General features: G+C 41.7%; 7 protein-coding genes across 7 annotated transcripts; 3 read left to right on the top strand and 4 right to left on the bottom strand.

Moving 5' to 3' along the window:
• The first annotated feature begins 1,463 nt into the window (after positions 1 to 1,463).
• Positions 1,464 to 2,414, top strand: LOC118094724 (olfactory receptor 13A1-like). Its single transcript, XM_035135333.3, has one exon. The coding sequence runs from the start codon at positions 1,464 to 1,466 to the stop codon at positions 2,412 to 2,414; it is 951 nt and encodes a 316-aa protein (XP_034991224.3).
• A 5,733-nt stretch (positions 2,415 to 8,147) lies between these two features.
• LOC118094723 (olfactory receptor 13G1-like) lies at positions 8,148 to 9,083 on the top strand. The gene has a single exon (XM_035135332.3). It carries the CDS (start codon positions 8,148 to 8,150, stop codon positions 9,081 to 9,083), a length of 936 nt encoding a protein of 311 aa, XP_034991223.3.
• Positions 9,084 to 25,628: 16,545 nt separating this feature from the next.
• Positions 25,629 to 26,582, bottom strand: LOC118094722 (olfactory receptor 6A2-like). Its single transcript, XM_035135331.3, has one exon. It carries the CDS (start codon positions 26,580 to 26,582, stop codon positions 25,629 to 25,631), a length of 954 nt encoding a protein of 317 aa, XP_034991222.3.
• A 4,229-nt stretch (positions 26,583 to 30,811) lies between these two features.
• Positions 30,812 to 31,848, bottom strand: LOC118094721 (olfactory receptor 6F1-like). Its single transcript, XM_035135328.3, has one exon. It carries the CDS (start codon positions 31,846 to 31,848, stop codon positions 30,886 to 30,888), a length of 963 nt encoding a protein of 320 aa, XP_034991219.3. The 3' UTR covers positions 30,812 to 30,885.
• Positions 31,849 to 42,527: 10,679 nt separating this feature from the next.
• Positions 42,528 to 44,523, top strand: LOC118094720 (olfactory receptor 6F1-like). Its single transcript, XM_035135327.3, has one exon. It carries the CDS (start codon positions 42,546 to 42,548, stop codon positions 43,482 to 43,484), a length of 939 nt encoding a protein of 312 aa, XP_034991218.3. The 5' UTR covers positions 42,528 to 42,545; the 3' UTR covers positions 43,485 to 44,523.
• Positions 44,524 to 46,914: 2,391 nt separating this feature from the next.
• LOC118094719 (vomeronasal type-2 receptor 26-like) lies at positions 46,915 to 60,349 on the bottom strand. Its single transcript, XM_088654616.1, has 6 exons — positions 59,951 to 60,349; positions 57,958 to 58,070; positions 55,716 to 56,007; positions 50,866 to 51,093; positions 48,904 to 49,030; positions 46,915 to 47,828 (listed from the first exon to the last, which is right to left on the bottom strand). The coding sequence occupies exons 1-6, from the start codon at positions 60,347 to 60,349 to the stop codon at positions 46,915 to 46,917; spliced, it is 2,073 nt and encodes a 690-aa protein (XP_088510742.1).
• Positions 60,350 to 66,719: 6,370 nt separating this feature from the next.
• On the bottom strand, positions 66,720 to 70,528 carry LOC118094717 (vomeronasal type-2 receptor 26-like). The gene is made up of 3 exons (XM_035135325.3): positions 69,827 to 70,528; positions 68,325 to 68,451; positions 66,720 to 67,621 (listed from the first exon to the last, which is right to left on the bottom strand). The coding sequence occupies exons 1-3, from the start codon at positions 70,526 to 70,528 to the stop codon at positions 66,720 to 66,722; spliced, it is 1,731 nt and encodes a 576-aa protein (XP_034991216.3).
• Between the last annotated feature and the right edge of the window lie 800 nt (positions 70,529 to 71,328).

Raw genomic sequence — 71,328 nt, 5'->3', positions numbered from 1 at the left:
GGGAGTGTGGATTACCCCTTAGGTATCTAAATGTTGCATCAGAAATATGATTAGCAATGTTAATCTTGCATGTGATGTCTTAAATGTCATGCTCCCAGTGGCACTATTACTTCACATAAAGAAATATTTAATGGGGCTGCTAGCTTTGACTAGAAAGAATTTCTACAAGGACATAAAACTAGTCATCAGCAGACATCAGGCTGATAGCAGACAATTGGCTGTAAGTTATAGAAAGGGGAATTAAATGAACAAATGAAAACCAGGAAACAAAATAGAAATGAAAATAGATATGAAGGTAAATATTTCATTTCATCTTCCCACCTTCCTACAGCTAATATTTTTTTTGACAACAAACAACTGTATACTCTGATTATAAATTGATTGATTCTTAAATGATTATTAAAGGGAGCATGGAAATTTGATGGCCTAAGATTCCACTTTGCATGGTTTTGGCATGAGTCAAAGAATCTGTGTAAAAAGTCACACTCTGGTAGTATTGCTCATAGGTCAAGTTGGGAAAGATAAACCGAGAGCTGTCTATGGAGTGTTGGATGCAATGTTGCAGGCTGGGCACATGTGGTGGTAATGTCCAATATCTTCCAATATGTTCATATCTTCCAAAAAAAAATCACAACAATTTTAATGTAGATTATTCGTCCAGAGCTTACACTGGCACCACTGTCAATTTTCCCAGTAATTTACAGGTGATTTACAAACAGATCATTTCCCCCTTAAAAGTTGCTGCTAAGTTAGGAATGATTTGCCATTGGTGCTCCCATTCTCATTTTATATCAGCTGGTTGGTGTAATGAAGTGTGGCACTTTGTTGTGAGGGAACAGCAGGCACACCATCTATGACTGTACAGGGCTGTACAGGTCTAGAGCTGTTTGGTAGCCCCTTTTGCTGAATAGGAATAGCCCCTTTTGACCTCCCGATTTGCAACTCAGATTTTGGAGACATTTAGTTCAAGTGTAGGATCCCTAATGGTGCTAAGTTTACCTGAAAACATGTTTTTAGGAATTTTGTACTATTTGACACATATCAAATTGGAGCAATCATAACAGTATGCCATAAAGAAGGGTGCCATGGCCCTTATGGAATCCTGGACAGAAACTCCACTTCCCAGACCCCTTCAATGGTGTATCCTTAAATTAAAAAGCCAATGCAAGGCCTTATCTGTCCAAAGTTTTGATGAATACTACGAGACAGGTGAAAAACCTGCAGACTGGCCAATTTGTCTGAAGTTCAAAATCCCTCCTCACCACAGCTGCTGCTCCCACCACAGTTTTCCATAATTTTTAAAAGGACTGAATTCAGGCAACAGTCAATCTTCTCCATTTGGGTAGGAGGGAGGGAGGGAGGGAGGGAGGGAGGGAGGGATGTAATACAGAGAATATGGATCAATCTTGATCATTAATTCAACTTAATACAATTCATTTGTTTAGGAAAGTAACATCAGAGATATGGACATGAAGAACCAGTCGGTTACTATGGAATTTATACTGGTTGGTCTGATCAGCTCCCCAGAACTCCAGACATTTCTCTTTGGTTTATTCACATTCATCTATGCTATTGCTTTAGGCAGTAATTTCCTCCTAATCTTTACCATATACTCTTGCCAAAAACTCCACTCTCCCATGTATTTCCTGCTTGTTAACCTGTCCATAGTGAACGTGTTCTCCATCTCTGTTACAATTCCTAAATTGCTTCAGAATCTTTGGACCCATACGAATAGCATCTCCTTTTATGGTTGCATCACACAGGTGTATCTGTTCATATGGGCTTTGGGTACAGAGCTTTTACTTCTGTCATTTATGGCTTTTGACCGCTATGCTGCTATTTGCCATCCTCTGCAGTACACAGTCATTATGAGGAAGGAAGTATGTGTTGGAATAGCAAGTGGAGTGTGGGTTGCTGGAATGTTCAACTCTGCTGTTCACGCTGGACTCATGCTGAAGCTCTCCTTTTGCAGCTCTAACATCATCAACCATTTCTTCTGTGATGTTCCTCCACTTTTAAAGCTCTCCTGCTCTGACACTAGTCTGAATGAGACTATGGCTGTTGCGGCAGATGTGGTTTTTGGGATTTGTAGCTGTGGGTTGACCCTAGCATCATACTCATTTATCATAAGAAGTATCCTCAAAATTCGTTCCACTGAAGGCAAGAAAAAGGCTTTCTCCACATGCTCCTCGCATCTCATTGTAGTCAGTTTTTACTTCTCCTCAGTCATCTATACATATATCAGGCCCACCTCTGACTACTCTCTAGACCGAGACAAATTTGTTTCTCTCCTTTATACAGTGGTAACCCCAATTGTTAATCCAGTCGTATATTCACTGAGAAACAAAGATTTCAAAGATGCATTCAAGAAAATTACTGGAAGAGGAAGGCTGCTTCAAATTCCTCAAGGTTGATTGATCTACGTATATTTCTTATAAATACTATTGGAAAACTGGAATCAGTAAACTGATTACTTCATGCACAGTCAAATATGCTCCAGTTCTTCAGAACTCGATTGCAGAACTTATGATTTAGGCTTTCATGATTCTCTCTCTAATAGATAATAGATTTCATTAAAAATACATAAAAGTTAACACTAAATTCTTCCTTTTCACCACTAGAATGGTTTTTGAAGAGGAAATGATGTGATTCCATAGAGGAGTCCTTCATAAGTGCTTTAACAAGCAATGATATTACTGTAGGAGTTGGTTTTCCCTTCATGTCATAGCTAAAAGCCGTGTTCCCTCTCAAGTAGGGGGGCCTTTAAATGCTCTCAGGCACCAACCTGCTATATTTTGTTCATCATTCTTTCTTGTCATCCAACCTTATCTCTCACCAGATTGGAGAATAATCTTCCTTTTTCGCAGGCAGAAGATTATTGAGAAGCCTTAGCGAGTGAAAGATTGAAGCTAAACATATTTTCTCACATCCTTCCCACCACTGTTTCCAAGCCCACATTGCTCTTCCTTATTCACAGGTTATGGAGAAACAGAGTTGAGTGTCATCAGCATCCTGACAATATGATAGTATATTGACACACAGCACTTAAATGCTGCTTTAGGAGGCCTCATATCAATGTGGAATAGCACTGGAGTTAAAAATTGTGCCCTGCTGGGGCACAGAAGATGAGCATCAACGCCCTGAAGAACATGCCCTCCTCTCACCAAGTTCAATGAAAGTGGGGCTGTTCTGGCATGTGGCATTGCCACTTGTCTCCCTTGCTCCTTGATGAGGTAATAGTGATGGGGTGGGATGCAACAACAAGACGCGTAGGAGGAGAGGAAGGAATAGTTGCTTCTGCCATTCACCCTTTACTTCTGCTGCATCTGTCCTACTGCAATACTGACATCATCAATCTTTTTTTTCTGTGAACTTCGTCTAATTTTAAAGCTGTCATGCTCCAACATCAGCCTGAATGAGATTGTGGCTATTATGGCAGATGTAATCTTTGGGATTGGAAGTTGGGGGTTGACCCTAGTACTTAGCTTCCAAGTATCCCGTTTTTTGCGGTGCCGCTCTGCCCATGTGTGGGCACCGGAAATTGGGCAGAGCGGCCTAGTATCCTATTTGTTAATCATGAGAGCCATCTTTAGGATTCCTTCCACTGAAGGGAAGAAAAAGGCTTTCTCCACATGCTCCTCACATCTCACTGTAGTCTGTTTTTACTTTTCCTCAGTCATCTACACATATATCAGGCCCATCTCTGCCACCTCTCAAGACCGGGACAAATTTATTTTTCTTTTTTATATAGTGGTAACTCCAATTTTTAATCCACTCACTGAGAAACAAAGCTTTTAAAGAAGCATTCAGAACACTCACTTGAAGTGTGAAGCTCCACTGAGACATCAAAACTGATCCATAAATTTGGGGTGGGGTGGTAAATAATAGTTAAAACATCTTTGGCAGCAGTAAACTGCTGGATTTGTTCATCTGTACTAAAGTACACTTCATATGGTTAGGAATCAATTGTGGAACATAAAACTCAGACTTCCTTAACTCTGTATGGATACAGCACAGCTTATCGTTTTGTGCAAGTGATGCTTAAAACCTTCCCTGTGATCACTGGAAGGCAGTGTATATGAGGTCACATGTTTGCTGGACAAGCATGTGGATTCTGACATACACCTCCTAAAAGATATTTCAAGTTCTTGGTAATGCAGGTTTAAATTATTTAATTGTGACTATGTCTATATAGTGGAAGACAGGCGTGCCTGGCGTGCTATGGTCCATGGGGTCACGAAGAGTCGGACACGACTAAATGACTTAACAACAACAACAACAACATGTCTACATAAGCTGGTTTCTAATTTACTGATTATTCTGCCTTCCATCTATTAGTGATTGAATTTAACAATATGCACTCTATTGGCTCCAACTTTTGGGTGGTGAAGGTGTGAAATAGGGAGCCTCCTGTACATGTGTAGGCTTTCTGCACGATTTGAAAACCTGATTATACAGGGTTCAAAATTTCACAATGAACCTCCATAGATTCAGGAGCCCCATTCCCCACAGACATGTCAGACCTTTATGCTCAATGAGATGGAGGGCTAAGAAGGAGGAGTGTAGTGTGGGATATATCCAACATGCTCAACTCAATGAATGCATGGAAGGGGTTAAGACCTTAAAGTAAGCTGTCTGGCCAGGCTTAGCTATGTCACACACCCTCACCTTGGGAGAAAGTATCACGTTCAAACTCTTTGTTCTCTCTCTTCTACCATGTGAACCCTAGCAGTGAGCAAATCTAAGCTGAGTGCTGCAAGCTTAAACCCTGTGGCCAAAGCAAGGTACCTTTGTGTTCCTATACAATTAAAGTGGAACCTTGGTTTACAAACTTAATCCATTCCCAAAGTCTGTTCTTAAACCAAAGCATTCTTAAACCAAGGCGTGCTTTCCCATAGCAGCAAGGACTCAATTTACAAATGGAACACACTCAACAGGAAGCGGAACATGTTCTGCTTCCAAGGCAAAGTTCAGAAACCAAAACACCTACTTCCGGGGTTGCAGCGTTCTTAATCCAATTTGTTAATAAACTAAGCTGCTCTTAAACTAAGGTACCACTGTAGTTTAGAAACATCGCCCATTTTAGGGCCTCAGTTATACTGCCTGTCTTGCTGCTGTATGGAAAAACACATGAATCTGACCTTTGAACGCGTTTGTAAGTAAACTATTTTTAACTTACCAAGCATGTGGTCTCTTTCTGTGCTAAGAGAAGCAGGGAACTTTTGGATCAACTTAGAAGGGGATGTTTCAATGGTCTAGCAGCCTACATTTCCACATTTTACTTTGCAACATATTTTGTGATTTTAAATCTTTGTTGTGGCCCTCCTACCGAATACTTCCCAAACCTGGATCTAGGCATCCAGGGTATTCTTTTTATTTTACCTAAAGTAATTCCCCTTTTTAACCAAATTACTAAAAACTAACATTTAGTGCACTCATATCTGCTGTGCTTTCTCGATACAGTGGTACCTCTCGCCTGCATCTCTCCTTGTCATCCTAGAGCTTCTTGGTGGCAGGAGGAGGTTCTGGGGGGAGGGAGAGTGGGGTAGGGACAAACCCAATTATAAAATGGACCACCTTTGACTGCCCACTTTTCATGGGACTCTCTCGTGGCAGGAGGGGGCTCGTGGAGGGGGGGTTAGAAGAAGGGGGATAATATGTTGTGTATGTTTTTCTTTATTATGTAAAATCAATAAAAATTTATTATTAAAAAAACATTTAGTGCACTCATCTGTGCTTTCTCAATACAGTGGTACCTCTACTTACGAATTTAATGGTTCCGAACACACATTCGTAAGTCAAAAAAATGTGTAAGTCAAATCCCATAGGAATGCATTGGGAGAAAAAAAAATTGTAAGTTGAAGCAACCCTATCTAAAAATTCATAAGTAGAAAAAATCCTATCTATACAGCATTCAAGATGGCGGATGGAGCTCCATTAGTAAGTAGAAACATTCGTAAGTCGAGTCATTTGTAAGTAGAGGTACCACTGTATGTAGCTTTTACATTTGAATGGAACACCTCCCTGTGGCTATGGTGTAATGCTAATACATTTAAAGGACATAGAATGTTGATCAGCAAGACACCTGGTTGAAGAGGAACATTTTCACCTGTTGCCTAAAGATGTATAATGAAGGTGCGGGGAGAGAATTCTACAGGGTAGGAGCCACAGCAGAAAAGGCCTATTTTCATGTTTCCACCCTCTGGACCTCTCATGGAGGAGACAAATGAAGGACGGCATCATATGATGATTGCAGGATCCAGGTCGGTTCATATCAGGAGAGGTGGTCCTTGAGGTATTGCTGTCCTGATCTGTTTATGGTTATGTAAGTCAAAGCCAGCACTTTGAATTGGGCATGGAATAGGGTTGCCAGACTCAATAGAGGACAGGACTTCTGTGCCTTTAATTGCCCTGCTCTCTTTTGAGTCTGGAAACCTTAAAGAGAAACCAGCAGACCCTTTGTTTAATTTCCAAGCAAAGGGTCTGCAGGTTTCTCTTTAAGGTTTCCAGACTCAAAAGAGAGCAGGGCAATTAAAGGCACAGAAGTCCTGCCCTCTATTGAGTCTGGCAACCCTAGCATGGAAACTAATTGGCAGCTAGTGCAGTCAGGTCAGGATTGGTGTAATATACTCAAACTGTCTTGCCTGCCCAAGTGACCAACCTGGCCACCAAATTCCGTACCAGCTGAAATTTCTGAACCATCTTCAGAGTTCCTAACCTAGAGGTCACAAGAGCATAGATGAAGTTAGGCTATCCCTGTCCAGATAGGGATGCAGCTGTAACTATGATTCTCAAGAAATCTCAAATGTCTTTTGTTTTTCCCAATGGCACCCACATCCTATTTAAGGAAGTATGTGGAGCCCAAGTATACATGGTTCTGCTTTTGTCAAATGAGCACCAAGGTAATACAATAATGGTTTGCCTAGAAATACATGCAAAGGATATCAGTAAATCTTTCCAGCAAGCAAATATAGTGAACATGAACACTGATGTGTTTAAGGAGAAGACTATGAAACATTTCATCAGAAAAAACTGGAATTGAGGTGAGAGTTTGGTCTTTCCTTCTTTGTTTTAGATAGGTTTTGGTTAATTGGGTTGGATTATTCTGATAGCAAATTCTACAGTTATAATGTAATAAATATAATTTGTTGCCCATCTTTCTTGTCTCGAGTCTTCTTGGGTGTATTGGCAAAACAGACTATGTAATCATTAACAAAAATTCAGATCACAAAAGAGTAAAGTTTAAACTAAGGATGGGGGCATCTGTCAGTTACAGTTTCTCATCTCTCTAGTCTTAAATTAAGTTCTCCACATTTCTACATCAGTTTGCTTAAAACAACAAAACAACTCCTAATGAAAATTTATCATGTATTTGAGAATTTCTCAAAATGTACATTATTCCATACAATTTCCCTAATATATATATTTTGTAAACAATTTTCCTTCAAGTAGGGATTTTTTTTTGCATATTTTCACAAATAAATGCATTTGTATGTACACTATATCCCAATGTATGGATTTTTGTACACATCACTTGGATGCAGAATTTCACTGCAAAATCTGGAGAATTGTGAATTTTGAAGAATGGCTGTGTTTTGGTTTGTTGTTTCAGGAAGCGCAAATTAGATAGGCTTGCCTTTAAATATGAACTGAATTGAATTTCTTCCAAATCCTAGTTGCAATTTATTTTTTTCACAACAACATATATACAATAAATGCTCACAAGTAGCCAGAAATCATATTAGGACCAGCTGTTTAGAGGTTTAAAAAAGTTGCAAATGACACTGGGCCTATTTAAATCGTCTTGTGTGAGCTTCAGTTGCTCTTCAGATCCCAGTTTAAATATACAATTCTGCAAATAGTAAAACTGCACTCTTGTACATACTTAACTCCGATTAAGTTCTATTGAATTTAGTGGGTTTGTTTCTGAGCAGATGTGCATAGGATTGCACTGTGAACAGTATTTGCTGCCTATCATTATTTTAAAACTTAGCAAGTAGCCTGTTAGTCTTTTTTTACTACCCTTTACTTAAATGCCAACATGTGGAAAGTTTTCTTTTCTGAATGAGGGATCTCTCCTATCAACTGGTATGGTCTCTACATAGAGTGATTTATTTGTCTAGGTCTGCAGAGTCACAGTGTTGGAAATGAAAAACCATTCTACCATTACGGAGTTCATCCTGGAGGGTCTTTCCAGTTCCTCTGAACATCAGATATTTATATTTTGGGCATTCACCTTCATCTATGCAGCAGCATTGGTAGGCAATGTCCTCATCATCCTTGCCATCTGCACGTGTAGCAAGCTCCACACACCAATGTATTTTCTTCTCATCAATTTGTCTATAATAAATGTGTGTTCTATTTCTGTTACAGTTCCCAAAATGCTGCAAACTATTTTTGCACCAAGAAAGACAATTGCACTTCCCAGTTGCATTGCACAGGTCTTTCTCTTCACCTTGGCTCTAGGGACTGAGCTCCTGCTCCTTGCATTCATGGCTTTTGACCGCTATGCTGCTATCTGCCATCCTTTCCAGTACTCAATCATCATGAGGACTGAGTTTTGCATTGGGGCAATGGCTGGACTGTGGCTAATAGGCTTGGTAAATTCTGCAGTACACACAGGATTAGTAGCACAGCTTTCCTTCTGTAACTCCAACATCATCAACCATTTCTTCTGTGAGTTACCACCTATGTTCAAGATCTCTTGCTCAGACACAAGTCTGAATGAAATGATGGTTTTTGCAGCTTCTGTGCTAATTGCAATAGGTAGTTGTGCCTTAACATTAACATCGTATGGATTTATCCTAAGAACCATAGTCAAAATCCGCTCAACAGAAGGGAAGAAGAAAGCCTTCTCTACATGTTCTTCCCATCTCTTAGTTGTAAGCTTTTACTATTCCACAATTATCTACACTTTCCTTCGGCCTGCCTCAGCCTACTCCTTAGAAGAAGACAAGGTTATTGCTATCCTTTACTCAGTAGTAACTCCAGTCCTCAACCCGCTCATATACTCCCTGAGAAACACTGATGTTAAAGAGGCTCTTGCAAAGCTAGTAGGCAGAAGGCTCTTCCAGAGAGAGTAGTTTTCTTCTAATAAATGTCTTGGTGGTTCAAGTGATTGCACAATGTATAATGTGACTGAATCATTGCATAGATTAACATTATCTTCCTATTAACAAGATAAATCTACAGCAGGCATCTCCAAACTTCGGCCCTCCAGATGTTTTGGACTACAATTCCCATCTTCCCCGACCACTGGTCCTGTAAGCGAGGGATCATGGGAGTTGTAGGCCAAAACATCTGGAGGGCTGCAGTTTGGGGATGCCTGATCTACAGGCTCAAAACATAGGCCTGGTTCACACTTAATGCTAAGCCACGGTTTCAACCTGACCCACTGGCTTAAGCATCATTGATTAAGTATGAAGAAGCCACACTTTGAAGCCTGTTGTTGGTTTATAAACCTTGATTAATCATAACCATAATTTAGCGTCATGTGTATTAATTAATTAATTGTTTAATTTCTTAATTAAATTACTATGCCATCCTTCATCTGAGGATTATGGGCAGTATTTTTGTATAAACATGCAAAAATGCATACCATCATAATGAAGAAAAACAACACCCACAGCCCAGCTGTAAAGGCCATTGATTGATTGTTTAATTAGCCAAAGGCCTGGGAGAAGAAGAAAGTAGGGAACCACCACAGAAAATGTCCATTCTCATGTTGCCACCCTTTGATCCTCTTGTGGAGGAGGCACACAATCTGTAAGTTGCCTGTTAGAACTGAATGACAGAAATGTGTCAAAATTTGCAGTCATTTGGTGCATGAGCTTTGATGATTTATTTGACCCAGTTGATAATTTGAAGAGTTATTTGTTTGAGGGAAGACAACAAATACAAAAGAATTTAGAGCTGAAGAGAGAAAAGAATGTTATTCAAAACTAGATACCATTAAAATATGCACTGTGTGTCAATCTTTGGCTTTATTGTAATGTATGAACTGTGAAATCAAATAAGAGATGGGAAAGCTGAGAGGCATTTTAATCCTATTCAGGCAGCCTGCATGGAATTGTGCAAGCAAACATTGGCCAAACCCAGGCCTATTTTGCTTCAACAAGGTTGGTTTATTACCTGTATCCAGTCTTAGCCCTTTTGCCTGAAGACAACAAAAGCTACAACATCAGTGAAATAGTTACACAAGTGTACAAATGAGCATGGGAGCATTACCAAGATGGAGTCCTATGATCTGGCAAAAAGGCCAAAAGGCCTAGGATCATAGCATCAGACTGAGCTTATATGCAATATTTTTGTTATGTCAATGTCACCTGAGGGATCTTTATGGCTCTAAAGTGTGCCAGCTGCAAGTGTGGTCTTGATGGCTCCCACAAAATCTTCTCTTACTATCCCATGGTCTCTTCTTTGAGCCAAGTAAGGGTAGGAAGAAAGGGTGAGCTAGATCATGCAGTCCTTCCAGGAAAGCTTTACTAGTTTTGGGGTAATAAGGACAACTTTGTCATGTCCATTGAAGACAACAACTGTGGAATATCTGTTAAAGACATGTTACCAATTATACCCATGAATGGACCATACTATGACAAGTTATCTATCTATCTATCTATCTATCTATCTATCTATCTATCTATCTATCTATCTATCATTTATTACATTTCTATATTACCCTTCAGCCAAAGATTGCCTATTGTTTACAATATAAAAAAGCAAAAAATACATACCATGATAACAAACCAAAACGAAAAGCTGCTTCAGGCAACTACCAAGAAGATTTGTTTCAAAAATTGTATTTACTGGTACCTGCTGTGTTAGATATATTGTGAAAGGTCTTTTGGCTTGAAAAACAGCATATAATTACCCAAATAAATAAATGATAGAGGGATTACTGGTTATAGAGCTTTAACATTATTATTAGTAGTGGTTGTGTTAGTATTTTGAAGTGCAGCTGTGAATATATTCTTATGCACTGTATCACTTTGGATGGTGGGTTGGTAGGTAGATAGATGAACATGCATTGCTTTATCCACAAAACCACACTCTGGATGATATTACACTTTTCCTCCTTTCTAACTATTTTTATCATATACATATGTATTTAGATTTATTCGATTGTCTAATAAAATAATGAAGAGTCACATGAAGAATAATAGATGATTCAGTTCTAAATGGAAATAAAATTTATTACACTTACTTCTCTGAGTAAACATGCATGATAGATTAATATGTGCTCTCTTTCTTGTTTATTTATTTATTGTTGGAAAAGCTTTCAAATATGTTTTCAAGGGGGGGGAGCACATTTGCTCCCTCCCTGCTTTTACAGCTGGACAACACAAAACATTTGACAACAGCCTTGCTCCCTGAACACATTTCCTTTCCTCTCTCTTCCTGCCATGCCCTCCGACCCCCCAAAACAATCAGGTCTTTGACATAGATTCTGTTCTGTGTCTGGGATATTTTACAATATAAAATTTATATCAAATCAGTCTGCTTTGAAAATGTATAGGTGAAAAGAAAATTTGGGAGGCAGGAGATGTGTAAAAACAAACACTATCATAGTTGCTTGGATGGTTTTAAAAGACAAATTCATGGAGTCAGTGATTACTAGACATGATACCTACGTACTAATGTCATAGGCAGTATGTCTCTGAATACCAGCTGCTGGAAATCACTGGTCAGGAAAGTGCTACTGCACTCAGGTCCTGCTTGCAAGCTTCTGATTAACATCTGGTTGACCACTGTAAGAACTGGATGGTGGACTATTTGGGCCTTTGGTCTGATTTAAAGGTAAAGGTAAAGGGACCCCTGACCATTAGGTCCAGTCGTGACCGACTCTGGGGTTGCAGCGCTCATCTCGCTTTCAGGCCGAGGGAGCCAGCATACAGCTTCTGGGTCTTGTGGCCAGCATGACAAAGCCGCTTCTGGCGAACCAGAGCAGCACACGGAAACACCATTTACCTCCCCGCTTGTAGCGATTCCTGTTTATCTACTTGCACTTTGACATGCTTTTGAACTGCTAGGTTGGCAGGAGCTGGGACCGAGCAACGGGAGCTCACCCCAGCACAGGGATTCGAACCACCGACCTTCTGTTCGGCAAGCCCTAGGCTCAGTGGTTTAACCCACAGTGCCACCTGATTTAGTATTTCCCAAATGCTACATGCTTTGCTGCTTCATCATCCCATTGGTTTCAGACAACCCAATCACTGTGTATAGCAGCATACAATATGGCACAGCAAAAATAGGAGTGACAACAAGGAAAATAACGGGGCCTGCTCATGCCTTTAACAGTAAATTTATCTACAGAAATCACAGGTGAATTTTTTTCACATTAAAGAGGCAAGCATCCTGGATGAGAGCCAGTGTGGTGTAGTGGCTAAGAGTGGCAGACTCGTAATCTGGGGAACCGGGTTCGTGTCTCCGCTCCTCCACATGCAGCTGCTGGGTGACCTTGGGCTAGTCACACTTCCCTGAAGTCTCTCAGCCCCACCCACCTCACAGGGTGTTTTTTGTGTGGGAGGAAGGGAAAGGAGAATGTTAGCCGCTTTGAGACTCCTTCGGGTAGTGATAAAGCGGGATATCAAATCCAAACTCCTCCTCCTCCTCCTCCTCCTCCTCCTCCTCCTCCTCCTCCTCCTCCTCCTCCTGGCAAGCTGTCATTAAAGACCCAGAAATTGTAAAAAGAGGAGGAGGAAGAAAAAGAAAATGAGGGGATTGGCAGGCACAATACTATTATTTACTGCATTCAATGGGGTTTACTCTCAAGAAGGTGTGCACAGAATTGGCCTTAGCTTGCAATTCTGAACATACTTAAGCCCTGTTGAAAACAGTGGGATAGAGCTCTGAATTAACATGAACAGAATTTTAGCGTTAGTCACAAAACCTTTCCTGGAGCTAATTCTGTGTTGGAATGGGCTTAGATTTGGAGAAAAATAAATGCAACTATTCACCCCCCCCCATCATAATAATGTGATTCATTTGCTAGCTAGGGTGCATTTCTTATTCTGTGCTGCCACCAAGTGTCCTGGTTTTAATCTTGTCAGTATTTGAAGAAACCATCCAGTGAGTGTAGAGCAGCAGCACCCAGAATCAGCAGTAATCATAAACTGCATAATGACACAGTTTCATTCCTAAATTTGCCATTCCTTTAAAACTGTCTGAAAATCACAGTCTGACACATGAAAGCAAAACATACCTATTTCCAGCCTGCCTGCTTCTGATCTTGATTTGAAAGAGGTTTGTTTGTGTGTGGGGTCAGCTTTGGTATCATAAAAGGGGGGGGGAGCACCCATGGCCATAACTAAAGGGATGTTCCCTTCAGTCACCTCAAGCCAGCTGGTAGTCAGGGGTAGGTTGGGAAGCTATTAACTTCACACTGAAGAGGCCTCCCTGTCTGGGATAGGGAAGCTCTGGCCTCCAGATATTGCTGGACTGAAACTTGCATGGCCAAAAGTCAGGGATGATGGGGGTTGTAGTCCAACAACACCTGGAGAGGCACAGCTTTCCAATCCCTACAAGTGTCGACCAATGTTTCCACCCCTGTTATACTGCATGACACAAGAGATAGCTTAATCTCTCCTTTCAGTTTTATGCCAAATGCTCTGTATTCCAGATCTCAGAGGAAACTGCCACACCCATCCATGGAAAGATGAACTTCCGCCCAAAAAATCCAAGAAATTGTAGTTTGCTAAATATGCTGAGAATTATAGCACTGTGAGGTGGGAACCACAGTTCCCAGGCAGCGGCGGAGCTTCATGCTCTGCCACTGGGGGGCGGAAAGCAAATGTGCTGCCCCCAGTGACGTGGTGCATGTTCGGGGGGGAGCGGCATGCCATGCACAATGACGTGGTGTGCATTTTGGGGCGGGGTGCGCCATGTGCAGTGACATGGCATGCATATTGGGGTGGGGCGGGCCGCGCCGTGTTTTGGTGCAGGGCACCGGGCGCGCAGGGGCAGGGCGCGCCTTTTGGGAGTGGGGTGGGCAGCGGTGATGGTGCCCCTGGGATTGCGTCACTCGGGGCGATCCACCCCCACCACCCCTATCCTCCTACGCCCCTGTTCCCAGGATTCTTTGGAGAAACTTAGTGTCTCTATGGTGTCACCGCACCATGCACACCTACTGCTACAATTAGTTTATCAATTTATTAGCCATGAAACTTGGTGTATTATCCTTGTTTCTGAGGCCTGGAACTTGGAATGTGGGATTGCCCACTCTTAATACAAGGCCTTGGAAAGAGTCACTGTTACTGGTCCCCCATGGCTCATGGCTCATATCTAACAGGAATCATGCATTTAGTATTGTGAGCCCAATTAATGTGGAATTCCCTCCTGATTTGTATCCTCCTCCCCTCCTTATTGAACAGTACAGATCTGGACCCCAGCTGTGCTGTTGAAGAAGGCAGAAGCTGAAACATTTTGTCCATTTCTGCTATTACAATTTTTGTATCTTCAGATATGGCAAACATTGTATCTTATTGTATCTTGTATCTTCAGATATGGCAAACATTGTGATCAGGGACGTCTTAGCAATAGAAGCTAGTGGCACGGGGAACCACGGCGCCAAGTTCTGGAGGGCTCTGGAGGGCGCCAGGGAAGAGGCAGAGGCCGGATGTGGCACCTCCCCGCATCAGCTCCCCGCCCTCGCCCGCCTCCGCTATGCCAAGCAGCGCCCAGAGCCTCCATCCCTTCGGAGCGCTGCCCGTCTGGAGGGCTGCCTCTTGCCTTTCCCATCTCCCCCTTGGCGAAGGGGCCCTCAGGGCATGGCGGCGGGCGCTGCTGAAGCGCCAAGGCCCACCATGACACACGCACTTCGCCAAACCCTTGCAGCGCATGAGGGTTGCCAGGAGGCGCCCGGCCACCAAGGGTGAGCCCCGGAGCCTCCACCTCTTCCCCGCTGTAAAAAGTTGAAGGGGGGGGGTGCCGGAGGAATCTTTGAACCACAGCGCCGGATATCCTTGAGACGGCCCTGATTGTGATTGTCTGACATCAGCCCATCACCCATTCCCACCCACCCCCACCACCCTCTGTATATATATATATAAGGGTCTGACACTTCTGTTTCCAGTGTATCTGAAGAAGTGTGCATGCACACGAAAGCTCATACCAAAATAAAAACTTATTTGGTCTTTAAGGTGCTACTGAAGGGATTTTTTTATTTTGCTTTGACTCAGACCAACACGGCTACCTACCTGTAATCAGTTTTAAGGTTTTATTTAATTTTTTTGGTTTGGCAGCCTGCCAGCCAGGCACCCTTCCCCCACAATCTGTTGAATACAATATAATGCTTATTTCAAACCTAATTTCAGTTTGGAAACTGAAAGGGACACTGAGGTCAACAAAGGAGTCAGCTGTAAGAACATAAGTACCTGTAGGCACCATGTTGGCCACCCCTGCCTTAGGATGAAGGGTAGAATATGTATTTAAACTAGGTACCTACATGGAATCAAGGGACTACTTGTTTAAAATTCTGCTTGCTTGCTATGTGCTCCCTTCCACCAAATTAACTTTAATACAGGAACATTACAGAATCCACAGTGATTTTGCATAATATTCTATTATATTGACACTTCTGCAGCAGCCTAGACAGAACCAAATCATGCTAGAAGCACAAAGGCCTTTCCTACTTGGGAGTTGCTCCCATCTTTGCTCAAGCCCCATTTACAATGCAATGTTAATGCAAACATTCCTTCACTCTCTGGAAGTCTAAAGGAATGTATCAACAGTTGCTTTGCTGTCCTCAGGAGAGACAATTAAGTGACCTGACATCTAGCCTGCCCAGCTCTGCCTCCTAAATACACTTTGGTGGTAACTATTTCTTTTCCTTTCTGGTCTTGCTCATTCAAGTTAATTTCATCAAGATTCTTTTCCTTTTTAATGACCCTCAGTGGGATCCCTACTTGGAGCTAAGCTTTCCCCAAACATTGGTTCCACTAATGGCTCCCAGTAGGTCCTATTAGCATTGCACATAACTTTGTTTCTAAACTTACCTTTTATTTCGTAAGTGGAATGGGAATATTCTAGGCTTCCAGCCAGTTTACAGCCCCCAGAAGGGAATTTACATGTAGCTTTCAATTAATTAACACAGTATGACTGTAAAATCGAATTCATCAGCTACTTGTTGAAGCAGGGAGGTATTTTTCCCCCTTTTTATTGCCAATAATGTGTACATTTGCCTGGCCTCTGGCTTCACTAGGCCAAAATCATAATTATTTTTAATCAAGTTTTATTAAATAATTGCTACTTAATCATCATTTTAAAAACTCCTCTGCTAGCTGCAGCTTCTCACTCAAGTATATTACCTAAAAAGCTTCATCACATGAAAGAAATATAACACACAGTTTCACAATCAGGAGGATAGAGCTAGCAGAGATGAAGGAGCTTTTGAATCCTATTTGGGTGTTACTGTTCCCATGTTCATGAACTCAGGGGCAGTGATGTCCTAAGTAGTCACCCCCTTCCCCATCTTCATGGCTAGAGTATGATTATCCATAACAATGGAGACCTTGAGTGCACAGCTGTACATATGAAGGCATAACCATAAATTGTTACACACTTAACAGCAAGACTATGAAGCAGGACTACTAGATGTGTTTGCTTTCCCATACAGATGAACACATAGGAACACAGGAAGCCTGTCTTATCAGGGCATATGTCAGGAACAGGTCAGCAATAACTCACAAGGTGTCAGTGAAGTTAACTATTTATTCAAAGAAAGAAAACATAAGGCCTATAGAGCACAACAATTCTTCTCAGTAGATCCTACCCCAATGAGGTACAGTAGTTACCAGGACCAAAAGTCCCTGCCTTCCTACATTTCTCTAAGTCTCCTCCTCCCCTGGGGCCTTGTGAATGTCTGACATCAGTTTTAAGGTTTTATTTAGATGTTGAAAAGCATGGGGGAGAGAACAGAACCCTGAGGCACCCCACAAGTGAGAGCCCAGGGGTCTGAACACTCATCCCCCACCAACACTTTCTGAACACGACCCAGGAGGAAGGAGCGGAACCACTGTATAACAGTGCCCCCAGCCATAGCTGTCAAGTTTTCCCTTTTCTCGCGAGGAAGCCTATTCAGCACAAGGGAATTTCCCTTAATAAAAGGGAGAACTTGACAGCTATGCCCTCAGCTCCCAGCCCCTCTAGATGGTCCAGAAGGATGTTATGGTCGACGGTATCAAAAGCCACTGAGAGATCCAGCAGAATTAGGAAACAGCTCTCACCTTTGTCCCTAGCCCACCGGAGATCATCGACCAGTGCGACCAAGGCAGTTTCAGTCCCATGATGAGGCCTGAATCCTGACTGGCAGGTGGTCTAAGTGCAGGGCCGGCGCGTTCACTTAGGCCAGCTAGGCGATGGCCTAGGGCGCTAGAATGTTGGGGGCACTGCTCAGCCTGCCCCCCAACACCCCCCCCGCCGCTGCCCACCGCCCTCCCACGGCACGCCTGTGGTGGCTTTCTTTTGGTTTTTTTCCCCTGAGCGTACGGCGCGCCTGTGGCTTCCTTTTGTTTTCTTTCTGAGGCTGCCGGGCTGGGGGCCTGGGAGGAGGTGACGGGTGGGCTAGGCTAGCAAGGCGGCACGTTATTGGCTGGGTGGCGTTACGCTGACGTCCCTCCCTCCTAACTGGCCCGCCCCTTGCCTCCATGCTCCAGCCCTGGAAAACTTATTACATGTGCCGTGCCATCACTGAACCGGGTCCCCACCGCCACCCGGCCACCACCAGCCCTGGTGCGACTGCATGGGGCTTAGCTTGCACCCCGGCTCTAAGTGGGCCAGGGCACTTTGCATACACAGGTACACAATCTTTCTCTCGCACCGCCACCCTCCCTGTCCGCTGCCATGCTCGGGGGTCCCTGGGAGCAGAGTAGGATGGCTCCCGTCGCCTTCCTTGCAAAACCGTAACGCCTGGGAGCGGGTGGGGTGTGGGGCTGTGGGGCGGGCGGGTGTATTTCTTCTCACCTTGGCTCATTTGACTGTTTAGGATGAACTCATTTGGAACACTGTGCCCCTTCAGTCCTGCGCTGGCAGTTGCTAACAGTTCAGAATATACACTTTGTATGTTCCCTCCAACCTTTAGGAATCTCTGGGAGCAGATTTATATATTGCCTTTTGACACACTTTTATTTTATTTTTTCTATTTTCTATTTTTATTTATTTAATTTAAATTTTTATTAATTGGGGGGGGGGGCAGAATGGTGATCTCGCCCTAGCACCGGCCCTGTCTAAGTGGCACAGAATGCCTTCCATCAGCTTCAGCCAAGCTGCACCTCTATCTAGACAGGGATAGCCTAATTTCTGTTGTCTATGCTCTGGTAACCTCTAGGTTAGATTGCTGCATTGCAACTCATTATATGTGGAGCTGCTTCTGAAGATGGTTCAGAAACTTCAGCTGGGGCAGAATTCAGCTGCCCGGTTGCTTACTGGGGCACAACATTTTGAACATATAACATCAATCATGGCCTGACTGCTCTGGCTGACAATTAGTTTATGGATCCAAATTAACTTGCCGCCTTTGACCTATAAAGGTTTCGATCTCTCAGGACCACAGTACTTGAAGAACTGACCTCTCCCCATATGAACTCACCCAGATCCTGCAATAATAATCTGAGGCCCTTCTTCCTGTGTCCCTTCCACGAGGTCCAGAGGGCAGGGCCATCTTAAGCATATCGGGCGCCGTGGTGCTACGATCCCTCCGTTACCCCCCCCCCCCGCCGCCGCCCCATTTCCCAGTTGCTCTAGGGCCGGCCCTGCCAGAGGGTGGCAGCACAAGTTTGGGCCTTTTCTGTGGTGGCTCCTTGTTTGTGGAATGCTCTCCCCAAGGGAGGCTCATCTGACGCCTTCATTACATATCTTTGGGAGCCAGGAAAAACCGTTCCTCTTCTCCCAGGCCTTTGACTGATTAAACCATCTATGGCCTTTACAATATGACTGTGTGTGCCAGGGGGTTGTTGTTATTAATTTTGTGTTTTTATACTGTGAACCATCATGCAAAGGGGGGATGTATAAATTTAATAATAACCTTATGGTCAAATATTTCTGGCTGCTCTGGGTTGGGGGTTGAGGTGGGGAAGCAGAACACAAACTATCATTTATTTTACCACTGAAATGTGCACAGCAACACTGACATAGATCTATATTGCATTTGTGTCAATTTCAGCCATGCAGAAGAGGTTTATTTTGGCCATGTGACAGGAAACAGGGAAGTAATCACTGTGACTCAGAGTGCTGAGATGCCCGACTACACTTAAAATGATGACATAGAGTCCTTGTATAAAAGCAGAAATTCACCGCATGTGTATGTCCACTGCCAGACACAGAGAAAAGCATATTTCACACAAAATCCATATCCTTTTTTGTCAATATTTGTCAGTGCTAGGGATTTTGATTTTTTAAAAGCAGCATGAAGTGAGATCCCTGCTTAGAGTTGCATTTTTGTCTTTGGGAAAAGAAGTTTCTTTGCTAACAGCTCCCTGTGAGCCCCATTAGAGTTACAGAAATGTCACATTGTATGTTGATTTAAAATCTCAGGAGATTAATCAAAATTTCAAAGTTTCTGGTCCACAGGGCTTGAAGCTGAATTAGTCACTGTGGACCCAATCATTGCTGCCCAGGGTCAAAATTCTCAGAGGTATTATTAAGGAACAAGGAATTTTCAAGAAAAATCATCTGGGATGACACTTCTCATTAACTTCTGGGTAGCTGCCCTTGGGTGATTAATTGCACAAGTTTCATTTTCAGAAAGAAGTTTTAATTAAAGGGACGCTGCATGATGAAACAAAGTGTAATGATTTTATAGGTTGACACTGTTTACAGCTTTTATTTGTAGGAAATATGGCTAGACTGTGGTGCTCTTTCAGTCTAGAGATTGTTTTTTCCACAGTTCACCTCAGATTTAAAATCCAGATATGTGTTTTGAAGTGCTGGCACTTAAGTTAGCCAAACATCAGAAGAATAATGCTCTTGATACATTGCATTTATGTATGCATTTATTTTTTGTCTCACCTTTTGTACATACCCACACCCAAGGCACTTCTCAAGAACAAAAGTATATTCAGCATTGAAAACAATAATATAGCCAGAACAACAGCATAGCCTAAGGCTGCAACCCTAAACAAACTCACTAGGATCTAGGCTCCACTGAACACACAGAGACTTAATTCTCAGTAAACAAACGTAAGTCTGTGCTAGAACTGACAGTAGAACATCCAGTCAATGTGACTTGTCTCCAACTGAAGTGCTCATTGATGTGAAAGTCAGAGCAAAGTCCCTCCTATATCCTAGGAGTTTGGTATACATTTTTGATGCAGATTATTATTTTTTCTTAATGTAGATATAGAGATTTTTGACCAGAGCTGAATCTTGCAAAACTGATGCCTAATTTTCAATGCAAATTGTGTACAGTATATGAATATAAAAACAGGCGAACATAAATCTGTTCAGACACACTTAGCAACATTGAAATATACTCGGAGTCGAGAGTGAATTTCATGCTCTTTATTCAGCACGTAGTCGTCAAAGGAGAAGAAGAGAATAATGGCTCTTTTCCCCAAAACATCTGCTTATATACATTATTTACGCTATGGGCCTTGCGTGATTGGCTACTTCAGGGCTTCACCTGTGGGCCAATCAGGTTGTGGATTGACTTCTGCCAGCAGCCTGATTGGCTGCTCCTGCAGGCCAATCAGGTTGCAGATTCACTTCTGCCAGCAGCCTGATTGACTGCTCCTGCAGGCCAATCAGGTTGCTGATTCTCTTCCACCTGGAGTTGGATTGGGTGGCTTCTGCGAACCAATCAGACTGCTGATTCTGGATCCTATTTTTCTAGGATTCAGCTCAGTACATAACAAACATGTAAGCTTAGAAATTCTGAGACTGCTATGTGAGAGTAGTATAACCAGATGGAGGAAAGGTGGGAGAGGAATTGTTGCAATATCGCAACATAAATACGAGGACAGTAAATGGAAAAGGTTTTTCTTTTTTCTTTAGACCCAACAGCTTGTCCAACATAAGAATAACAGTCCTTAAAATAATTGACAATTAAGAAAAACACAAAACCCTACCATTAAAATTCTATATAGCAACATTGGATCAATAGCAGCACAGTGGTACCTCAGTTTACAGACACTTCAGGTTACAGACTCCGCTAACCCAGAAACAGTACCTCGAGTTAAGAACTTCTCTTCAGGATGAGAATAGAAATCACGTGGCAGCGGCACGGCGGCAGCGGGAGGCCCCATTAGCTAAAGTGGTACCTCAGCTTAAGAACAGTTACAGGTTAAGAATGGACCTCCAGAATGAATTAAGTTCTTAACCCAAGGTACCACTGTACATGAATAAAAATGACATTTTTTTTCATAAGGAAAAATGTTGGTTTCAGAATAAAAATGTCTCCATGCCTATCAAAACAGAGCTCCCTGAAGGAGGATATGGGATTGAAAGACCCCCATTTTATTTCATTGTTAAATGCAGTGCTTCTTTTTCCTGGGGGTACGCAGGGGCATGCATACCCCTAAACATTTTGTGAATCTAAGTTTGGCCTCATTGAGGGGCAGTATTTCAATATGAGTAGGAAAATGAGAGTACCCCTAAACATTTTTAAAGAAAAAAAAACACTGGTTAAATGCATTCAACCAGGCACAGGCAACATTTGGCCCTCCAGATGTTTTGGAGTACAATTCCCATAATCTCTGACCACTGGTCCTGATAGCTAGGGATCATGGGAGTTGTAGGCCAAAACATCTGGAGGGCTGAAGGTTGCCTATGCCTGCATTAAACTTATCTCCATTTGTCACCTCATTTCGCAGTCATCCTGTCAATGTACTTCCTCTAGCAGGCAAAAGCCCACAGAACTACCAGTCTAGCTTTTGTATTTCTGGTCAAACAGGTTGATCTAGTTTCTGCTCTCTGAAGCAGAATGCAACATATCAGTTTCATTTATTCACTGTTGGATTACTGATCACTAGGAAACAGTCCTGTAGCTGATGAATCTCCTCAAAGTCCACAAAACTTAGGTTTTGTCTTCAATAGTTTTTTTAAAAAATTATTTCCTGGTCAGTATCTTATGAAAACAGATGATGTAACATTCCTGCAATGATCAGTCTCTATTTAAGACCCAAATCAATTTGATTTCCTGGTTTTTGTTTGGCTGTGATGCTGAAAGCTGGTGTTTGAATCCAAGTACACTATGGAAATATATGACACTTAATAGAAGGGTATGTCACAAACCACAAACCATTTGTCTTGGATAATGGTTGCATTGTATATACTAGAACCATGAAACATATGGGTGGATCAAAAACAAATGAGTGGATCAAAACACAATGTGGGTCAGCTAAATGTGATGTTAAACATGTACCAAAAAAACCTTGCCCTCTTTTCAAAGTATTAATAGCAGCAGGTATGAAGGGGGAATTTAATATATTTTCCCTTCACTGGGATTCTGAAGAAAACCCTTCTCCTGAAGATAATATTTATATTGGGAAGAAATATCCTATCGAAATCAATTTGTTCTGAATTTACAAAGCAAGTATATATACTCAAGATCACTAACAGCTAACTAATATGTCAACAGACCCTCCAAGTATCCCTATTTTTTAGAGATGTCCCAGATTTAGAGAAGCTGTCACAGTTTCCGATTTGATCCCAGAATGTCCCGCTTTACCTTAGGAAATCCCTATTTTCATTGAAGAAATGTTGGAGGGTATGGAGTTATCCAACCCTCAAGCCGTCTGAAGGCAATCCTGTACAGTCATACCTCTAGTTACACTCCCTGCGGGTTGTGTACATCATGGGTTATGATCTCACTGAACTCTGAAGTGCCAGAACGGGTTACTTCCGGGTTCGGCGATTCACGCATGCTCAGACACACCAAATGACGTCACATGCATGCGCAGAAGTGCTGAATCGTGCAGCGAGCATGCGCAGATTCGGCGCTTCAGGTCCCATACTGCTCTGGATGCGAACGGGGCTCTGGAACGGATCCCATTCACATCCAGAGGTACCACTGTTTAGGGAAGGTTTTGTTTTTGTGTTTTTTTAAAAAAGCTTAATGCTCTATTGTGTTTTTATATATGTTGGAAACTACCCAGACTGCTGGGACAACTGAATAGATGTGTGGGGTTTAAATAGTAAAACTATCATTATAGAATGGGACATCCCTATTTTCATCAGAAAAATGTTGGAGAGTATGTGTTCAATGGTAATGAGACTGGATTCTGCTCTCACCAAATTACATGTAAGATCTTACAGGAATGACCTATCACAGATGGAGGTGCCAATAGAGTCACCACCAGGCCATGTGAACAGACACAGCCCATCTTCATTTTAATTCTCTTCAATGCAGTCCTGTACAGCAGTAGTGGGAAGCCTACAGCCCATTGGCACACAAGGCTATTTTGGCCAATGTATGGCCGCCTGTCCTTTACTGTGATGCTTTATTAAATGTCACTGGGTTACTATGCCCACCATCCCTGAGCATTGTCCATGCTAGCAGGGTCTGTTGGGAGTTACAATCCAACACCACCTGGAAGGTACCTAAACAAAATAATTTTTTAAAAATTCCTTCCAGTAGCACCTTAGATACCAACTAAGTTTGTTATTGGTATGAGCTTTCGTGTGCATGCACACTTCTTCAGATACCTAGGTACCTAGTTGAAGGTACCTAGGTACCTAGTCAAAGAAGGCTGTAATAGGCCTTAAACCCACACACACGTCTGCAATGTTCCATTGGATTGTTAATTTGGGCCTGCACGGCCTGTATATCCACCATGTCCAGCAGTTATGGCACATTTAATACACACAATAGACCAGCCATGAAGGTTGACACGCACTGTGTTGCTGTTGTTGTTGTTTTGTAAGCTGCTTGGACCTTTCCACCAATTTTGCTGCTATAGGTGCTTGACATTCTGTTGAGAGTAGCAGCCCTAAACAGCCTCGGTCCAGTATATCTGAAGGAGCACCTCCACCCCCATCGTTCTGCCTGGACACTGAGGTCCATTGCCAAAGGCCTTCTGGCAGTTCCCTCACTGTGAGAAGCCAAGTTACAGGGAACCAGACAGAGGGCTTCTCGGTAGTGGCACCTGCCCTGTGGAATTCCCTCCCACCAGATGTCAAAGAGAAAAAACAATTACCAGACTTTTAGAAGACATCTGAATGCAGCCCTGTTTAGGGAAGCTTTTAATGTTTGACTGATTGTTGTATTTTAATATTCTGCTGGAAGCCGCCCAGAGTGGCTGGGGAAACCCAGCCAGATGGGTGGGATATAAATAATGTTATTATAAATTATTATTATGAGTAATGTGTATAGAATCAAGGTGTAAAAGTGTTTTCACATGGACAGATTTGAAGATAGAAGAGTTGACCTAGGTTGCACTGACTTTTATTATGATATCTTTAAGGGTCCATTCAATGCCTGACATAGTTCTGGTCTATATTTTATCAGTATACCCAAAATATCCTTTTAGATGGATGAATGTCCTTGCCTTCCCAAGATGTGACATGGGAACACTTGCATGGAGGTCCCCAAAACCACCCCTCAAATAACTTGCACCATAGACAGAATTTTTGTTTAATGATTTTTGACATGAATTTGGCCACAACTTTTATTGAAATTCAAATATAAAATAAGTGAGTGGTTGCATAGGCATTGGTTCTCCAACTGTCACCTAAGGACAGAAATAAACTTGCCTTGTCAACAAGGGGAAATCCTACAGGGAGAGACAGGGAGTCGGGTGCATTGGCCCTCCCCTCTCCCTTCAGGCTCCCAGGGGCTCAATGCGCAGTCCTGGCCCCCGACCGGGGGTTATGGACACTGCATAGAGCCCCTGCATTCAGAATTTCCCCAACACACTGGCATTAACTTAAGGGGCCAACACAGTCAACAAGACCCAATATACAACCAATAACCAATGCCTAACCGCCAACCTTACAAGTTGTGAATATTTGCTATGCAGTAGGCAAAAACCAGATGGCACCAGCCAACCAGCCAAATGGAAAAATTCCTACAGGCAACCCCATGAGAGGCACAGCAATGTCAACACAGAGGCCTAAAAACAGCGGGGGGGGGATCTGAAAACACAGCCAAAGAGAAAGAGAAACCTTTCTCTTTGGCTTTTATACCCAAGCGGCTGGCTGCAACATACAAATTTGCCCAACAACAGCCAGGGACCTATCAGACGGTGACAACTCATGCCCCCACCTTTGGAACTCAGGAGTGGTTTGCTAAGCCCCCACCGCAAATCATGCTCACCATGATGGTGAACCCGCATTATCCACACCAGGAGACATGTGATTTTCAGGAGGATTGCAACAATGTATATTATCCATGTGAATTCAGATCACATCTCACTGTGCAGTTCTACGTTTTATTTAGAAAAAACACCTGGCAATCAGAAACTTTTAGACAGCTTGGTATGTCTTTATTTTGGAATCAACAAATGGGAAGAAGTATCTGTAAAATCAGATTGTATAAACTGATCTAGTGTATGATGGTAAACCTGCTGAAATGTAGCTTTCTGAATCCCACCTTGAAATCATGTATTTTATCATTGCACAAGTTATCACGTGATGCTTGATGGTGAATAGAGAAGTTATCTGAACTAATTTTGGTAATTTTCAGTTTTGTGATGGCTTTAGTTTTCTGTTTGAAAACATTTTGATAACGTGGCTGAGTTATGTAAAGCTATTTTTAAGGTCTTCCTCACTTCCCTGTTTCTAAGGCTGTAGATGATTGGATTGAGAAATGGAGCCACGACTGTGTAGAGGATGGACACCAGCTTGTTGAGATCAAAGGTTCCAATGGCCTTGGGTCGTGCATACATGAATATGGTGGTGGCATAGAACATAGAAACAACTGCCAGGTGTGAGACACAGGTGGAAAAAGCTTTCCGCTTCCCTTTGACAGAGGGGATTTTTGCAACTGTGCAAAAGATGCATACGTAAGATGTTCCAGTGACTACCAGTGAAGTCATGAGGACTGCTAAAGCTGCCAAAAAATCCAGCATCTCAATGGATGAAGTGTCGGTGCATGACAACCTCAGCAAAGGCGAGAGGTCACAGAAAAAGTGCCTGATTGTATTTTTCCTGCAAAACTGCAAGTTGGAGATCATCAACACTGAGGGAAAGGAAGCCAGGAAACCGCCTAGCCAGGAAACCAGACTCAAGACAGTGGATGCTCTGTGATTCATGAGTGTTGCATAATGTAATGGGTAGCAAATGGCCAAATACCTGTCATAGGCCATAGTTGCCAAGAGAAAGCATTCAGAAGAAGCCAAAGATAAGAAAAAATACAGCTGAGTGATGCAACCCTCCAAAGTGATTGTCTTCTCACCCAACAACAGATTTGATAACAATTTGGGCATTGTTACTGAGACATAGAATATTTCTAAAAGAGAGAGATTTCCTAGGAAGAAGTACATGGGAGTATGAAGGTGGTTGTTCAATGAAATGGTCACAATGAGGAGGACATTTTCCAGAAGAGTTAGAAGGTAGATGGTGCTGAACAATGCAAATAAATATAACTGGTGCTGTGGTAGTTCAGGAAAACCCATAATTATGAATTGTACATGTGAGGTTTGGTTCCACATTCTTCTGTAAGTTAATAGCTGCTTTCACTGTTAATAAAAAACAGAACATGCTAAGCATAATTCTTCTTTTTTTAAGTCAATGAAACTGATTAATGCAAAGTGACATCAGTCATATCAATAAATCCACTTATACTAGTAATTATAGTCTGAAAAAAAAACAATCTGGAAATTTTGAAATCAGTCATAGGGGCAAATTAGATGAGAAGTTGATCACCAGCTAATAAAATAGTCACAAGATTGTTACTCATGTGATTATTAACAATTTCAATTACCCTTTAAAATGTGTGCAGAGATTTATTCAGCCTTTGCTATTGTTCTTTAATTCAGGAGAGCACCTGTTACTCATTTTCCACATTTTACTTGCATTTACAAGTGGCTTGTAATTATGATTGTGTGCTGAAGGTCCATTTCCTGGTCTGAGATTAAAATTTCTTTCCTCCCCACTGCAGCCCCCATACAGCCAAAAATGTGCTCTGGGAAGTTGAAGGACCTTCAAGACCAGATTTTGGAATGTGCATGAGAAGCTGGAGGAGGGAGGAAGAGAAACCTGAATTCCCATTGCAAACACTAATTTCTGTTGTGGAGCTGGAAAGACAGCATTGGATGCCATACATAGTACAGGACTGTCAAAATACACTTTGGGTTTTATTCTAGTTGAAATGTGATCTTGAGTCTAGCATCTGGAGAGTGACATCTGACTTTCAATTTATACAGCTTCAATTAATAATAAAAACATTTCAGCTATTCTTTATGGTTTTCAAGATTGAGAGCTAAAGCACAAAATACTCCATTGCTAATCTAGAATACAGTCAAATACCATGACAAATAGGAATTTAGCAGTTAACCTCTTTGTGATATAGGGTTAAACCTGTATTAATAATCCAGTTTCACTTAAAAGTATGTGATACCTACATGAACTAAGAATGATGACCTCACTGATGTCACTGACCTATTCAAATACAGAAAGCTAGTAGAGGAGGAAGAAGAAAAAGAAGCTGAAGCTATCAAATTCTAATGAAACTGGATTTAGAAACAATAACACAGGCATAATCAGGTTGCCAGTTTCTGTAATATCTCTGCATATCCTTATAACACAACATTGATTTTTTAAAAAATAAAAATAAAATCATTGGTCTGTTTCAAAAAAAAAATATGGTCACACCCACACAATACATTTATAGCATTTGCAAACCATTGCCAGATATGACTTCTAGAATACATTGGGAATTGTAATTTGTTAAGGGTGCTGGGAACTGTAGCTCTGTGAGGGGTCCCGCAGCAACTCTCGGCACCTTTAACAAACTACAGCTCCAATTATTCTTTGGGGGAAGCCATCACTGTTAAAGTGACAGGATAGTGCTTTAAATGTATAGTGTGAATGTGAACTGCCTTCAAATTGAGTTAAAGCACCTTACTAAATCTGGCTGGAACATGTCCTGCTTCAATATATCTAGAACACTGAGACTTAAATCTTGTACACTCTTACCTGAGAGTAAGACCCATTGGATTCAGCAATGCCTACTTTTGAGCAGACAGGAATACATTTCACATCTTCTTTTTAACTAGATATTGGATTGGAATTGTTCTGGAGAATGTAGACCTTTCAATGGCCCATTCTCCATTCTTTCTAAAGGCAACAGTAAAAAAGAAGAAGAAAAATTCCATCCTTGGATGGTTCTAAAGTTCTTATTGAAGCCCTTCTGCATCTATCCTCTTTCAAGAAAATGAGAAGCTCAGATGTGAGTGATGTAATTTTTCAAAGGAGTCAAACAAGAAGTCCTAAATGAGTAGAACCCTGGAGCTTTAAATTCTCATAGCCTAAGAGATTTCCATCTTTTGGCTTTGCTTAGTTAAAAATCCCACCTCTGTCCTATTACGTTAATAAGTTTATGGAATGCTGGGGAGATCCACTTAGAATATGGCTAATGATAGCAACAAGGTGTCTTTCTGTCTCCTCAACCTTCTTCCTCCTCTCTCTCCCCTCTTCCAGCTACCTTTGCCTCTCTATTGAACTGATAAAACACATTTTAAAATATTTTGAAAGGCAGCACAGTGGGATTTAGCTTTCTTTGCTTCTTGTGCTGAGTGACCTTGGCTTGGATACAGTACCCTAGTTCTCCAACAACAACAAAATTTTCAAAAAGCATATAATAGGGAGAAATGTGCATAAAATGCATAGATTAGTGGAGACAACATGCAAAAATGCATTCTATTATTGGAAATTGCTTGCACAATTGTTTATATAAGGAGAAATGTGCACTAAAGAACCCCATTTGGTAACTGGTTCAAGGCACCCAGAGCCTGGCTGAGTGATGGCTTGAATCTAGGTCTCCCCACTGGGTTCTCTTTCAGTTTGTAGCGAGGTGTTTATCTCAACTAAGCCACCATTGTTAAATCACCACAGCAGTATAAGGGTATGTTCTGAAGAATGCATCAACAACATGGCACCCACAGACAACAGGGTGCCCCCCAGTATGGCACCTGTAAGTTGTCTAAATATATATCCTTTCAAAAACCCATAGTATATCAGAGACTATTATCTCTTCCTGCTCAGATCTTGTTGGCACTGGTTCAACATCTCCTGCATTAAACATACCCTCTCAGGCAGTCCCATACTTCATTTGATGTGAGGAATGGATATTCACCCTCCATCGCATTCTGAAGAAAGGGGAGCTGCAAAAAACTTTTCTGCATGAATGACTGCAGCACTGACTTATATAGATGCCCACCTCCCCCACAATTGATGGAGGAAGGTGATGGATACATGCCTATACCTTTCTCTTTTTCTGCTTTTTTAATTGTGGCATCAATTTCGTGTTATGCCATGCAATCATGGCAGCCATTTTATGTTCGTGCCATGACCACACAATAGTCCTTTTGTGACTGGTTCCCATAGTACCTCCTCAAAATTCCAGTGTGCCCACTGGCTCAAAAAAGTTGGCAACTCCTGGTCTGAAGGCACAAGAGGGAAGGGGAGAGAACCAAGATACTTCCAGCCTCCTAGTAGGGTAGACACACATTTTGAAAGTGCTCCTCTCCTCTCCTGCTGGGTGCTGCAGGCTCTGAAAACACCATTACTCAAAAATGCCCTCCACCGTCAATGTTTGTTTCACCCCCCTTGTCTTCCGCTCTGCATAACATATTTATGGACAGGGTGAAGAGCAAAGCTACTCTTAAAGGGGCCCTGGACAAAATTGCAGCTATGCTAAAACTGCAAGCCCCTTTAAGAGCAGCTTAAATTGGGACTTCTTGTGGCAGTGATAGTTTAATTGTTTCTGTGCCGGTCCCTGCAATTTTGGGCCATTTGGAGGGTATGTGCTATTAGTGGTAAAAATAACCAATGGAGAGATAAGGAAATAGTAGCAGTAACATTAATTCACTAAAAATGTACATGAAGCTTGAAGCGTCCATAAATAATGCATATTAATCCATTCAAATGTTTATTCATACTCTGTTGACCTTCATGTTAAACACAATTAAGGGGAAGCAATGATAAGTTTGTGGCTTTGTTTTAGTTTCTTTCATTTTCTTTTCATTGATCCACAGAATAACATGGTATGAGCTTGAGATGTTTGCCTTCTTCTGAAAAGCCAATTTACCGTTCCAGTGGCAATGACAGTTGTGGACTGGTACAACCGTGGGGAGTCGGGGGGGGGCTTCCTGTTCCCACACAACCAACAGACAATGTAATCTCCATCAGTTGCAGGGTCGGGACTCGCCCATGAATTGACCAATCATGGGTGAGCTAAGGGGTTGGACTTTTGAGGTGGACCTGGGTGAAATCTGACCCTGCCTCAGATCAGCCTCCATTTTATTTGAACCGGTTGTGCTTGCACTCAGAAGTGTAGTAGGCTTTATTACTTCTTCCTATGCTCCGACCACAACAATCTCGGGCTCACTGCATCTGGGGCCATAATGCACATACTTGGGGGGTCTTCTACACCTGTTGAAATCAGAGAATGTAGCATTAATTAGGGAGAAAGAACAATCCTGTATTGAGAACAATTTCTGAAACTATGAGAACATGTTTCCTCAAATATATGGAGCTGGGTCAAAGTGATGCTTTAATCACTTTGAAATAAAATTCACTCAATGATATGAATTTGAGAGATTTAAATATCTGTTTAATACGTCCTTCTTTAGCAAATGGATGAGGATGATAAAGAATGGTGATGATAGAGAGCAGAGATAAGAGAGAAGGACACTGTAACAATTCAGAAGCCCTAGTACAGATGCACAGATGATTTTATGCACTGCCAGGAAATGCCCCATGAAAATGACATATACTACTGTATACAGAACATCAGCCTCTGTCTTTTCTGATGATTTGTAACATAGTTGTGAATCTGAATGTGGCCCTGAAAGCTTCTTGCACCTCAGTATTTCTGAGTGTATAAATGAAAGGATTTAACAAAGGGGTTACAATAGTATTCAGGAGAGTGACTGTTTTGGTCAATTCCAGTGACTGATGCTTGGCAGGTGTGATATGTAGGAAAATGGTGGAACCATACCATATTATCACCACTGTGAGATGGGAGGAACAGGTGGAAAAGGTTCGTTGACGGCCTTCAGCAGATGCAATCTTTAATATTGTGGTGATGATATAAACATAGGATATTAAAGTTATTGCACATGAGCCCGTGATGACAATACCGGCAAGTATGAACCATGCAATTTCTAATGTGTATGTGTCAGTACAGGAAAGGACTATCCAAGGAACAATGTCACAAAAAAAGTGGTTGATAATGTTGGAGTCACAGAAAGACAACTGGGTAATAAGGAAGGCTGGTACCAAAATCGCCGCAAAGCCACATATCCAAGATCCCAATGCCATTTGGACAGACATCATTTTGGACATGATGGTGTGGTAGTGCAATGGGTGGCATATGGCCAAATAGCGGTCGTAAGCCATGGCAGCAAGCAGGAAGTATTCTGTACATCCCAAGGAGAAAACAATGTACATTTGTGTGATGCACCCTTTGAAGGTGATGGTTTGGTGGCTCTTGGACACAAGGATTGCTAAAGTCTTGGGAATACAGGCTGATGTGTACCATATCTCCAGGAAGGAAAGATTGCAGAGGAAGAAGTACATGGGTGTATGGAGTCGTCGCCTGGCTTGCACTAAAGCTATGATGGCCACGTTTCCAGCGATTGTCAGGATGTACATAAAGAAAAAGAGGATGAAAAGGAAGATTTGCAGTTCATAAGATCCAGAGAAACCCAGAAGGATGAATTCCTTCACAGTGGAGTCATTTCCTTCTCTCATCAGGTGTTTTTCTGCCAAAACAACATTCATGAAAACTTAGTGATTGGAAATGGTGGCTCTTATACTCTCGCTTATATGAAGAAATAATAATAATGCTCTCCATAGAATAACTATTAACAATTAAAAATATAAGCCAAAAGTTCATTGTACAAGGATGTTAGTAATATAGCGCTTAGTTCAAAATGTTTTCTTTCTCAAATGAAATATCACTACTTTTCTTACAATATCAATATGTCTTACTGTAATGATTTCTGCTCATATATCAGTTTATATTCTGCTGTCCATTTTTTACACATATATTTTCTATACACTTTTGTTACAGGTCTTCAGCCTAGAATTAGCGGGTGTCTAGAATACATGCTGCGTCTTCTTCCAGAAGGGCAGAAAGATGCTTTGATTTCTGTTTGCAAAATTACTCTCTTTTACTCTGAATCTTTGGCATATTAATATCTTTAGAAAAAATAAATGAATTAGAAAGACCAAACAACACAAAAATAAATTGTCACAAGAACATGATTTACACTAATGAAAATAATATATGTTCCCCTGAAATTTATTATTCCAGCAACTGATTTATAAAATTCTATTTTCATTAAATTTATCAGAGATTTTTCTTTACTTCATATTCTTACAATGGCACACTGTAGTCATTGAGGGCTATATCCAAACTTTAAACCTATTAAGCAAAGGAGATGCTCTAGAAAGGTTTCACTTTGTAATGTTTTTCATAAATATTTTCCTGGTGTTAGGATGGTGACAATGATGGCTTTAATAGGATTTTATAAATAGCTTTAAGCTTGTGTTATTTTGCTGTCTAACAAGGGGCAAGAGAATTCCATTTTCTGCCCAGTCCAGACCACTATGCACCCAAAAGGGAAGGTGGCAGTGCTGGGTCTTGTGGAAAAGTGTTTGTGCGGGGTCATTTCTCTCTGCTGTGATCTTGTGTGGTCCCATGGAATAGGGATCACATATTATAGCAAAAAATATACAGTTGCCCCAATTGTTCAGAGCCCGTACATGCGAGTGGGTACTTATTTTTGTGTTTTATTTCTAATTAACAAGAGTAGTTAATTGGAAAGTCCATGAATAAATTTGAAAGAAGGTAATTCTTGGGAAAATCCCTATTACCACATCTATACACATTAACCATTATGTTTACAACTACAACTTGTTGTTGTTGTTGTTGTTTAGTCGTTAAGTCGTGTCCGACTCTTCGTGACCCCATGGACCATAGCACACCAGGCACTCCTGTCTTCCACTGCCTCCCGTAGTTTGGTCAAACTCATGTTCGTAGCTTCGAGAACACTGTCCAACCATCTTGTCCTCTGTCGTCCCCTTCTCCTAGTGCCCTCAATCTTTCCCAACATCAGGGTCTTTTCCAAGGATTCTTCTCTTCTCATGAGGTGGCCAAAGTATTGGAGCCTCAGCTTCACGATCTGTCCTTCCAGGGAGCACTCAGGGCTGATTTCCTTAAGAATGGATAGGTTTGATCTTCTAGCAGTCCATGGGACTCTCAAGAGTCTCCTCCAGCACCATAATTCAAAAGCATCAATTCTTCGGCGATCAGCCTTCTTTATGGTCCAGCTCTCACTTCCATACATCACTACTGGGAAAACCATAGCTTTAACTATACGGACCTTTGTCGGCAAGGTGATGTCTCTGCTTTTTAAGATGCTGTCTAGGTTTGTCATTGCTTTTCTCCCAAGAAGCAGGCGTCTTTTAATTTCGTGACTGCTGTCACCATCTGCAGTGATCAAGGAGCCCAAGAAAGTAAAATCTCTCACTGCCTCCCTTCTTCTGAACACTCTAAACTTCTGTCATTGAAATGGTAGAGTTTAGTTCCATTAATGCGGGCTGGATTGTGCCCTAGGTGATTTATAATAAAGAAAATTGACTTACCTTTCTATTGTTCTGATTAAGCTGATGAAGACCTCAAGACCCCGTGCCACAATTAAAGAAAAAAACTGCATTCATTGGAGATTAAAAAAAAGTTTTCATTGTTATCTGTGAGTTTTCTTGCATTAAAATAATAAGCATTCTCACTTGAAAATTTACGGTGCTTGCCTAATCCATTGCAACACATTCTTTTAGTTTCTTTGTTGGGAATTCTCTCCTGACTGCAGTCAATAAATTTATACATTTTGAGTAAATGCAATGGGTGCTGCTTGATTTATTATTAAGTCCCAGGAGTAATGTCTATGTATTTATTTTCTTATTTTAATGTGCCAGGTGTATTGGATCAGAGAGAATGGGTTTTTCTCCCTAGGGTAGAGGAAGAAACTCAGTCACAAACTTTATTTATGTATAGCATCTTCAACTGAAAAAATAATAATCCCTGAGCAACTAACAAATAGTGACAAAACTCTGTTTCAATATCTCTCTATTATTATTTTAATAAATATATTTATTGATTTTTTTCAACAATACAACATAAAAATCAGAACAAGAAAATCACAATACATACACAACATAACAAAATATCAACATTACAACAAAAACAAAAATATTTCCAATCAATCCTATGTCACATATCTTTGTCGACTTCCTCCATTCCCTCCCAACTACGTTTCTATATATCACTTCCTTAATACTTTCCACATCTTGATTCCAATCTTTTTAAAAATTATTTAAACCTGTTAATACTCTTAATACCTTATCCATACAATAAATCTCTTATACTTATCTTAAAATATAAATCTCTTCTAATTAAATCTTAAAAATTCAATACCATAATAACACTTAACTAAATCTTAATACACAATACACTTAACTAACACTCTTCTACAACCTCCTTTTACTTCCAAATCTGTAGCTAAATACTGCTAATCTTATAATTCTTCTCTAAATAAACTTTAAATTTCTTCCAATCTTCTTCCACCGATTCTTTCCCCTGGTCCCGGAGTCTCCTAGTCAGCTCTGACAGTTCCATGAATTCTATCAGCTTCATCTGCCAATTGTCCACCGTAGGTATATCTTCAGTTTTCTAATTCCTTCCTAATACAATTCTAGCTGCTGTTGTGGCATACAAAAAAAAAGTAATATCTTTCTTGGGTAATTCCTCTCTGATTATCCCAAGTAAAAAAGCTTCCGGTTTCTTAACAAATGTGTTTTTCAACACTTTCTTCAATTCATTATGAAACTTATCCCAGAAGCTCTTTACTTGGGGGCATGTCCACCACATATGGTAAAAGGTTCCTTCCACATTCTTACATTTCCAACATTTATTATCCTGTTTATGATAAATCTTAGCTAACTTTACCGGTGTAAGATACCACCTATATATCATCTTCATCATATTTTCTTTCAGCACATTACATGCGGTAAACTTCATATCAATATCTCACTTTTAAAAGCAACAACAAAAACACAGTATATACAAGTGTGAACATGTATATACAAGTGTGCATATTACAAGTATATATCAAGTGTGAACATAGGACATGTTGTGTACATCTGGAACATCACTGGAGTCAATCATTATTCATGATATATCTGAAGGAAAAAAGAAATTACAGTTAAGCAAATAATTTTTGAGGGTTTTTTGCAGGGCGGGGAGGTCAGTTTAAGGTAGGGGTGGCTAACTCAAAGCTCTTTCGCGAATTCCTTCACGGCGCTTTAGCAGAAATGTTGAGTTCCAGGTTCTTTAGTGCAGTATATTTATTGTGAGCTACATACACGAGTAGTTCATACACTCTCTAAACCTCTCACTGACCACACCCATCTACAACACCACCACACTCACTGCTGGAAAGGTTTCCCTTTTAAACCACTGACAGCCAATCAGCTGACAGCACATTACTGCTGAGTCTTTCTGACCCAGCACTTCTATAGAAAGTATTGCATCAGCCAGTTTCACTTTACTAGTACACTCAGGCCTGCAGACTTACTATTTCACACAGCATTCTGTGGATCCCAACAAGCTCATGTCCTGATGTGGCCCACCAAGCCATAGGAACTGACCCGCTTATCCCTGCTGCTTTATCTATTGTTCTTCTGGAGTGATCAAGATATCTTTTTGTAGATAAGAGATCTCTAAGCAGCAGGCAGAGCACAATATCTTCTGAATGGAATATACACTTTTATTTTGCTGCCCTTTAAATCTCTCAATTGCAGTCTGAGCAGAAATGGTTCACTGGGTGACTTTCTAAAATCATCATCATCATCATGACAAGCTGATAATGAAATGTCAAGAAGAATGGAAACAATAAGAAACTGAGAGGTACCAAAATTGACAGATTCTACCATCCCTACCACCAACTTTGTTTCCACTTAGTTCTTCCCAAAACCCAAATAGATAAAAAGTGTGAAAGACATGTTGGGTTATGGCAACCATTTCCACCCCCAGTGTGTCTGCAAATAGCAGAAGTGCATGAGTGATTCAGTTGTTCTGCCCCAGAGGTTTTGCTATCATTTTTGAGATAATTTTAATGTTTAATTAATAGGAGGAAACAAGCTTGCCATGCAATCTTATGCATAGTTGCTGAGGAGAGGCAGAGCAATCTACATCCCTAATCCACCAAGCTGGAACCTTTTTTGAGGTCTCTGCCCAGACCTGTCTGGCTCTGCCAGTAAGGATCACACCAGTTTACTCACTCAAACAATTGGCTGGTGGAAGAAGTGATATCTCTAGAAGAAGTCTTTGTAGCATCCTGGAAATCATCATGAACTAATTTGGTCATATACTGGTTGAGTCGGATACTCCTGGATGGATATTCAGTCGAGTAGGGGACTCCTAAGTTGGGCCATCTTGGAAAATGATTTCTGATATGAATTATACGGGCTGCACATTTTGCTGCTTTTCCCTGTGTCAGTTATTTGCAGGCAAGCACAGACAAATTGCTGCAAGCAAGCAAACACTCAGACCATTTGTTTTCCCTGGCCAGGCATCCTGCCTTTGAAGTAGGGTTCTCGAGGTGATAAAACCTGCTTTCCTGCCTGCTCTCCTTTAATCCTACCAGGAACTTCTAAAGTGTGTTCCTGCTCTTCTTTCCTGTTTATTTTAGCCTCAATGTTTATTACATGCTTTGTAGTGCAGATAGATCTGTAGTTGAGGAAGGGCTTCCTGTTTTTCCTCACGTATTCTCTGCTACCTGATCCTCTTCCACGTGAAACCTTTTTGGGATGTGCTGGTGGCGCTGTGGGTTAAACCACAGAGTCTAGGGCTCGCTGATCAGAAGGTTGGCGGTACAAATCCCTGCAACGGGGTGAGCTCCCGTTGCTCGGTCCCAGCTCCTGCCAACCTAGCAGTTCGAAAGCACATCAAAGTGCAAGTAGATAAATAGGGACCGCTCCGGCGGGAAGGTAAACAGCGTTTCTGTGTGCTGCTCTGGTTCGCCAGAAGCAGCTTTGTCATGCTGGCCACATGACCCGGAAGCTGTCTGCAGACAAACGCCGGCTTCCTCGGCCTATAGAGAGAGATGAGCGCCGCAAGCCCAGAGTCAGACACAACTGGACCTGATGGTCAGCAGCCCCTTTACCTTTACCTTTATGTGAAATCTAATTAGGTCTTTTGAATTCTGTGAGGGAAGTCCTTTGTGTGTAATAACAACGACCGGGCACGAGGAGAGGGCATATTCCACTCTCCACATGCACTCGGGACGTTCTCAGAGTCTTGCTGGCAAAACTCTGGCTGTCTTTGTTTTATTTGCCCTTACCCCATTCTTCCCTACACTGATGGACTCCTACAAGTCTTAGACAGTGAGAAACCACAAAAGGGGCACAGGAGAGTGTGACCTAGGGTCTGCTGGATCCCAAATCAGCTCCAAATCCACATTTCCCCCTACTCCTTTCCATGTCTGGTTCCGTGCCCAGTAAGCATGGGACACCTTTGCCCAGCGGTGCTGTGGCCCATAGATTACAGCAAAATACTGGGTAAGGTTCTGCCCAATATCTTCTCTGTGTGATGGGCTCATGGGGAAAAGCTGTCCCGTGAGCCCTTGCTGAAGAAGGGAGGAAAAAACCTGTATAAGCCTGCTTCCCCTGGAGCTCACAGCCATTTTGCTTTGAGACCATTGAAGGAAACCAGTCACAGAAGTAAAAACATTCCATAAATCTCTATGGCATTCTGCAGAGAAGTTTTAAATATTTGGCAGGATCTTCACATCCCATGGGCATACTCTTCTTTACATATACCAACACCATCACTGATTAAATTTGCTTCCAACTTGAAAACCATGTGAAAACCATGTCAAACCTGTTTACTAGAGGTGAACAACTGCTTACCTTGTGGCTTGGAAGTGGAGCAACCCTTTGAAGCCCCACATAGCTGCTTCTTCTTCTTCTTCTTCTTCTTCTTCTTCTTCTTCTTCTTCTTCTTCTTCTTCTTCTTCTTCTTCCTCTTCCTCTTCCTCTTCCTCTTCCTCTTCCTCTTCCTCTTCCTCTTCGTCCTCAAGTTTTGCCTCACCCACAACTCCTCCATATTAAAGCTGCACTGGGCTACTTGGGTCACTGGTTGACATGACCAGATATGATTGTTTTCCTCCCAACCATTTCCTCCCAACCACAATCAGCCACTGTTTGGAGTTTTCTCCACCTTTCCTTCAGTAAAATACTTCATTATGGTAGGGGATTGCAAAATGTGTCACAAGTTAGGGTGGGAATGGCATTTGGCAGCCTGGTAAGTGGGGCCGTAGCTGGAGGAGTGGCTCAAGGAACACCCTAAGCTCTGGTAGGCCCTCTGCCTTCCTGGAATATCTCGCTGGGTTCCCTAGTGGGACCCCGGATGCTTGGTTCAGTACTGAGCTCAACACTGATACATGAGTTCAGTACTGGGCAACTCCCAAGGTGAGGGGTTGTACTTCCCATCTTGAAAGGAATGCCATTCCATCAGCAGAAGCTGAGTGGAATAAAGACTTGATCCTCACCCTGCTGCCATACTACCTCCACATACTGTTTAGTCAACAAAGTTATGGCTTGATTTTACCCAAAACTGGTGTTCATTTTGTATTATTTCCACAACACACATGAGCCACAAATATGCACCTGCCTGGGGAAACAAAACTCTAATTTCTGTGGTGTTTTTTTTTAATTAACAAATGAAACAAACTAAGGGTTCAATCCTAAAACTCGTGAAAGACTGACTTAAAAGGCTCTTGGATGTGGTATTACTGTTATGATATTTGTACACTGAGCCGCTCCAGCGAGGAGTGGTCTGGCTTGCGTATCTGAGATCTTACTGTGAGAAAGGAAGTGTGCGTTTATCTCCTTTCTCCCATGTGATGTTATTGTGTTCTTTTTACTTTCATTTCTGGTCTCAGAGGAGCTGGAAGCAAGATGCACAGCTCTCGGTTCATGAGCTGGGTAGCAGAGAATGGACTTTGTAAATAGCTTTAATAAAGTAGTTATAGATCTACTTTATGGCTCTTTCTTGCCTGTGTGTGCTGTGCCTCATGGAGGGCAGTCGCATATCACAGTGCCACTGGACGGTTCTAACCGGCAGCCAGGAATGTGCACACCTGAGTGCTGGGACTCTGGGGAAGACTCACCGCTAGCCCCAGGCTCGCATTCTAACAGTAGAATAGGATAGGATAGGATAGGATAGGATAGGATAGGATAGGATAGGATAGGATAGGATAGGATAGAATAGAACAGAACAGAACAGAACAGAAATTTATTCGCCAAGTACTTACATACTTGGAATTTGCTTTGGCTAATTTTACAATGTAAATGTACTTTATACAAAATATCTGTTAAATATCTGTGTGAGGATCGGAGTGTGCAGAACACTATTTCAAACAAAGAGGAGCCACTCCAACTGCACCAGGACCTTTTGCCTTCTGTCCCTGTAGTGACTTCAGAACAGGTTGAGGTGGTTGTTGGTGCCTCTGGCGCCGAGTGAATTGCTCTAGTTGATAATGCTTGACTTTGCTATAAAACTGATTCAGGTCATTTGCCAATTTTTGACTCTCCGGAGCAGAATAATATGTTCTCTTACATTCAGTAAAAAGAAGATGTTCTCAATTACATACATACCTATGCCACCAGTAGCTCCCCCAGTCCACCTACAAAAAACTATGTGGTGATAGATGTGCCACCAGTGGCAGTGAAAATGGGACATTCTTTTGGGTGTGGGGTTTGTTTCATGGGTGGTCTTTTTATATTTTTATTATTATTTGGGGATTTATTTATTTTTTTAAAAAAATGAAGTGCAGTTTTAAGATCATTCTACGGATTGTGTGTTGTTAGCTATCCTGTGCTCAAGTATAGAGGAAGGGTGGTATATTAAAATGTAAAATAGAAAAAGGGCCATGGTAAAACAAAAGTGCAGGTTAAAAAATGCTGAACCAATGGGCTGCATGCAGTTTGCATCCATCTGAGGGAGCAAGCGTGGTGTCGTGGTTCAAGTGTCGCACTACTCAGCCATGAGGCCCACAGTGTGACCTTGAGCCAGCCATGCTCTCTCCAGCTGACCTATGTCACTGGATTGCTCTTAGGATAAAATAGGAAGGGAAAGAAGCATGTACAAAATCTTGAGCTTATTGGAGGAAAGGTGAGATATAAATGGAATAATGATAAAACAAAACAGCACAGCAGTAGCAGCAGCAGCAGCAGCAATTTTAGAAAATCCAATTTGAGTACTTGTTACTTATGCCTGTGTAGTGGTGTTTAATTTAACACCAGGCATTTTCATTATTCTTTCTTAGAAATTGAAATTTCATATTGAAATTTGAGTTAGCATTGCAATCCAAATCCAAAAGCATGGAGAGAATTGACTACACAAATATCCTTGGAGGGGATCTATTGCATAATTGCTTGAGAACATTTTGCATGAATTCCTTGGAGATAAAATGTAAAGGGAAGCTCTGGTTGTGTCAATGATATAAATATACCTTGCTCAGCTGTCTGTATCTCAGGTGCTTAGAAGGGCTTTCCTGGTTTGGTTTTAGACTCTGTGAGTAGAAACAATGAGGGATGTAATAAATATAAAGTAGCTGATGACTGAGAGACTGAAAATGTATACAGTATGTGTGAATTATAGGATGGGTGAGTGGGTTGCTATGACAATTCAAAGTGATATTGTCTGTGTGTGGAAAGGATGATGCAATAAATATCTGTGAAGTGGCTTTCTTTACTTATTTTTACTGACAGTTTTTAAATATTAAATGCATTTGTGATCAGCAATTCATCAAATGGAAAAATACCACTGTACTTTGAACAACTAGCCTGTAGCTTTCCCTGCCAGTAATAATAATAAAATAAATCAGAGCAGGGGGACTTTTCTCAGCCCAAGGGCTGCAGTTCTTTGCAATATGAGAGAGCTACCGGTACATGCCAGAAAAGGGTGAAACTAGAGACAAAGGGGAAAGAAACAACAGATGGGACTCTTACTATTGCAATACATTCTAGCCATGCAAAAGCCTGAGGCTTCTGCAAGGAATCTGCTCCTCACGTATCTTCACCCTCCATCCATTAAGATAGCTGAAGGATACATTCCAGATAGGCAAAAGCACTCAAGGAAGGAACAGAGCAGGGATAATGAGGAGTCTAGTCTGGGGAAGGGCAAAGAGAGAAGTTGGGAGGATCACAATTGGCCTCTGGGCATGAAGATCAGCTGAGAAGCAGCTGATCTGTTTACATTAAAATGTTGGCATTTGTCTTCTTGAGAGATAATGGAGTGCACCCTCTGGGGGTGATATCAGTGCTGCATTAGTGACCTCCCTGGGGCAAAAGCCTGGGCAGTGTGTGTGTACAGAGGTCTTGGGCTGCCCAGACAACCTCGCTAATGTGGTCCAAGGGAAAGCAGAGCAATATGTTTGGCACCAGCTTGGCTGCATGAGTTGCCAGAAGGAGACACACAAGGAACCATTCTAATGTCTTATGGGCTCCAGATTTGGGTAGGGTTCACTCCTTAGCCTTTTCTTCTCCTGAAGATAGCCCACAATACAGTGGAGGTTTAGGATCAGAGTTTTCCCTATCCTAGAGGGATACCTTCTCAGGTAAATGAGCCCCATCTGCTCCTCACTTCTCTCTACAGCACATGGAGAAACCTCCTTATTTGACCATTGGACCCACTATTGGTATCATCCATTCAATCTGCTGGAGCCTGTCTTAAGATGCAGGGCAAGTTCCTAACTCTATGAGCTCCAAGCACTTAGGAAAAAGGGGTTTTTGCTACGCTCCCATGGGCACATTGGCACCATTCAGGCAAGCTTGGTGGTCTGTGTTCGGTTGGTTGGATCACAAGAAGGCATCTCAAGGCAGCCCTGTTTAGGGAAGCTTTTAATGTTTGATGGATTTCTGTACTTTAATATTTTGTTGGAAGCCACCCAGAGTGGCTGGGGGAACCCAGCCAGATGGGTGGGGTATAAATAATAAATTATTATTATTATTATTATTATTAGGAGTAGGAATCATCAAATCTGTCCATTTTGGTTTCTCTCTGTTTCTTTCTCATATTAAAGTAACAGATCCCTAGTTTTAAATACTAGTAGGATACTGGATATTGTTCTGGTAACCTTGTCTCGCAAAATGTAGATATAATTTTAAAAATCATGTCAGTTTTTATATTAGCAATGCTGGGGATTCATTTTGGGTGGTGGTCTAGATTTTTTAAAGAAACAAACAAAAAAACCTCAATTGAAGTAAATTCTACCAACTTTGTGCATGGATTGTCTGTAATATTCATATTGAGGGTAAAGAGAAATGTTCTGCATATTCATTCAGAATTGTGTTTCAGCAGGTTAAAAAAAGAAGAGGAGATGGGAGAAAGTAACAAAGAAGAACAAAATAAATCAAGAGTGATGGAATTCATTCTGCTTGGCTTCCCTGGGTCTTCACATTTCCAGCTAACAATCTTCATAATCTTTTTAAATATGTACATATTGACCATTTTGGGAAATTTCTCTATTATCCTCCTAATAGTAACTAATCGCCGTCTCCATACTCCCATGTATTTCTTTCTTTGCAATCTCTCTTTCTTGGAAATATGGTACACAACAGCCTCTATCCCAAAGATCCTGGCTGTGTTCCTCGGAAGAAGCAGAAGCATCTCTTTTACAGGTTGCATTTTGCAGATGTACTTTGTTTTTTCCTTTGGGTGCACGGAGCATTTCCTAATAGCCATCATGGCTTATGATCGATATGTGGCCATATGTTTCCCCCTTCATTACAGCACCATAATGGACATTCATCTTTCTAGCAAGTTGGCAGGAGGTTGTTGGCTTGGTGGATTCCTTGCTATGTGTATACCAACCTATCTGCTCACAACATTGTCTTTCTGTGGCCCCAATGTTATCAATAATTTCTATTGCAACATAGATTCCTGGATAGTTCTTTCCTGCACAGACACCCACTTTCTTGAGATAACAGCTTTTTTCATAGCTATATTTGTCATTGTAGGCTCCTGTGTGACAACCCTTCTTTCCTATGTTTACATTATCCTCACCATCCTACGCATCCCCTCCAAAAAAGGACGACAAAAAGCCTTTTCCACATGTTCCTCACATCTTGCTGTGGTGATTATTTGGTATGGCTCCACTATCTTCCTGTTTGTAAAGCCATCTAAACAGACCTCATTAGAACGGACCAAAGTTGTGAGCATCTTCAATCTTATTGTGGTGCCTCTTTTGAATCCTTTCATCTATACACTAAGAAATAAAGAGGTGAGGGAGGTGATGAGAAAAGTATTGCACAGGTGATTAACAAAGCTCAGATGTGAAGGGGAAAGGGAAATAAATAAATAAAATCTGTATTAGTTGGCCTAGATTTTAGCAGTAGACAGTCTAGTTGTTAAGAGAGTTGCAGATGACTGGAGTAAGATTTCTGTTTGTGCGCGTACACACACACACACACACACACACACACACACACTTTACATGTGCATTTGGATATCCCTAGGTGTGTCTACCCCACATATAATTATATGAAACACCTTTCTATGAGAGTACTGAAACTTTGTGCATAGAGTCAAACTGTGTGTTGTTCCAGACATGTGCCTATCAACAAAAATACTCTTCACACAGAGCTATGCAAATGATTGGTTTATTGAAAGCAGTTACTAGAGACACAATTCAAATCAAGCTTGATTTCAGATTAAATCTCAGAATCACCACAACATTGTATAGCAATTTTATCTAAATTGTTTTTCCTGTTGCCTGTGTTTGTTTGTTTGTTTGTATTTTGTTTGCTTGCTTGTTTGCAGCTAGTGCATAGAGGGCCCCTATGTGTGTTATTTTTGTCACTCAAAAGAAAATGTACCATTTCTTTCTCTGGGACAACAGTAACTTCTCCACTAGCAGAAAACAAACAAAATGGCTTGATCATGAATTTGGAAGTTTCTTCCCCAGAATGATATACCCATTGACTTCATTTTGTCTATTTGGATAGATTTCCAAAATTGTTAATCACTACTATGCCATCATTCATTGGGTGCAAACATTAAAAATGGGAAAGTTGTTTCTTACAAAATGAATATCCAGTGCAGTACCTGCATAGTTTGCACTCTAAGAGGTTGTTTTTTGGGGGGAGTAGGGTAGGGTGATGCCCAGGGATGGCAGATATTAATGATGGCCTTCCTTGCCTCACCCTAATAAAAAAAAACATTTTACCTTTTACCTAGAGCACCTGTAAACTGTTTAGATACCATGGCTCAGTGATTGGTTCTGGCCATTGCATCCATCGTCAAAATTGCCTCTAGCTATTTCTAGTTGTTTTTTCTATCTTTAAAAATAATAAAATATTTAAACAAATCACATCTCTATAGAACTTCCAGTTTTTCAGCATAATTACATGTAAATGGAATGCATTAAAACAATACTTAAGGATTTAAAACCAGCCATGTTTTGAAGCAATCAACAACTGGCTTTTGCACCATTTTTAAAACATACTTATTTCCTTTTTATCATGATTCACAACACAGCACAGTATTTCTTACATGGGAAAAAAAAATCTGTTTCTTTTTAAGTGTTCTATGGTTAAACATAGGAGGATATGCTAGTTGGCCTTTAATCGGGTTCTCACAGAGGGCATGTGTTGCAGTGAGACCTGGCAATCAGGCCTTGTGTTGTGGGTGGGAACATTGGAGCAGCCACAATACCCTATAGGTGGTCTCTCAAACTTGGGAGCAATTGGGCTAGCAGGATGCCAGTCAAAGCAGTTTGAGTAACTACTACTTAAACTGATGCACGTGCCCTGAGCTTCCCCTTCCGGGTACAGTGCATCGGAACACCCGCCCACCTCCCCCCTATATTTAGGGTGTCACCTGTTGTGTGTTGCCTGTTGTTGGGACAGGGGCACGGCAGGAATTTTCCCCACTTGGCTGATTGGTTGGGGCCATTTGGGTTTCGCCTGCTGCATAGCAAATCATCACAACTTGTAAGGTTGCGGATAGGCTCTGGTTCTTCTGGATAGGGGTGGCAGGATGCCTAGCTATCCCTATGGGTTGGGTATTCCTTTAAGAAGGAATCCAAGGACTCATGGTTGGTCTTCCCCGTGCGGGGTTGTGCTCTGAGCCTGAGTTCAGGGCACATCTGGGTGGAGGCATGGCAGACATCCCTGCTCGCCTCTGTCCCAGGTGTTCACCCTAGGCTGAATTATGGTTGGTGTCCAGAGTTAGCGCTGCCTGCAGGGCTGCAGGTAGCTAGTCAAACCAGAGCCTATGCAACCACTCACTTGATTTGTAATTAATAAAGTTGTGGCCTAAATTCTGCCAAAAACCAAACCAAAATTTCAGTCCTGTCTGAATTTATTTCTAGGCCTGGTTAAAAGGTCTCCACATGCAATAAAAATTCACACTGACACACACAGAATTTTGGTTTAAGGTTAATGAACAAAATTTAGGCCACAACTTTATTGATTACAGCACATGTGAGTGGCATTGGCTTAGGCATTGGCAAATGACTATATTGGACTCCTGCCCCCTGTGCAGGAAGTCAGTAAGGGTAAACCACCCAAAGAGGAAGCCACATCGGGGGAACCTGCCTGTAGCTCTCCTCAGTGTTCACAAAAGAAGAGAAGAAGAGTTTGGATTTGATATCCCGCTTTATCACTACCCGAAGGAGTCTCAAAGCAGCTAACGATCGCCTTTTCCCTTCCTCCCCCATAACAAACACTCTGTCAGGGCAGTCTCGAGCAGGTCGCACGCCCTGGCGCTGAGGGGCGGAGATCGCTCTGGCGCCCCCGCCCTCGCAGGGTGCAGCATGGTTTCCGTGCGGCTTTGCCGCGCAGCGCCCTGCGTACCAGCCCGGCGCCCTGGTGCACTGCGCCACCGGGGGGTCTACCTAGAGTTGGCCCTGCACTCTGTGAGGTGGGTGGGGCTGAGAGACTTCAAAGAAGTGTGGCTAGCCCAAGGTCACCCAGCAGCTGCATGTGGAGGAGTGGAGACGCGAACCCGGTTCCCCAGATTACGAGTCTGCCGCTCTTAACCACTCCACCACACTGGCTCCCCCACACAGAGGTCTGGCATGGCCCTAGTCCTGCAAGCGGACTTTGGATAGGATCCAGGCCCTGGATTCCTTTAACGGAATACCCTTGGTCAATGGAGGGGCAGGCGACGGCCGACCTCCCCTCCCCCACAAATTAATGAGCCAATGCCTAACCGCCTAACCTTACAAAGTTGTGACCATTGCTAAGAGGTAGGCGAAAACCAAGTGGCCAGTGCCAATCTGCCAAAGGTAAAAATTCCTACCCAGTCGCTGTCCCAAGATGGGGAACCAACCAAAGTCCAAAGCAAGGCCAGAGGACATCTAAATTAAAGGGAGGGTGGGCGGCGGTTCAGCAGCGTGAAGCAGGTTCCTGACACACGTCACGCTGCCGCTTTTATACCCCTGCTCCACGATCACCCCATGCAAAAGTGATTGGCCAAGAGGCCTGGGTGAATGTGGTGCCAACCTGGCATGAAGGTATTACTCCACCCACGCCGGGGGGGGGGGGGCTGGGGTGAGGGCCTGTCCGCAACCAGGACCATCTTTAAAGATGATCCCATTTATGGCATCATTTGGCTCTTAACTATCTGAAATCTAATATGTTTGCAAAGTCTGCTGTAGGATGAAAAACCAAAACTCTTGTGAAATGTTGAGTCAGTTTATAATTAGTTTAATTGTAATTTAATAACTAGATAGCATGACAAAATCAAATAATTCTGCAGTTGGTTCTTCGTATTAGCTGTTCCCTTTTGTTCAATTCAGGCTTCAACAAAATAATGTAGCATTTGGGAGAAAAGATGCATGCCAATAATCCAGCACTGGAGGCCAAGATAGAAAAGATCTCCACAGCTACCATATATTTCCCCTTAGTGCTCAAGTAGGTTGGAACAAAGGATAACCACACACTGCAAAACACTAACATGCTAAAAGTGATAAACTTGGCTTCGTTGAAAGTGTCGGGTAACTTCCTGGCAAGGAAGGCCAAAGTGAAGCTGGCAGTGGCCAGGAGGCCAATATTGCCAAGGACACAATAAAACATTGTCACAGACCCCTCGTTACATCCAAGTATAATTTGTTCAGCCATTGAGTGTATATCAGCCTCTGGCAACGGGGGAGAGATTGCCAGCCACACAATGCAAATGCCTCCTTGTAGAAGGAAGCCAAAAAGAACAATGGAATTGGCCAGCCTCTTTCCCACCCATTTCCTCATTCTGGATCCTGGCTTGGTGGCCATGAAAGCCAGAACCACAGTGAGGGTTTTTGCCAGCACACAAGAAACAGCCACTGAGAAGACGATGCCAAAAGCAGTTTGTCGGAGGAGACATGTCACCTTCTGAGGCTGTCCAATGAATAGCAGCGCAGAAAGGAAGCAGAGCAGGAGGGAGAGGAGGAGAGTGTAGGTGAGCTGCCAGTTGTTGGCTTTGACAATGGGAGTGTTGTGGTTCTTCATAAATGTGAAGAGGACTAGAACGGTGACCAAGGAACCAGAAAGAGCAGAAAAGGCTAAACTAAGCCCCATAGGTTCTTCAAAAGACAAGAAACTTATCTCCTTGGGAATACATAAATCATGTTTTTTATTTGAATATGTTTGGTCTGAACATGTAGAACAATCACGCATATCTGAAAAGGAAAATATTTGGCTTAATCTCACAAACGTGTCATTAATCTCAAGAGCAGCCAATCTTACTATTTGAAACTGGAACAAAATAATAATTCATCTTGTGCAATGTAGTTTGTGATGATTGTAGGTATTGCAATGGTTAACACTGAACCTTTCTAAAGTGGAAAGTTTCCTATTTCCTTCCAGCTTTGGGTTTTTAGCAGCCATTTGCTTTTTACCTTGAAAGCCAAGTTTAAGCAAATGATACCACAAAGCCCTCCTATGAATATTTTTTACAGCATTCAAGGCTTTATTTCAATTTTTCTAACAAGGGTGTTGTACACATGCAATTTAAAACAGCTTACTAAACCAATCAAAATACGACTTCTGTTTGGAAGGAACTCTATGCTGGCATACTGGCCTAAATTTTGTCACCTGAAATTACAGAAGGTTCATAATTACAGACAGCCCATAATTTTCAAGATTTACATGATTGCTTATAGATTTAACACTATGGTCCCCAAAAGTCCCTCGATTCTGCTAGTTTCCCACGTACTATTTTTCATCATTCATATGGCCGCACAAAAGCTGGAAATCATTAGCTCAAAATATTAGGAAAATAGAATGCAAATGCAGCCCTAGTATATACACACATCATTATGCTTTTATAGCCCTATAGCAGGTGGCGCTGTGGGTTAAACCACAAAGCCTAGGGCTTGCTGATCAGAAGGTTGGCGGTTCGAATCCCCGCGACTGGGTGAGCTCCCGTTGCTCGGTCCCAGCTCCTGCCAACCTAGCAGTTTTAAAGGACGTCAAAGTGCAAGTACATAAATAGGTACTGCTCCGGTGGGAAGGCAAACAGCGTTTCCGTGCACTGCTCTGGTTCGCCAGAAGCGGCTTAGTCATGCTCGCCACATGACTTGGAAGCTGTACGCCAGCTCCCTCGGCCAATAGAGTGAGATGAGCGCCGCAACCCCAGAGTCCGTCACGACTGGTCCTAAAGGTCAGGGGTCCATTTACCTTTAGTGATGAAATATCACCGAATCTGTCTACTATTTCTAAATACATTTATTTTTTACATACATTATTGCTCACCCTTCTGGTCTGAAATCTTTCCTTCTGGACAGGGGATACAATCGTAGCAACAAAATGGCTCCCCTTCCTTTGCTTTCTTGCTTGAACCAGGACTGCACTGCTCACTGCATAGAGAAATAGGCCTTGCCTAAGCCATGAAGACAAAAAGAGAATATAGACATTGGAATCATAATGTGGATGGCACTCATTTTGTGCAAGGAACCATGCTCCCTTTCTCAAGTGAGGCAATGTGGAGAACAGGCATTGAATACAGAAGGCTGTTTGCATGAACAGCATAGCTGCCAAGTTTTCCCTTTTCTCGTGAGGAAGCAATAAGGGAAATCCCTTTAAAAAAGGAATAACTTGGCAGCTATGATGAACAGCAGGGTGGTCATTTATGTTAGCTGCATTTCAGGAATAACCATTTACAACTCCCCTGTATCCAGCAGCTGAAACAATGATCTTATTTTGCCTTTCGATTGTGCCAATGCCACAGTCAAGGAGCGTGGTCATGTCCATTTTGTTCCGTTTGAATTATTTAACTCCTGTTCAAAGTCTCATTCCCAATTTTCAATCAATTTTAGGAGCAAGGCGTTTTAAAGAAACATGCATTTTTGATGGCATGGACTGTAGCCTCATCTCATCAGTCAAATTACGCAGTATAGTGAGGTGACTGGATCAGGGAGTTGTGATGCTAGAGGGTTTGCTCACCTCCCTCACTCTCACTCTGCAGACATCAAGGAACTATCAAAAATCAATGCATAAATAAAATACTTAAAAGTGACATATAGTTTGATCCTATGAATGAAATTTGATATGTTGGGTGATATTCAGTGATACAGTACTCTGAGCATACTATCTGAAATCATTGTGTGTTCGTTTGTAAAATAGATTACAGAAATAGGTAGATTTTGGGCAAGGCATTGGATATGTATGCGGTATTATGCAACACAATTCCTGGGGGATAAGTAAAGTAAGTTTCATCCTGACTGGGAGTGACCCTCTGACATGCACCAGCTGTTATTATCCTGCCAGGGCTGCCATTGGGAACATTGCTATGGCCCATTGGCCCACATGTGGGCCCACAGACAAAATCACCCCTTTCTGTCCAGGTGCTTTCTGTCCAGGGCCACAAGGTTGTGTTCTTCCAGACTCCTGATCCGCCTATTGCAATGGGCCAATGCTAGTACAGCCAGGGGGAGAGAATGTGCATCCCACCACCAACTGTGCAGTAAGGATACAGCCATCGTGAAATAATATTGGGGAAAACTGGGTATTAAGAGTGCTAACATAAATCATATACCCCAGTTTCCCAGTGGTCCTTCAAAGTACGCTTCACGCAAAGTTTATAGAAAAACAAAATACGCAAACAGAAATTGACTTGGCTAAAATACACCACCAAGAGTTTAAAGACCAACCTAGCATGAAACCCCTGACTAGCAGTATACTGTTTAAAGTTTTTCTTTAACAGAAAAACAAACTGACTCAGAATAGATTTTAAACTGAAGATAAACGCGCTCTCTCCCAGCAACTTTACATACCCACATTCCAAACCTCCCACAAAACTACCACACAAAATGCTTTCCAACGGAGCCTTATATACATGGAATAGAGCCCACGCCTGTGAGCAATTAAACAGAAATTACCGGCACCTGTTTTTCTTAAACAGACAGTATTGACATTAGACCGGCTCAAAAGAAACTTTGATTATTCAAGAAACCCAACAGCCAGGAACCAAATGCAACTTCCTTGGATACAAAATAAATGAAGACTAACTTTAGAATACAACCAATGATCAATATTTTACATCTATCCAGTGCAAAGATGCATATTTTTTATTCACCCAACAACTCCTGAAGAGGAATTTCATGAAGTGTAATTTGTTTAATCAGTTTTCAAATTCTCCATAAACACCAAACTCATCCCTGTGCAGTTAAACTGTGTTTACAATCAGGACTGAAAATACTGACAATTTGATTGTACCTGGTTAAACCACTTGTGCCATGTTATCACATCTTCATGGATGGTGAACACTTCACCTGAAGAAGTCTGGGGATTCATTCTCCCAACTTGAACTTTATGAAAAGATTGGTTTTGCGAAGCAATCCAATTAATAACATCAAGCCCAGCTTCCAACTCCCCCTTCTGGTTGAAGGAAACTGTGTCTCCCGCACTATTGTTAAATGATACACCTCTGAGGAAATGATGGAACTAGATTTTGAAAAGAGAGAAAAGAGAGGTGTGCGTAAGTTTTACAGATGAAGACAATGTTAAGTGCATCTCACAAGGACCAGAACCATCAGGGAGATAGTTTGCGTGTTTAGACCTTTAAACCTCTCCTTTAAATAAATTCACACAAGACTAAAAATTTTGGTTTGGTTTTTGGCAGAATTTAGGCCACAACTTTATTGATTACAGCAAGTGAGTAGTTGCATAGGCTCTGGTTTGACTAGCTCCCTGCACCGTTGCAGGTAGCGCTGACCCAGGGCACTACCATAGGTCGGCCTAGGGTGAACACCTGGAATGGTGGAAAGCCAGGGACAAGCTATGTCCACCACCCAGATGTCCCTCTGGACTCAGGCACAAGCACAACCCCTCGCAAGGTTGACCAAACCATTGAGTCCCTGGATTCCTTTAACGGAATATCCCTTCACATAGGGATGGCGAGAGCGTTCACCCATCCCTATCACCTGAACCAGAGCCTATCTGCAACCTTACAGGTTGTGACAATTTGCTACGTGGCAGGCAAAACCCAAATGGCCCCACCCAATCAGCCAAGTGGGGAAAATTCCTGCCGTGCCGCTGTCCCAACGACAGACGACACACGACAGCATAGCAAGGTCAAGCACACAAGCCCTAAATATAGGGAGAGGTGGGCGGGTGTTCCGATGCACTGATCAAGAGAGAAAGCTCAGGGTCATCCCTTGATCCATTTGGCTAGCATCCTATTGGTAAGATTAAACCCAGCATCAAGGGACCTACCAATCAGGTGTTCTGGCTATCCAATCGTACCCACCCACAAAACAAGGGTTTGGTTGCCAGGTCTGACCGCAACACATGCCCTCTTTGAGGGAGGACACATTTTACTACACTATTTTAACACCAATTTATGGCACATTGTCTGAAGGGAAATCTGGCCACATTACCTGCCACCGCTGATAAACCTGAGATTTCAGCTTCCTATTGTCTTCCAGTAATCTTGAATTGAGTCTGGAGGAGAACATGACATGGAGAGCATGGGCCATGGCATAAACAGCATTGTATATACAGTAGCTATGGGCCGTCATGCTCATTTCAAAAAAAGGTGTAGGAAGCATTCTCAGGTTCTCCTCTCCAGTGCAAATATTCTCATCCATAACTTCTGTGACTGTACTAGGGAAGACACAAGCAAAGGCCTGTTGCCAGAAATCCTTAATGAAATAATCTCCTTTTGTGGTGCAAGGACTTATGTGTTCAAGAAATTTGTGAAATTCTGGTAGAACATTTGAGTGAATTGTGAAAGACAGAGCCCCATGGATTATTTGTGTTTCCCAAGTTTTTTGATAAACTGCAGCAGTCATCTCCATCTGGGCTGTCATTATCCACACTTTACCTCTTGCATCCTCTCCCATCTCTTCTTCTTCTGATAAATATGGGAACCATCTAAGAAATATCATGGAGTAAGATTCTCCATAGAAGACTATCACGTTGGCTTTGCTCCTCATTACTTTATCACGTATTTTTGCACCCTCTTGTAACAAGTCTTTTACGTCAGTGTCAAAAGATACTTTGGAGATTCTTTCTATGAAGGCAAAACAGATATCGCTAGCGGAAAACATTGTGGCCACTGTTTGCACAAATTGTTCTCCATTCTCAAGATCCATTGTAAGGAGCCCAATCCATGTCCACCTGAAATGCAGAAGTAAGGAGAGAATCCCCTCATACTGAAGGGCTTCCTGGGGGACCATTTGGTAGAAGGAGAGGCCTGGTGTTTTATCATGCATGATGGGAGCAGGACCATATGTGAGCTAAAGGGAGGAGCATGCAAAAAAGGTAACAAACAGGAATTCTATAATGCTTATATTCTATATTATTTCATTTAACATTTTAAAATGTACAGCAGCACAATAAACAAAACCTCAGAACTACAAGAACAACTTCTACCCACATGTGCCTATGTGTCCGCTATGCTCAGTGGAATTGGCACTACCACTGGTGTAAAAAAAATATTCTGTTATGCACTTGTAAGAAGAACTTGATTGTTTAATTTGGCAGTGCATACACTTTGAAACTCCCTGCCTGTTAAGATCAAGCAGTTGGCTTTACTGTAGACTTTTTTTTTTTGAATGATATTTATTTATTTTTTCCCATCACCAAACCTGAACATTGTTCTTCATGCTTGTATACATATACATATACATACATATACATACACATATACATTTATGTTTGTTTGTTACAATTTTTCGTATCGTATTTCTAATCCTCCTTTCCCAGAGAAAAAAAGGGAAAGGAGAAAAGAAAAAGAAAAAAAAGAAAATAAAGTAAATTTTATCTTTGGACTTCCTGTTATCTCCATCAGCATACTCTCCTCTTTTTGTGTACTGTAGACTTTTTAAAGGTAAAGGTAAAGGTACTCCTGACCATTAGGTCCAGTTGTGGATGACTCTGGGTTGCGGTGCTCATCTCGCTCTATAGGCCAAGGGAGCAGGCATTTGTCCACAGACAGCTTTTGAGTCATGTGGCCAGCATGACTAAGCCGCTTCTGGTGAACCAGAGCAGCGCACGGAAACGCCGTTTACCTTCCCACCGGAGTGGTACCTATTTATCTGCTTGCACTTGATGTCCTTTTGAACTGCTAGGTGGGCAGGAGCAGGGACCGAGCAACCGGAGCTCACCCCGTCGTGGGGATTTGAACCGCCGACCTTTTGATTGGCAAGCCCTAGGCACTGTGGTTTAACCCACACTACCACCCGCGCCCGTCTTTTTAATTGCTGCTAAAAACTTTTTTTGTGTAGATTAACCCACTTAGACGGTTATAAAGTTGAGGTAATTTTAATTTGTTGCAGTATTTATGTTTTAACGTATGGTTGTGATATTTTTCTTGATTTTTCTATTTTCTCTTCTCTTGGCTCTTTTTGAGGTCTTCTTTACCACCAAGTGATTTTAAGTTGTAATAAATAAATAAATAAATAAATTATGATGGCTTGTGGAGTTGGGTCCTTAAGGTTCAATTAATGAATGTAAAATATTTTCATACAAAAAATTGTTGAAACATTTAAAAGAGATAAAAGAAGATGTGTTTCAGAGAAGTGGGATCATCTTTAAGGATGGTCCTGGTTGCAGGCAGGCCCCCAGGCCAGTTCCTCCTCCCGGTGTCGGCAGAGAAATGCCATCATGCCAGGGTGGCACCACGATCACCTCAGCTTCTTGGCCAATCACTTTTGCATGGGGTGATCATGGGGGGATATAAAAGTGGTAGCATGATATGTGTCAGGCACCTGCTTCCCGCTGCCAAACACCCGTCCACCCGCCCTTTATTTTAGATGTCCTCCGGCCTTGCTCTGGACTTTGGTTGGTCACCTGTTTTGGAACAGGGGCTGGGTAGGAATTTTTCCATCTGGCAAATTGGCACCGGCCAGTTGGTTTTCGCCTACCTCTTAGCAATCATCACAACTTTGGAAAGTTTGGCGGTTAGGCATTGGCTCATTGATTTGTGGGGGAGGTGAGGTCGGCCATCGCCTGCCCCTCCATTGACCAAGGGTATTCCGTTAAAGGAATCTGGGGCCTGGATCCTTGTCTGAAGTCCGCTTGTGGGACTAGGGCCATGCCAGGCCTCTGTGAACACTGAGGAGAGCTACAGGCGGGTTCCCCCAATGCGGCTTCCTCTTTGAGTGGTTTACCCTTACTGACTTCCTGCAAGGGGGCAGGAGTCCGATATAGTCCTTTGCCAATGCCTAAGCCTTTTGTAATTATATATACTTAGTTCCTGAGCCAGGTCACTGGCTCACACCCTATTCATATCTTAAATGTGCCCTTAAGACAGGATTTGTGAGGAAAGAGACAATGGGGAGGTTTCCCACTTTGACCTCGCAGAGCAATATTTGAGGTCAATTTGTTCAGGAATATTCCTGTGGAGTTTCAAACATGTGGTTTATATATACAGTTATGAACATTTATCTTTTATATATATGTTTGTGTGTGTGACCTTAAAATTATTATAACTGTGAATTTTATTCTAACGAGGGGCTGGTTTGGGGGCCTTGCTACGCAAGCTGCCTCACTGTGTTTCAACCCTGACATGCTACATTACCGTGCCATTTGTCTCATTTCCCATCCAGATTTTGTTCTAACATCTGCTTATATTTGTAAGAGTGTTAATGCCATTTAAGATGGTTATCACTGCCCAAATGGAATTAACAGTATTTTTCTGGACCAGGGAGATTTATGCAGGATCTATGCTGATCCTTTTCTATGGCACCTCAAATCCTTTAAATATATGCACTCCCTTCATACAGGCACCCTCCTGCCTGCATCTGTGCAAATACAAATTTAGTTGTGCAATCTAATAGGCATACAATGCTACTTGCTTGATAATTTTAGTATAGCCCCCCTAATTATTAACAAAATGTTCCTTCGTTGGATCAATGCTCCATAACTTTCAACTCCCCTTCTGAGAAGTGCACTCCAAGATCTGCCTCCCATGTCACTTTCAACTCTCAGGTTATGCTTTATTCATAACATTAGTTTACATATTTTAGCCTCTAAACCACCAAGTGAAATATGGTTGGCCATTCAAGCATGAGGGGAAACCCCCCTTAAACCCATCATGTTCAGCACCAAGACTGATATACCTGTGGAATTTTGTAGATATCCAAGACTGTTGCTGCATGAAGAGAGGTTAGGGGGTCAAGTCCCCCGATGACGGCTATCAAATCATTCTGAGTGTCACATTTGTAGCTGGGGACGAATCTCTCTGAGCTGGATGTAAGGAGCAGTGTGGCATGATAGGTTCCCCTTGCAGTGAAATAGCTGTCAAAGATGTGGAAGCCCAAAGTGGTATTGGGTAAGATTTGAGGGTTGCCATTGATCTCCTTTACTGCAAATGCCAAGGCCAGGACGTGCTGGTAATTCTTAGGCACCACACTGGAATGAGAATTGCAATCTGTATCAGAAGGATATCTTACATTGTGTAAAATTTTTATTACTGATTTTTCACCAATGTAGTAGTAGTAGTAGTAGTAGTAGTAATGCTAATATTCTGCCCATCTGACTGGGTTGCCCCTGGCACTCTGGTGGCTTATCCTTTGCCAATTACCAATGTGATGCAGAAGATAGTTTCAAATTACACATGACCCAGAAATTTTTCGCATAATCAGAGGTGTTTTGTTAAAGGTACAACAACATAGCTTTACTCACTCTGATACAAAGTCTACCTCTGGCTTCAAATAAGGTTTTAAACCTACAGACACTCATCATAGCTGCCAAGTTTTCCCCTTTCTCGCGAGGAAGCCTATTCAGCATAAGGGAAAATCCCTGTAAAAAAGGGATAACTTGGCAGCTATGACACTCATCTGGGAATAAGTCTTATTTTACTCAGTAGCACTTTTGGATTGTGCTATAAACCATTAGGTATATACCAGTATTTGAAATGTAGCACACAATGGCAAGAGGTGGTATTATGACATCCAAGTCCACATTTGCATATTGTTTTTCTAAAGTTGTGGTTATGGATTGTTTTATTTTATTTTTTAAAAAAGAAATATATAATAATATTTTAACCCACCCTGGACCTTACATTGAAGTATAGGGGGGGGGGGGAGAAAATTGATAATGATGGTGATGGTGGTGATGGTGGTGATGAAACCACCCTGCTCATTTTATAGACAAAAAGCTGAAACTGCATGTTGCTTTTCTAAAGATTAAAGCAACATCCCTGTATTGGCTAAAATTCAACCTAAATGATTGACATCTTTCCCTTAAGTGAGGATGGATTTAGGTCTGATACTCATTTTTGGCCAAAAGAAAGTTCAATAAAATCATTTGACATGAAAATTAAAAGTAATTGGCATCAAAACCATAATTTATGTAGCATATTTAACTTTAAACCCTAGATTCTTACATCCACTTAATCTTTAAGGATAAACAAGTCCTTTTGACCAACTCTTTGGAAGGTTAAACAGCACTACCACTAACAAAGAATTTGGAAAATTACATTCATCATTTTCAGTATTGCCTTTCTAAAGTGGAAGCCACAAGCTTTGCTTTTCTATGGGCAAAATAAAATTAAATGCAATAGCTTAGCATTTTATAACATTAAAAAATGAACAGGTTGTATACATAACTATAATTTTACGTTGGATATTCATTTTTTCAACCCAATATTCTTTTCACATAAGATATATTTAAAGGAAAATAACAATATTTAGGTTTTGGTATCTGAAGAAGTGTGCATGCACATGAAAGCTCATACCAATTACAAACTTAGTTGGTCTCTAAGGTGCTGCTGGAAGGAATTTTTTTATTTTGTTTCGACTACGTCAGACCAACACGGCTACCTATTTGTAACAAGGTTTTGATAGCCAACCATTCTGAGCCATTAATCATCACTTCACCGAATGATGGAAGCATCAGTGGTCAATAACCAAAACAATAAATTTTGTAGTGGGAGGTCGGTTGGGGGAGCGGAGAGGATGTGAATATGAGACCAAATATGTGTTCTTATTATATCACACTTGCAAAGAAAACTAACTCATATTGACTGTTTGAATCCCCACCCCATGTGAGTCCATTCATTTAATACATTCGGGGACCTATGCAACACCCCCACCATCCATCCATTTTTCTGAGATTATGGAGCACTGATGGGTGATGACTCTATACTCCTACGTTCAGACCATGCATTCATCTGATTTATGTATCTTCTAAAAAAATTCAACTCCTTGTCCTTCTATGGCTGGGCAATTGAGAAATTACCTGTTTAGCTCTATTCTTTTTTGAAAGAAAGAAAAAAGGCACAAAATGAAACAAGACACAGGTATAAGGTTTGAGCTATAGGGTGGACTGTTCAAATGAACAAAGAAAGGATTCCCTTACATAAGCCCTTCGGGCAGTACCTGTGGGGGTTCTTCAGTGAAGGTTAAGGTATTGGAGATGATGTAGCCGTGAGAAGCTATGCCACCAAGGATGAGGTCTCCTGACTGGTGATACTTGTGAAGTGGAGGGTGTGGATCATGGACATGACACTTCACAATGTGATCCTTGCATGCCATGTGAGGTGGCAGTAAAAGAAACACCACCAGAAAAATCACCATTCTGGTTGCAAGGACAAATCTTCATTTGAGGGACATTACACTATCTCCATTGTCAACTCCCTTCTTAGAGTGTCTATAGCTTCCAAGGCTAATATAAACATTCATTCAGTCTGTAAAGAGGCATGCTACCTTGAATAATAAATACTGGTGGTGTCAAGCAGTAGTTCTGAACTCTAATTGGTATATTTAGTAAATGGTAGCTTTCAAATTCTTTCCTATTCAAATTCCACAGGGAGTTTGAGAGGCAGCAGAATTAATTAATGTCATTTTTTGATGTCAGGGTTTCACTGTGGAATAGCAGGATGGAGCTAGTTTGTCACATCTGAACATATTTCCCCTAATCAGTTGAGTATCGAAATGAGAGCAAGTAATCAGATGTACAACACCATGTTTTGGAGTTAGAAAACACATTGTCAGAGACAAGATACAGCCAGCAGAGGCTGAGCACTTTGAGAGCCAAGGAGATGAGATAAGCCTAGAATGTGAAACGGGGGAAGGGCAGAAGAGCTGCAGTGGAAAACTAATCTTTGAGTACAAAGAGCAGGAAGGGGGGGGTCCAAGGGGGAAAACACAAACTGTCAGTTCAAGTTTGGGCTCAAAAACAGGGGCACCGGAAATAGCCTGTCCAAGAGGCGGGAAAAAGCAAAGTGGGGGAGGGGTTCGTTGCTGGGGGAGGAAGAGGCAGAGCTCAACAAACTTAGGAGAAGACGCTGAGGACTGAGCTCCGCAGTGATTTACGTGTTTAAACAATAAATCTGAGATAATTACTGCTGGAGTTGTCTCACTTCTGTGGGAGAGACCCAAGCCATTACACACATTATTTTTTAAAAAATATTTTTATTGGATTTTACATAAAAAAAGAAAAGAAAAAAAAGCGAAAAAGTTTTTTTTAAAAAAAGACAAAAACTTTAAGAAAAAGCAAATACAGAGATCTAGAACAATATCATCACGTCTTATTTCTTCATTGTTCTTCACTTATCTTCCTTACCATTCTTTTATTTGTTGTTGTTAAGAATCTTAACTAAACATCATAAAGATACATCTTAGCTCTCTTATTTATATATAATTCTTAATCAATTTATATAAAAGGGTGAAGAAAAAATGAAAAGAAAAAACCCATAAAAATAATAAAAAGACATAATTATATTTTTCAATTTCAAATCTAAACATTTCGGACTTCCTCATTCCCCTTCCTTGAGTTCTTTATAATTCACTAATTATTGCAGTTTCCAACTCTAGAATTACATTCTTTCTTCTAGATTATAATTTCTTTTTAACCATTGACCCTTCATGCTTCTCTTTACCTTAATTACTCAATATTCTCTACCCTTTTACCCAGAAATATTCAGACTAATTTTCAAAAGCTTTTACCCCCGTTTTATTCCCACTCTCAAAACTAAATCTACCCCCTTTCCTTGGAATCGGTGTCTCCAGAGATTTCAGCCAACTCCTAAATACATTCTGAGTTCAAACCCTGTTTTACCAACCAATAAAAGTTCGCATAATCCCCCCTCATCCCACTCCTGCTCTGTCCCAATCTAAATTTTGCAGAACCCTTCCCCCCCTGCTGTATTTCCAATACTTTATTTTCAATCTCATTCTCTTTCTGCCCCCCTCCTACTTCCTCCTCCCCCTCTCTCACTGGGGTAACAACCTTTTTATTTTTCCCCTTTTTTTGGGGGGGGCTTTTGAATCACCACCCTTCCCTGTTTCACCCCTCCCACTGGTGAAACAGTGGTTTCTTCTTCCTTCCTTCCCTGTTCCACCTCTCCCACCGGTGGAACAGTGGTATCTTCTTCATCCTCATCTGTCTCGAAAATCCATTCTGTTGGTTCAGCAATCTGTTCTCCTTTAATTGTTGCATTTCCTTCAAAATTATGGTTCTCCTCTGCCATTTCCAAAGTTTTCCCCAAAGTCACATCACAGCATGCGTCTTCTTCTGGTCTTTCCTCTTCTCCCTTTTCTTCCTCTCTGAGTTCAAATCTATCATCTGTTTCAAAATTCAGTTCAGTGGATTCATCAATCCTCTCTTCCATGCATGTTAGAACAACTTTAGGGTTGCGAATCTGTTCTGTCATTTCCAAAATTGTTGTCAGAATCAAGTCCCACTGTGAGTCCTTCTCCTCACAATCCAGAACTTTCTCTTCCAACCTGTTGGTGCTCTCCGCTTCCATGATTGTAGCAGGCAGGAAGTTGTGTTATTATTGTCCTTGTTTTGTATTTTCCAAGTGCAAAAGGAATAAAATCCCGTCTGAACTGGATCCAACCTCTATTTCTTTACATTTTTCTCTTAACAGTCAAACTCAAATTCAGCACTGAGCAGCCTTGAGGTTTGCTTTTAAAAGTTCCTCTTTTATTTATCTACAGCTCTCAGTCTCAGGCTCACAGACAGACATATTCTTTTTTATTGTGATGTCACAAAGACAGCTAGCCAATCCTACCTTTGACCCGACGCCAAGTTCAGAGGGCGGGTTTCCCCTTGTCAAATCACAGTCTTTTGCAGAGATTTAGGTGCACTTTATCTTTTTCCCTTACTCTGCATCAGGAAAAAGTTTTTTAAAAATAAATTTCTGAGCTTTCCATAGGTTTACTGCATCCTCCATTAATCAATTGGGGGGGGGGGTGACTTCCCTTTTAAGTCTCCTCCCAGCGCCAAATTCTTAGTCCAAATAATAGAATTTTGACTTACTTAGTCCAGGTCTAATCTTTTTGCAGGAAGAATCCACCACTTGCAGGTTGTAGGCGCGGAGCTTTGCTTCGTGGAGGTAACGAATGCACCCAAAATGGCTCCCGCAGCTGCCACTCTAACGAGCTTCCCGGGCAGCGGAGGAGTCGCCTTTGGAGCTCTGCCGGGCTAATTCGCCCCCGGAACGCTCTACCCGGGGTTCTTGTAGGGATCCGCGTGGCTCCCGCGGAATTCCCCCCCCTCCACGATGCCAGAAACCTCAGAGCTCGAGGTTTCTGTGCCTCTCCACCAGCGCAGTAGACCGGAAGTCAAGCCATTACACAGATTAACATGTTTTAGGAGGACCACACTGAATGTTCATACTGAACTTTATTAACTCATTCTGTGGGGTATCAAATGTCCTCTCACAGATTACAAATGGGGGCAAAGCATTGGTGGGAGGAATTATCAGTCAGGGTGGGGTGTAGGGAAGTTTCACAAATACATGTCTTCACAAATACATGTCTATTCTCCAATCAGCAACTCAGTTGCCTTCAGAAACTCACCTGCTGAGTCCTTTGAAACTCTAGACTCAAATGCTCCTGGGAAAGACATTTCCTTAGTATATTACTAGGGCTGTGCCCATGCTACATAGTAGAAGAAGCTTATATGCCTCGGAATACAGGAATAGGGGGGGGTTTAGGGGGAAAATGTGGATAAGTTTAGTTTGAACTTGCAGGACCTTCATTCAGCAAGTGGAAATTATTTGGCTTGATCTCACAAACATGACAGAAATCTCCATAGCAACCATAGAAATATTAGTTGCAGTATTTTGATTGTGGAGATTTCTAGGTCTGCACACCAGAGTCAACAGAAGACTGAACACAATCACACCTATTCAGGGGAATCTGAGCTTCCCAAGAGTCCCATGAAGATAACTCCTTCTCTCCCTTGGCTGAGCCACGCAGAGTGATCTTGGACTATCAGTGTACTGTGTGTTGAATGGGAAGTCTACAACGGTATGTCCCCTGCAGGGAACACAGTAGCAAAGAAGACCCCAGCAGGATTGAATCCACTACTCACTGCAGGATAGGTTATTGTGAAGCAGTACCCTGCAGGATTCAATCTTCCTGCTCTTGGCTTGGAGAGGGGAAGAAAACATAAATTCTCTTTACACCTCATGACTTTTAAATTAGAGTTTTAAAAGGACTATTGGTTGATTATATTTCCATCCTGCATGTTTCCCCAACTGAGCCCTAATTAAACATTAGCTCTGCATTATCATAGTTGTTGGTAATTAAGTAGGTGCTGTGTTGACCTTGGACTACTAGTATCCACAAGACTATCCACCGACTAATACGCTCCATGATGGCTATCAAGATTATACCTCAACGCAGGCTTCAAGGAAGGAAACCAAGGCGCAAAGTGAACACTCAAACCCTTCAAGATCCCATTAAGAGGGATTGCTTCCAAATGACTCTTAAGGACCATCTGCTTTCAGAATTCTCTGATAACATCGAGGAACACTGGAACAAGCTAAAAACATCCATTATTGCAGCCTGTGAACAAACTATTGGATACCAAACCAAGAAACACCAGGACTGGTTTGATGAGAATGACAGTGAGATTGAACGCATGGTTGACAAAAAAAGGAAGGCCTTTCAGAGATAGAAACTGTGCCACTAAAAAAAAAAAAAACCCTATGCCAACGCTAAGGCTGAGGTTCAAAGAAGAAACAGAGAACTAAAAAACACCTGTTGGGTAACAGATATGCCGACACTCATGATGCACAGAGTTTCTTTAAAGCCACAAAGACCATCTATGGGCCAATAATTCATGGCATATGCCCCCTATGCTCAGCAGAGGGTAACACACTTCTAAAAGATAAAGAAGCTATTGCACTGCACAGGAAAGAACATTACCGGCATCTCCTTAACCGCAAACTCCCGTAGCTGCTGAGGTCCTCTCACAAATTCCGCAAAAACAAGTTAGAGATGAGCTTGCAGTATCTCCAAATCTGGGGGAGTTGTGTAAAACTATTAACCAAAAGAAAAACAACAAAGCCAGTAGACCCGATGGGATACCTGCCGAAATCTTCAAAGTGGGTGGAATTGAACTTACACAACAACTTCACAAGCTCATCGAAAAAATCTGGGAAAGAGAAGAAATCCCAGCAGACTTTAGGGATGCCAAAATTATCAATCTCTTTAAAAAAGGTGACAGAACTGATTGTGGAAACTATTGAGGCATGTCTGTATTAGCTGCGGCCAGCAAAATTATTGCAAGGAACCTTAGCAAACCGTCCGGTAACAATATCCAAGGTGACCCTTCCTGAAACTTACATAAGTTCTTCAAACAATGCTGGTGGAGGTTCTTCGGTGAAGGATAATTGTTTGGAGATTATGAAGTTCTGAGAAGCTATGCCACCAAGGATGAGGTCTCCTGACTGGTGATATTTGTGAAGTGGAGGGTGTGGATCATGGACATGACACTTCACAATGTGAGTCTTGCATGTCATTTCAGGAAGCAGTGCCAGCAGCAACACCACAAATGCCACCATCCTGAGTGTAAGGAGAAATCTCCACATGACTTATTATATTGTGTTTCCACTTACACATCCCTCAATGTATTGTCTATTGTTTCAACGGCTGGTTTGAATTCTTGTCAATCTGAAATAAACCTTAAACCTGAAGAATAAATATTGTTAGTCCTGAGCCATATTTTTTAACATGGCACTTATATAATATACTTCACTGTCTCCACCACTAAAAATTGTAGCTTGTTTTGCATGTGGCAGAATTAATCACAGTCTATAATAACAAAGGAAAATAATTACAAAGTCAAGGTTGGAGTTTCCCCTGTGGAATTGCAGAAGTGTTTTTTAAAAAAAGCTTAGCTTTCCATTAGTTTTTTGCCCTTCCTGAATGGTCCAATTGAGTTTTGGTCTTTATTTCTTTATTTCTTTTACTTTACAAAGTTGTTGTTGTACACCACCAAACCTTAACCTATTACAGTTGTAAGAATGGATTCCAAATATCATTGAGTTTGTCCATGGCAAGTCTGCATTTATATGCAAGTTGTTCACATCTTGCAAATTTGTATAAGTCTTCCATCCAATCATAGAAGGGAGCCACATTTTTATTTTTACAATTCATCAGTTTCAGTCTTTTTGCCGTGGTAAGGCGAGTCCACTTTTGTAATTGTCCTTTTGTAAGGTTTCATATACTGGGTATATAGTTCAAAGGGATATTTTGCTCTGTTTGTAAGGTTGTTCCATAAAGTTATTTTCAGTTCTGTTGATAGTTTCAGTTACCTTCTGCCAAAAATCTTTCAATATAGGACAATAAAAAAAACCTATATTTTAGAGAAATAATATCTCTATTGCATCTTCAACAGTTAGATACCCTAGATAGCCCTTTTTTTAAAAAAAACATAATGGGGTCGGTATATTCTAAATGTTATTTTTTGTTGTATGAGCATCAATTTAAGGTCCTAGGATGCCCTTGTTATAGCACTTAAAACAGTTTCCCACTGTGTGGTCGAAACAGAGATCTCTAATTCTTTACTCCATTCCTCACTCGATACCTGTATATCAAATTGTTTTGATAGTAACAAAAATTCATATATGTTGATGGCAGGGTTTTGAGTTACGTAAGAATTAATCAACTGCTTCTCTGGGGCATCTGAGGCTGTAGAAGCTGCTGGTCCGTAGATGGTGGTTAGCAAGTGTTTTATTTGGAGATACTGACATTGAGCATTTGCGCACCAAGGCCTTGTGCCCCACAGTTTCCTATTGTTTAATAAACACACAGTTGCAAGTATTTGGGTTAATGGGCTAAAAGAGGCGACAACTTTGCAGATGTGAGAGGTTTGGCTTAGGCATTGGGTAAATCCAGGCTTTCTCAACCCACCCGTCTGCAGGGAGTACAACTAAGAGTAAACCATCAAGAAGGGGAGCCACATGACTTTCATCAAATAGAGGCACCCCAAGGGATCCCTGTTGTGCTTGTGGCCTAGCCCATGTCCAGGCTTCAGACAGAATCCACACCCCTAGATAGCTTTAACAGGATGCCCTTATAGAGGAGGGGCAGATGGAGCCTACAACCTCCCCTCCATTAAACAAAGGCCTACCCAATGCCAACAAAATTGTAGCGATTGCTACAAGATAGGTGAAGGTCAAATGGCAGGTGCCAAATATCAGCTTCCTGGGTGCAATGAAAAATCTCCACTCAAGGGACGTTATACTATGTCCATTGTCAACTCCCTTATTACAGTTTCTATAGTGACAAAGGCTAATATAAACGTTCATTCAGGCTATAAAGAACCTTGAACCCTGAATAGCATATGTTGTTAGTCTCTGGGAGTACCACAACTCTAATTGGTATAGTTACTTAAATACCATGTTTAAAATTCTTTCTTGCTCAAATTCTACAGGAAGTCTGATAGGCAGTAGAATTAATTATTGCCATTTTTGCCTGTAGTCATTTTAGTGAATTTGATGCCTTAAAGAGAAAAGTACATTACTCTTTTCAATTGCCAGAACTGGTTTCATTGAGTGCATAGGGAGCTTAGTGTCGGATAGCTCCTAAGCATAAAGGGCTGATGTTATGGGGCCGTGGGGAGAGGGAGAGAATTGGGTGGAGCAACATAGGCCCTCCTTCATGTTTTGGCTTTGGAATGGGAGGCTGTGCCTCGACTTCCTGCTGGCAGGAGTTTTGGTCTACCTCTCTTTTAAATCAGAACCAGTGAAGGCGGTGAAGGTCCTGTGTGAGTGCCTAGAGGCGGTTGTAGGTTGGATGGCAGCTAACAGATTGAGGTTGCACCCTGAGAAGACAGAAGTACTGTTTTGGGGGGACAGGGCGGGTAAGTGTGGAGGACTCCCTGGTCCTGAATGGGGCAACTCTGCCCCTGAAGGAGCAGGTGCACATCCTGGGAGTCATTTTGGACTCACAGTTGTCCATGGAGGTGCAGGTCAATTCTGTGTCCAGGGCAGTTGTCTACCAGTTCCAGACTGAGACCCAACCTGCCCGCAGACTGATTCGCCAGAGTGGTGCATGCTCCGGTTATCTCCCACTGGGACTACAGCAACGCACTCTACACAGGGCTACCTTTGAAGGTGACCTAGAAACTGCAACTAATCCAGAATGTGGAAGCTGGACTGATGACTGGGAGTGGCCGTGGAGACCATATAACACCGACCCTGAAAGACCTACATTGGTTCCCAGTAGGATTCCGAGCACAATTTCAAGTGTTGTGCTGACCTTAAAACCCCTAAACGGCCATAACTCAGGAGCTGAGGTTACAGGGAACCAGGCAAAGGGCCTTCTTGGTAGTGGCGCCCACCCTGTTGAACACCTCCCATCAAATGTCAAAGAGAAAAATAACTATCCGACTTTGAGAAGACATCTGAAGGCTACTCTGTTTAGGGAAGCTTTTAATGTTTGAAGTTTTATATTGTTTTTAATGTTCGGTTGAAAACCACCCAGAGTGGCTGGGGAAACCCAGCCAGATGGTTGGGGTAAAAATATATTATTATTATTATTATTATTATTATTAGTCATGCTAGGGACTGCCGTACTAAAATAGAATAGGCCAAGTTAATTCTATTCACATGTAAATATATAATTAATTGAATGAGACTTACTCCCAGGTAAAGGTTTTGCCTTGCAGCCTTGACTTCAGAGTTTGAGGAGGGGAAAATGTTTAATTGTTCTAAATGATAGGGTTCGTTATGATTTGGCTCCTAACCATCTGAGACTGAATATGTTAGCAACGTCTGCAGAAGCATAGAAAACCGTAAACTCTTGTATAATAGTCAGTTTATAATTAGTATAATTGTAATTTAATAACTAGATAGCATGACAAAATCACATAATTTTTCAGTTGGTTCTTCGTATTAGCTGTTCCCTTTTGTTCAATTCAGGCTTCAACAAAATAATGTAGCATTTGGGAGAAAAGATGCACACCAATAATCCATCACTGGAGGCTAAGATAGAAAATATCTCCACAGCTACCATATATTTCCCCTTGGTGCTCAAGTAGGTTGGAACAAAGGATAACCACACACTGCAAAACACTAACATGCTAAAAGTGATAAACTTGGCTTCATTGAAGGTGTCGGGTAACTTCCTAGCAAGGAAGGCCAAAGTGAAGCTGGCAATGGCCAGGAGGCCAATATAGCCAAGGACACAATAAAACATTACCACAGACCCCTCATTACATCCAAGTATAATTTGTCCAGCCGTTGAGTGTACATTAGCCTCTGGGAACGGAGGAGAGATTGCCAGCCAAACAATGCAAATGCCTCCTTGTATAAGAGAACAAGAAAGTACAATGGAATTGGCCAGTCTCTTTCTCACCCATTTCCTCATTCTGGATCCTGGCCTGGTGGCCATGAAAGCCAGAACCACAGTGAGGGTTTTTGCCAGCACAATAGAAACAGCCACTGAGAAGACGATGCCAAAAGCAGTTTGTCGGAGGAGACACGTCACCTTCTGAGGCTGTCCAATGAATAGCAGTGCAGAAAGGAAGCACAGCAGGAGGGAGAGGAGAAGAGTGTAGGTGAGCTGCCGGTTATTGGCTTTGACAATGGGAGTGTTGTGGTTCTTCATAAATGTGAAGAGGACTAGAATGGTGACCAAGGAACCGGAAAGAGCAGAAAGGGCTAAACTGAGCCCCACAGGTTCTTCAAAAGACAAGAAACTTATTTTCTTGGGAATACATAAATCATGGTTTTTATTTGGATATGTTTGGTCTGAACATGTAGAACAATCACTCATATCTGAAAAGGAAAATATTTGGCTTAATATTACAAACATGCCATTAATCTGAGGAGCAGCCAATCTTACTATTTGAATCTGGAACAAAATAATAATTCATCTTGTGGAATGTAGTTTGTGATGATTGTAGGGATTGCAATGGTTAACATCGATCCTTTCTAAACTGGAAAGTTTCCTATTTCCTTCCAGCATTGGTTTTTTAGCAGCCATTTGCTTTTTAACTTGAAAGCCAAGTTTAACCAAATGATACCACAAAGCCCTCCTCTGAATATTTTTGATGGCATTCCTAGTCTGTATTTCAATTTTTCTACCAAGGGTGTTGTACACATGCAGTTTACAACTTCTTGCTGGAAGAAACTGTATGCTGCAATACTGCCCCAAATTTCTTCACATGAAATTACAACACAGATAGCCCATAATTTTCCAGGTTAACAGAGTTGCTTAGAGATTTAGCACTGGAAGCTAATGACGTGGCAGTGGTCCCCAAACATCCCCTTGATTCTGCTACTTTCCCACATACTACTTTTCGTCATTCAAAAGGTCACATAAAACCTGGAAATCATTAGCTAAGAATAATAGGAAAATAGAATAAAGCGCTATCTGAATGCAGCCCTAGTATATACACACATCCTTATGCTTTTACAACCCTGTTGTGATGAAGTATCACACAATCTGCCCCTTATTTTTATATACTTTATTGCTTACCTTTCTGGTCTGAAATCTCCCCTTCTGGACAGGGGATGCAATCGTAGCAACAAAATGGCTCCCCTTCCTTTGCTTTCTTGCTTGAACCAGGACTGCACTTCTCACTGCAGAGAGAAATAGGCCTTGCCTAATCCATGAAGACAAAAAGAGAATATAGAGCTTGGAAACGTTATATGGATGGCCAATTTTAAGTTATCTTATTTCAAACTGAAAATGGGACCCAGGTGGCGCTGTGGTTTAAACCACAGAGTCTAGGGCTTGCAGATCAGAAGGTCGGCGGTTCGAATCCCTGCAATGGGTGAGCTCCTGTTGCTCGGTTCCTGCTCCTGCTCACCTAGCAGTTCGAAAGCACATCAAAGTGCAAGTAGATAAATAGGAACCGCTTCAGGAGGAAGGTAAACGATGTTTCCATGCACTGCTCTGTTTCGCCAGAAACAGCTTTGTCATGCTGGCCACATGACCCGGAAGCTGTCTGCGGACAAACGCCGGCTCCCTCGGCCTATAGAGCGAGATGAACGCCGCAACCCCAGAGTCGGACATGACTGGACCTGATTGTCAGGGGCCCCTTTACCTTTACCTTTTATTTCAAACTTATAGCCAGAATGAAGGCACTGAGACAAAATTACCCCTTCCTGGCTGGCTGCTGAATCTAGCTGCAATCCAATAGGCAGGACTCCAAGTAGGGCCATCATTTACAGGGCCACAAACCCATGTCCTTCCTGACTTCTGATCGGCCTATTCAAAGGGCCAATGCTGGTACAGCTAGGGGGATGGAATGAGCTGTGCAAGAAGGAAAACATGGCCCTGGGGCCATGTCACAGCCATGCCTGGAACCAAATGTGACTTCCTTGGATATGAAATGAGTGGAGACTAACTTTAGAATACAACCAATGATCAATATTTTACATATATTCAATGCAAAGATGCATATTTTTGTTCACCCAACAACTTATCCATAAATATAATCTATAGCAGAACTCCTGTAAAGGAACTTCATGAAGTGTAATTGGTTTAATCAGTTCATGAATTCTCCATAACATCCAAATTAAAGATTGTCCAGTGAAACTGTGCTTACAACCAGGACTCAAAATACCAACAATTTGATTGTACCTGGTTAAACCACTTGTGCCATGTTATAGCATTCTCATAGATGGTGAACAATTGACCTGAAGAAGTCTGCGGATCCATCCTGCCAACTATAACTTTATGAAAGGATTGGTTTTGCGAAGCAATCCAATTAATAACATCAAGCCCAGCTTCCAACTCCCCCTTCTGGTTGAAGGAAACTGTGTCTCCCGCACTATTATTAAATGACACACCTCTGAGGAAATGATGGAACTAGATTTTGAAAAGAGAGAAAAGAGAGGTGTACGTCTGTTTTACAGATGAAGACAATGTTAAGTGCATCTCACAAGGATCAGAACCATCAGGAAGATAGTTTACTGCATTATTTTAACACCAATTTATGGCACACGGTCTCAAGGGAAATCTGGCCACATTACCTGCCACAGCTGATAAACCTGAGATTCCACCTTCCTTTTGTCTTCCAATAATCTTGAATTGAGTCTGGATGAGAACATGACATGGAGAGCATGGGCCATGGCATAAACAGCATTGTATATACAGTAGCTATGGCCCGTCATGCTCATTTCAAAAAAGGGTGTAGGCAGCATTCCCAGGTTCTCCTCTCCAGTGCAAACCTCTTGATCTGTGACTGTACTAGGGAAGACACAAGCAAAGGCCTGTTGCCAGAAATCCTTGATGAAATAATCTCCTTTTGTGGTGCAAGGACTTATGTGTTCAAGAAATTTGTGAAATTCTGGTAGAGCATTTGAGTGAACAGTGAAAAACAGAGCCCCATTAATTATTTGTGTATCCCAAGTCCTTTGAAAAACTGCAGCAGTCATCTCCATCTGGGCTGTCATTATCCACACTTTACCTCTTGCATCCTCTCCCATCTCTTCTTCTTCTGATAAATATGGAAACCATCTAAGAAATATCATTGAGTAAGATTCTCCATAGACAACTATCACATTGGCATTGCTGCTCATTACTTTATCATGTAGTTTTGCACCCTCTTGAAACACGTCTTGTACTTCAATGATAAAAGATACTTTGAGGATTCTTTCTATGAAGGCAAAACAGACACCACTGGAGGAAAACATTGCAACCACTCTTTGCACAAATTGTTCTCCATTCTCCATTCTCAATATCCATCATGTCCACTTGAAATGCAGAAGTAAGGAGAGAATCCCCTTATACTGAAGGGCTTCTTGTGGGACCATTTGGTAGAAGGAGAGGCCTGGAGTTTTATCATGCATGATGGGAGCAGGACCATATGTGAGCTAAAGGGAGGAGGGTACAAAGAAGGAACATAATAAATAGGAATGTTTTAATGACGTTTTTCTGCAACATTTAAAAATGTAGAGCAGCAGAATAAACAGAACTACGAGAACTACCTTATTCCACATGTTCCTATGTGACCACTATAATATCTGTTCTGCATTTTTAAAAAGATTGTATTGTTTTGCAGCATCTACACTTTGAACCTCCCTGCCTGTTTAGATCAAGTAGTAAGCCTCACTGTGGTCTTTTTAGTCGCTGCAAACAAACATTTTTGTTTAAATTAGCCCACTCAGTTGCTTAGAAAGCTGAGGTAATTTTAATCTGTTGCAGTATTTTTAACTTTTATATGTTTTAAGGCAGGCATCCCCAAACTTCGGCCCTCTGGATGTTTTGGACTGCAATTCCCATCTTCCCCGACCACTGTTCCTGTTAGTTAGGGGTCATGGGAGTTGTAGGCCAAAACATCGGGAGGGCCGCAGTTTGGGGATGCCTGTTTTAAGGTATGGTTTTGATTTTTACTTGATTTTTCTATTTTATCTTCTCTTAACTGTTTTGAGGTTTTCTTAACCATCAAGCGGTTTTAAGTAATAATAAATAAATTATCATGGCTTATGGAGTTGGGTCCCTTTGGGTCAATTAATGAATGCAAAAATTTTAT

Source organism: Zootoca vivipara, chromosome 12, assembly GCF_965207765.1.
Source record: "Zootoca vivipara chromosome 12, rZooViv2.hap1.1, whole genome shotgun sequence".
Taxonomy (NCBI): domain Eukaryota; kingdom Metazoa; phylum Chordata; class Lepidosauria; order Squamata; family Lacertidae; genus Zootoca; species Zootoca vivipara.
This window is presented reverse-complemented; position numbering and strand designations above follow the sequence as displayed.

Excerpts from the sequence above, each read along its gene's own strand:
- LOC118094724 (XM_035135333.3), top strand. The coding sequence starts at position 1,464 with ATGGACATGAAGAACCAGTCGGTTACTATGGAATTTATACTGGTTGGT.
- LOC118094722 (XM_035135331.3), bottom strand. The coding sequence starts at position 26,582 with ATGTGGAACCAAACCTCACATGTACAATTCATAATTATGGGTTTTCCT.
- LOC118094719 (XM_088654616.1), bottom strand. The coding sequence starts at position 60,349 with ATGGAAGCGGAGAGCACCAACAGGTTGGAAGAGAAAGTTCTGGATTGT. Across the intron at positions 58,071-59,950 it reads AAGATACCACTGTTCCACCG|TATCACCAGTCAGGAGACCT; the intron begins GTGGGAGAGGTG and ends CCACTTCACAAG. Across the intron at positions 56,008-57,957 it reads GTACTGCCCGAAGGGCTTAT|TGTGGTGCCTAAGAATTACC; the intron begins GTAAGGGAATCC and ends TTCTCATTCCAG.
- LOC118094720 (XM_035135327.3), top strand. The coding sequence starts at position 42,546 with ATGGGAGAAAGTAACAAAGAAGAACAAAATAAATCAAGAGTGATGGAA.
- LOC118094723 (XM_035135332.3), top strand. The coding sequence starts at position 8,148 with ATGAAAAACCATTCTACCATTACGGAGTTCATCCTGGAGGGTCTTTCC.
- LOC118094717 (XM_035135325.3), bottom strand. The coding sequence starts at position 70,528 with ATGGAGAATGGAGAACAATTTGTGCAAAGAGTGGTTGCAATGTTTTCC. Across the intron at positions 68,452-69,826 it reads AGGTTTATCAGCTGTGGCAG|GCAAGGCCTATTTCTCTCTG; the intron begins GTAATGTGGCCA and ends TTCATGGATTAG. Across the intron at positions 67,622-68,324 it reads GGAGATTTCAGACCAGAAAG|ATATGAGTGATTGTTCTACA; the intron begins GTAAGCAATAAA and ends TTTCCTTTTCAG.
- LOC118094721 (XM_035135328.3), bottom strand. The coding sequence starts at position 31,848 with ATGAGAGAAGGAAATGACTCCACTGTGAAGGAATTCATCCTTCTGGGT.